General features: G+C 44.8%; 4 protein-coding genes across 14 annotated transcripts in view; 2 read left to right on the top strand and 2 right to left on the bottom strand.

Annotated features, from left to right (window-relative positions):
• Positions 1 to 4,265: 4,265 nt before the first annotated feature.
• CCDC122 (coiled-coil domain containing 122) lies at positions 4,266 to 35,297 on the bottom strand (the record flags this gene model as incomplete). 9 transcript variants are annotated; one of them, XM_081166823.1, is made up of 5 exons in its annotated part: positions 4,266 to 4,720; positions 6,306 to 6,422; positions 7,812 to 8,192; positions 11,331 to 11,446; positions 35,279 to 35,297. In XM_081166823.1, the coding sequence occupies 5 exons, from the start codon at positions 35,295 to 35,297 to the stop codon at positions 4,571 to 4,573; spliced, it is 783 nt and encodes a 260-aa protein (XP_081022949.1). In that variant the 3' UTR covers positions 4,266 to 4,570. The 9 variants fall into 9 exon arrangements, with proteins under 9 accessions (XP_081022949.1, XP_081022953.1, XP_081022955.1 ...); XM_081166827.1 differs by lacking the exon at positions 35,279 to 35,297 and adding an exon at positions 14,846 to 14,943; XM_081166829.1 differs by lacking the exon at positions 35,279 to 35,297 and adding an exon at positions 13,640 to 13,663.
• Positions 13,661 to 25,807, top strand: LACC1 (laccase domain containing 1). 3 transcript variants are annotated; one of them, XM_081166652.1, is made up of 6 exons: positions 13,661 to 13,679; positions 16,866 to 17,466; positions 18,576 to 18,757; positions 21,660 to 21,825; positions 24,117 to 24,342; positions 25,311 to 25,807. In XM_081166652.1, exons 2-6 carry the CDS (start codon positions 16,914 to 16,916, stop codon positions 25,483 to 25,485), a joined length of 1,302 nt encoding a protein of 433 aa, XP_081022778.1. In that variant the 5' UTR covers positions 13,661 to 13,679; positions 16,866 to 16,913; the 3' UTR covers positions 25,486 to 25,807. The 3 variants fall into 3 exon arrangements, with proteins under 3 accessions (XP_081022778.1, XP_081022776.1, XP_081022777.1); XM_081166650.1 differs by lacking the exon at positions 13,661 to 13,679 and adding an exon at positions 14,592 to 14,912 and having other exon boundaries at positions 25,311 to 25,806; XM_081166651.1 differs by lacking the exon at positions 13,661 to 13,679 and adding an exon at positions 16,194 to 16,305.
• Positions 32,051 to 35,194, top strand: LOC308570618 (uncharacterized protein; the record flags this gene model as incomplete). Its single annotated transcript, XM_081165534.1, has 3 exons — positions 32,051 to 32,133; positions 33,462 to 34,564; positions 34,954 to 35,194. The coding sequence occupies 2 exons, from the start codon at positions 32,051 to 32,053 to the stop codon at positions 34,519 to 34,521; spliced, it is 1,143 nt and encodes a 380-aa protein (XP_081021660.1). The 3' UTR covers positions 34,522 to 34,564; positions 34,954 to 35,194.
• A 14,238-nt stretch (positions 35,298 to 49,535) lies between the features above and the next one.
• CCR10 (C-C motif chemokine receptor 10) overlaps positions 49,536 to 54,651 on the bottom strand; it is a 7,034-nt gene continuing 1,918 nt past the window's right edge. Inside the window, exon 2 of the mRNA XM_081166743.1 lies at positions 49,536 to 50,672. Coding sequence (XP_081022869.1) covers positions 49,605 to 50,672 — 1,068 coding nt within the window. The 3' untranslated portion in view covers positions 49,536 to 49,604. The remainder of the gene's footprint in view (positions 50,673 to 54,651) is intronic.

A 54,651-nucleotide genomic window follows, 5' to 3' on the forward strand; every position in this document is an offset into this window, starting at 1 on the left:
CTATAAACAAGATAGGAAAATTGGCTTCCAGGTGGAGAAATCAAAATTAGAAACTGAATTGTTAGAACCCAATACTAAAAAATTGTCAAGAATGTATAATCTGCTGCTGAAATGGAATACACAAGACGAAACAGTTAAATCGGCTATGATTAAATGGGCACAGGACATTGGTCATAACATTATGTTTGCTGACTGGGAATGGTTGTGGAACACCGGTATAAAATTTACGGCATGTAAATTAAAGGAAATTTAAAGGAAAACATTATGAAAATGATTTACAGGTGGTACATGACCCCATCAAGCTAGCAAAAATTTATCATCTGCCCGACAATAAGTGTTGGAAGTGTAAAGAAACCGAAGGTACCTTCTTCCACCTTTGGTGGACGTGCCCGAAGATTAAGGCTTTCTGGGAAATGATATATAATGAAATGAAAAAGGTACTTAAATGTACTTTCCCAAAAAACCCAGAAGCCTTTCTCTTGGGCATAGTCGGCCAATCGGTGTCAAAGAAAGATAGAATTTTCTTTATGTATGCTACGACAGCAGCAAGAATACTCATCGCAAAGTATTGGAAGACACAAGACCTACCCACCGTGGAAGAGTGGCAGATGAAAGTGATGGACTATATGACATTGGCTGAGATGACTGGCAGAATCCGTGACCAGAGGAAAGAGACGGCGGAAGAGGACTGGAAGAAATTTAAAATCTATCTTAAGAACTATTATAAAATTGAGGAATGCTAAAATGTCGAAGTGTTGAGAGAAAAAGGGATACAGTGACATAAGATTAAGTCAAAGAAAAGATTAAGAGAACACATATTTGACAAAAACTGTTTAGAAGCTGCTGAAATAATTTAGTAAATTGGGATGCAGAAAGGGGAGGTATGGGGAAGTCCGAGAAATGAGGGTTATGGAAAAAAGGTCATGAAATTATACATGTTTGTTTGTCTTTTTATTTGTTTGTATTGTTTACAAAATGTTGTAAAACCAATAAAAAAAATTTATAAAAAAAAGAGAATTCTCTCAGTACAGGTACCATTGGGGCTGCTCATTCTGCAAACGTCACAGGTTCATTGTCCTTAATTTATCCAGCCTATCAAGTGCCACTTTGTTTCACTGAAAGAGGTATAGATCTGTATTTGAGATTATGAGGTGTACTGTTGGATTAAATGCATGTTGTTGTTGTTGTTGTTGTTGTTGTTGTTGTTGTTGTTGTTGTTGTTGTTGTTCTTCTCCTCAATTTCTTACCCACCCTTCACCATAAGGTCCCAGGGCCCTTTCACCTGACCCATTTGATGTTGACATCTGGAGCCCAGGCAGTGCCCAGTTTCAAATCACATTCCAGCTGTGAACTAACTGGATAGTCTAAGTCGTTGTTCTTAGAACTGCACTAATTATAACAAGCCAAGCTTGATTCACTCAGGCATTGTGGCTTGTCAGGATCATGCTGGTTCAAAACCCTTAGCAGCAAAATTGGTGAATTGTGAAACCACTGTTAGGCCACCACATGTGGCTGGTAGAATGCTTTCAGCCTGGTGAGTCACCTATCCTGTGCAGATGTGCACCACTCTCTCAACAAGAACTCCCACAAGAAAAAAAAATCAGCGTTGTCCAAAAACGCTTCTGTGCAGGCATAACTCTTTTCCACAAGGTGGAGTCACAGACTGGCTTATTACTAAGGTTCAGTCCTCACTGCAAGAGGAGGGAACCACTTCTAGGTCAGCTCTTCCTACCTGGCAGATTATAACTCCCCACATCCCTGATCCTTGGCTGTGCTAATTGGGGCTGATGAAGACCAAAACATCTAGAGGGCACCAGTTTGTGGGAGGATGCCCTAAATAAGCACTTGGAGCTTCCAGCTGGTTTCAATTGCATCAGTGCAGTAATCCAGAACCCATAAGCATTCTCAATTGACGTGCAGGCAGAGTAACCTCACAATATAATTTAAGTCCTATATCTTTTGGTTGTCCCACCCACGCACCTGGCCTGGACCTATAGGCTTTAAACTTTTGTTTAGAAGTTATGTTAAAATGGATGCCACTTGTATATAGTTGCTGCTTTTAGTGCCTTTTAATGGATTAGTAATCTTTATGGCACTTTATAATATTCTGTTGGAAGCCAACGTGACAATGCATTTGAAGAACAGGGAATAAATCGATAAAATCCTGAGAACTGGGGCATGGGAAGAGGGTGACCTGAAAGTGGGGGAATATTGACATCGGTCCCTTGTCATGGTCAGAGCGGTGGTGTTATGTACTGAGTTGAATGGGATCTAAAAGGCAGCAGTCTGATTGGTCCACAGGAGCCACCCAATCCAGCTCCAGATGGAAGGGAATCCACAACCTGATTGGCCTACAGGAGAATCCCGGAATTAGCCAATCACGTGGGGCCCATGGTGTAAATAATGTATATAAGACAGACATTCTGGGGGAACTCCATTCCTCCTCGTCACTATGAGCTGAGTAAAGAGCATGAAGTCCACTCTCGACTCCGAGTATATCTCAGGTTCACTGCCTGCCTCTTCCATGCGGGAGAGATTGCATGCAGTGGAGATCCTTGGCATGAAATCCTTGGAGATCCTTTCTGCTTTGAACTAGTAGGATTGACAGTCTAAAGATGCAGTGAAGTTGCTGCTAGGTCAGATGGCTTTAAAAAGAGGCAAGAGGCATGCAGACGTGGTGGTGGGTTGCGGTGAGGTGGGCGGTGCTAGCAAGAGCTGTTAGATGGCCCTAACTGAAATAGAGTCCCCAACTTCAGGGGCACTCTACTTCTGAATACCAGATGGGGGCACCATTTTCTGGTTCACCTCAGGTGGCAGAATGTCTTGGGCCAGTCCTGCCTTGCACCAAATAAAAGGATAAGCTGCGAAGTTTGGAAGAAAAACCCTTTCAAAAATTTTATTCCTTTTTAAAGGTTCTTTGGCATTTAGTTAGCCCTTACAAAGAGAGTGGGGGACGCGGGTGGCGCTGTGGCCTCAGTGCCTAGGGCTTGCCGATCGCATGGTCGGCGGTTCGAATCCTCGCGGCGGGGTGAGCTCCCGTCTTTCGGTCCCAGCTCCTGCCCACCTAGCAGTTTGAAAGCACCCCTAAGTGCAAGTAGATAAATAGGTACCGCTTTATAGCGGGAAGGTAAACGGCGTTTCCGTGTGCTGCGCTGGTGCTGGCTCGCCAGAGCAGCTTCGTCATGCTGGCCACGTAACCCGGAAGTGTCTCCGGACAGCGCTGGCCCCCGGCCTCTTAAGTGAGATGGGCGCACAACCCTGGAGTCGGACACAACTGGCCCGTACGGGCAGAAGTACCTTTACCTTTACCTTTTACATAGAGAGTAGTGCAAAACATCGCTGTCTAGGCAGCATCTCTCAAACAGCCTCTGCTATACAGGGCCTAAAACTTACGTAGCTGAAAAATATGTTTGCTAGACTGAACCACATGAAAAATATTTTACAGACAGACATGGCACATGAGTGTCCCAGCCACAGCAATGAAACAGGGAACCCCCTCATATTCCATTCTGCATAAGTCTTCTTTTAATACTGGAATAGCAAAGAAACAGGTAGTAGAATCATAGAATCATAGAGTTGGAAGAGACCACAAGGGCCATCGAGTCCAACCCCCTGCCAAGCAGGAAACACCATCAGAGCACTCCTGGCATATGGTTGTCAAGCCTCTGCTTAAAGACCTCCAAAGAAGGAGACTCCACCACACTCCTTGGCAGCAAATTCCACTGTCGAACAGCTCTTACTGTCAGGAAGTTCTTCCTAATGTTTAGGTGGAATCTTCTTTCTTGTAGTTTGGTAGTAACAATTCAGCCCCTTAGAAGGGAAACAGAAAGTAACAGGTAGTAACAATTCAGTCCCTTAGAAGGGAAACAGAAAGTAACAGATTGTTCAGAGATACTGGAACCCCAAATATTTAAGTGCAGGTCCTCCTATCTAATGCCTATAACATCACCTCTGTCCTCTTTTTCTTCAGAGAAGGGGCAGGTTTGAGTACCAAATGGTAGTACTACCATGCACCAGTTTGTCCCATAGTGTTCTAAACATATAATAACCCTCACGGTTCAGTTACATGCATTTGTGTATAACCTGTATTTAGACCCCCAATTTCAGTGATTTTGCTGAGATTTAAGGTAAACATCCTTAGGATTGCAGCCATGCGCTTCACCTTTTTTGTCCATCCGGATGAATTAAATATTTTGCTTTATGGATTTCCCAGATTCAGACTAGGTATAGCTTTGCATGTCACAGAATTACTCCAGAATCAGATCTATCTGGTGGCTTCTTTATATTTGTGGGGCTTAAATTCAAATAGCACAACCAAGTTTTATAAGAACAGCAAATCAGAGAGTAAGCAGGTGGCGTGAACTTCTGTTTTTCCCCTACTTCAATGCTTTTCTGCATCACAGTGACTCTTGTGTAGGTGAAAAGTGCATTTGTAACTGAGGAAAAGACAGTATCAGAAAGAAAATGTTGAGGAGATAGGAAAGCTCCATGAACGGTAAGTATAGGACAAACTTAACGCTTTGTTACATAAAGAAAGCGAACCATATCCTTAAAATGACCATATAGTCTATCAATCAGTTGTTTCAAGGAGATTCTTTAGTTCTGCTACTTTTTCTTCCATTTGGTGAAGGTTACAGCGCCGCTGTCTTTTGCTGGACTGAAATTTGTTCACTTGACAATGCAAACGCTTTAGTATAGCTTCATATCTTTTATTCTGCACCTGTTAACAATAAGAATAAACACAGCTGAGAAATGCTTGAGCACAACAGACATACAGCAAACAGATATAAGGTCACAAAGGTTTTTTAGGATGCAGTTCTCTCCCACAGTGGGTTTTATTTCTGAGTTGACATGTATGGGATTAAATACTGCCCCTTCCATCATCCCTGACCGTTGGTCATTCTGACTGTGTAGAGAGAAAGACCATGAGGCCAGAAGAGAGAGAGAGTGGGTATTGTCAGCATACTGCTAGCAGACTACTCCAAAACTTCACACCAAAGTGGGCAAGGCAGACTCCTGTTGGACTTCACAGAGATATCTTGAGATACCTACCACAACTTTTTGGAGCTTCATTAAAATTTCTTTGCATGCAGTTATTAAACCCTCATTTGCATTGCTCATGTTATCTATTATTATTATTTCCTGCCCTTCCCCAGAAGGTCTCAGAGCAGGTTACAGCAATACAGTGGTACCTCGGGTTAAGAACTTAATTCGTTCCGGAGGTCCGTTCTTAACCCGAAACTGTTCTTAACTTGAAGCACCACTTTAGCTAATGGGGCCTCCTGCTGCTGCCGCGCCACCAGAGCACGATTTCTGTTCTCATCCTGAAGCAAAGTTCTTAACCCGAGGTACTATTTCTGGGTTAGCAGAGTCTGTAACCTGAAGCATATGTAACCTGAAGTGTATGTAACCCGAGGTACCACTGTATAACCAGTGTGGAGAGGACCCACACACAATGTTTGTTTGACTCACCAATGTACCATTTTAGGTATCAATATGTTGTAGTCATTTGCGCAAAGATCAATTAGCTCCTCTATGTGCTGATTTATAGTACATAGTGAAACAGACGACACAACCACCAGGGTCTATGTTGAGAGTCAATAAGACCCAAATATTCACAATACTGGTACCCAACATTTGATTCTGTAACATAGCAATATTTTTCCAGCTCATCATGCGCTACTGATACAAATTGTCAAGCAAGTGGTTCATGTGATAAATAATAACAATAAACAGAATATCATAACTATTCCACATTGCAATAAAGTAAAATACCAGCTTTTGTTGTTCTGTGTTTGTGGAATGGAGGTGGGAGAGAACCCCAGCAATACTGATTTGTTTTTATTCATATTCCTAGACTACTGGGATTTTTCAAAAATGTATAAGTTTTAGAATTAAGAGTTCTTTTTCTAGAAGACATGAACCACAACACAGCTGGTGACATATTCTATTCTATTGACTTTGCTCGTGTGCTCAAGACATCAATTCCATAAAACATATTTTGTTGCATTGTGCAAAATATGAGCAAGCCAGGGCTGAACTGATACTACCCTTGCTGGTACCTTTCCCAGGAAAATCAGAGGCTCACTATGTCAGGTTCCTATTGGAAGACCGGACAAATGCTAGAACATTAGCAGTGGCAAAGTTTTTATCGGTGGTTGCAAGAACAAATGATCCCTATATTCTGAACAAAATGCTTGTTTAACCTGGAGGTAGGCTGTATGAATTGTGTATTGCTTTGTAATGATTTGTTGGGTCTCTGGACCATAATAAAGATTGATGATGATCTATTGACTGAAAATCACCTGAATTTCTTTTTGAAGCCTTGCATGCACATTTCTTTCATCTCTAAGTGCATTTTCCTTTCCATTGATCGCTTCTTTCAACGCATTAATTTCAGCTTCCAAATATACGATTTCATCCTACAGATAGATAAAAGAATATGAAAATATTTTTATGTTCACAGATCTTTTTGGAATTTAAATGACAATTGGGATTGTTTCAAGATTCAGTGCTAGAAGTTTTAAGTAAATGCCAAAATTGAATCTAAATAGTAATTGGCAAATGAACAACAACGAAAAGAGAAATGAAAAAAATAAAAACAAACATAGAATGGGTAGGATACATGATCCTCACATGATCTCCCAAGATCAACTCGCTCTTAAAAGTAATATCTAAATTTGTTGAATACCCAAATTTCATCAGAAACAGAACTTTGGCTTTTCAAGCATGCAATACTGTGCTTAGCAACTAATGTGGTTTTCCATGTCCAAGCATGTTGATTCTTAGATCCAAATTAGATGTGATAGAGGAGATCCATAATTGGACCTCCCAATATTTTCTCTTTGTTTTAAAGCAGTTATGGGATGCTCCTGAACTCATAAGCTAAGCAGCTCTGAGGGGCATTTGATCCTAATTCATTTCCTGATTGAAATGACACCCAAAGCTGCTACTACAGAAAGTGTCATCACTTGAGGTCAGATTGCAGTAACAGGACATTATAAGTAAGTACAGCTACTACTTCTCACAGCTGAAGCCTTGGGTACTGTTGCTATTCCTGATTTCTTCATGGACTTGGACATGTCTGTGATACCCATGTAGGACATGTAAATTGAAATTAGTTAAGCAGTTTTAATTTTTGCTTTAGATATGCTCTGTATAGTTCATACTTTGTTCCTACTGTGTATTCTACATTGCTAAGTCAAAAGGTTGCCAGCCTCCAGTTGGCTATTTACTTTTGCTGTGGTTTTGGGCTACTTCTACAACACCCAAACACATACACTGACATACACAGAGAAGTGTCCAGGGCAGCTGTCTACTAGCTCCACCTGCTATGCCGGCTGAGACCCTGCCTGCCTGTGCACTGTCTCGCCAGAGTGGTACACTCTTGGACCACTGCAATGCGCTCTACGTGGGGCTACCTTTGAAGGTGAGTCAGAAACTACAACGAATCCAGAATGCGGCAGCTGGACTGGTGACTGGGAGCGGCCACCAGGACCATATAATTCCAGTCCTGAAAGACCTACGCTGTCTCCCAGGACGTTTCTGAGCACAATTCTAAGTGTTGGTGCTGACCTTTAAAGCCCTAAATGGCCTCGGACCAGTATGCCTGAAGGAATGTCTCCACCTCCATCCCTGACCCTGAGGTCCAGCTCCCAGGGCTTTCTGGTGGCTCCCTCACTGTGTAAAGTTACAGGGGACGAGGCAGAGGGCCTTCTCAGTGGTGGTGTCCACCCTGTGGAATGCCCTCCCCCCAGATGTCAAGGAGAATCGCCAATTAATTGGACCTGAGACTGGTTAGTAGTATTTACCGGTACTTCTGGATTCTGAAGAACAGACATTAATTCCTCCTTGTTTGTAATCATCTCTTTGACCACAGCTTTTTTCTTAGTGAGCTCAGTCATGAGTGGCAATTTGTTTTCTGCCTCCACAAAGTGGTCTCTATGAGCAGCCATTTTTGCATAGTAGGCACTGTTTCTTTGAAGCATCAGTTTATACTCTTCTTGCAGTGTTTCCGTATCAAATGCAAGCTTTAGATTCTCAACGTACAAGGCTGTGATCTGAACCTCCAGATTTTCACAGTGATCTTTTGTACTTATTATGGCTTCATCTTGATGATACATTTGCCTTTCTGTTGCCTTTCTGTCTGCCATAACAAGTTTCATTTGTGCCTCAAGATCCTGAAGCTGAGTCTATGGGAAAATATAGTAATATACAGTGAAAAGTTAATACTTTTGGTGGATAGCATTAAATTATTTATACAATGGTGTAATTGCTTGAGGTTTAGTTAACTAGCTATTTTCATTTATTTAAAAGAAAACAAAATTGTGAAAGCATTACAATTAGTAGTATAAAAATTTATAGCACTGTAAAAAAGTACATATGACTCTGCTTTATCTCGAAATTTGGCTTTCTAATTTATTAAATTGAAAAGAATAATTTTATTGTTTTGCTGTTGGCCTTTCCTGATTAAAATGATCTGTGATGTCACAATACCCAATCAACATGACTAGTTCTTTACATTCAAGGGAAGCTTGGAATTGTCATCCTCAAACAGCATCTGCTTCCCCTCCCCTACCACATGACAGACTTCTTTTCTAGGTAGCCTAAATGACTCTAGAACAGCAAGGAAGGTAATTTATTTCAGTCCTTGGCTCAGAAGCTACAAAATGTGTGTGCACACATGCCGATAGGAGAAAAAACTATCTTCACCTGCCCACACTTGTTCGAATTGACTTTTATACTGCAGATCATCTAATTGTTATTATTTTAATAAATAAAAACTTTCCACCAATTTGCTGTATTTCAAGTCTTCTTCTAGGGTGCTGGGGCAAGGAGACTGCAGGAAATCATATGACTTTTCCCACTTGTCTTTAGGGCAGAAGACATAGGACATATCCTTGTGCCTGAACTAATGTACGCAGGAAGAGAGAGAGTCCAAGGAACTGGGGCAAATAGTGTTGACAAGAGATGAGGTTCCAGGCCTTAATGGCAAGATAAAACTGACAGGTTGGTGGGTCCAAGTAACAATACACCCAGTAATTCTTAAAGAACTCGAATGTGAAATTGCTGCTCTTCTAAGAAAAAAATATGTAACTTGTCCCTAAAATCCTCCTCCATACGGTACAGACAACTGGAAAGAGGTAAATGCTGTAGTGCTATATAGCCTTGGCAGAGCCGTCTTTCCCATAGGGCTTAGTGGTGCGTCGCGCCAGGGCGCAGGTCTCTCAGGGGTGCCCCAGCAAGTGGGGGAGCTATGCGGCTTTGCCAGTGGCCTCCCCTTTCCTTGCATGCCTGCCAGCTGCGCCCTGCCAACCATAAGGCTGGCAGACATGCAGCTTTCCTCCCAAGCCTCTGCGTGGATCACTCTCCTCCTGGGGAGGCTTCGGAGGGAAGCTGCGCTCTCCTTCCGTGGAGGCTTGGGAGGGGCGCAACTTCACTCCCAAGCCTCTGCGAGGATCGCTCTCCTACAGCAGCATGGGGGAGAGTCCCCCCCCCCCAGATGGCTGGCAGTGCGCAGCCACAGCCACCCCAACACTATCCGTGGTAATTTGGGGGTACTGGGCGGATATCTGCACCCCGGCGTTGCATCTGCTAAAGACGGCCCGGAGCCTTGGGCCTTGCATGCATGCTTCCTAAGGGCATCTGCTTGGCCACTTTGAGAACAGGATAATAATAATAATAATAATAATAATAATAATAATAATAATAATTTATTTATTATTTATACCCCGCCCATCTGGCTGGGCTTCCCCAGCCACTCTGGGCGGCTTCCAAAAGAATATTAAAATACTACAATACATCAAACATTAAAAGCTTCCCGAAACAGGGCTGCCTTCAGATGTCTTCTAAAAGCCTGGTAGCTGTTGTTCTCTTTGACATCTGGTGGGAGGGTGTTCCACAGGGAAGGCGCCACTACCGAGAAGGCCTTCTGCCTGGTTCCCTGTAACTTGGCTTCTTGCAGTGAGGGAACTGCAGAAGGCCCTCGGTGCTGGACCTCAGTGTCCGGGTAGAACGATGGGGGTGGAGACGCTCCTTCAGATATACTGGACCAAGGCCGTTTAGGACTTTAAAGGTTAGCACCAACACTTTGAATTGTGCTCGGAAACGTACTGGGAGCCAATGTAGATCTTTCAAGACCGGTGTTATGTGGTCTCTGCGGCCGCTCCCAGTCACCAGTCTAGCTGCCGCGTTCTGGATTAGTTGTAGTTTCCGGGTCACCTTCAAAGGTAGCCCCACGTAGAGCGCATTGCAGTAGTCCAAGCGGGAGATAACCAGAGCATGCACCACTCTGGCGAGACAGTCCAGATAGACGGAGGCAGATAGGGTCTCAGCCTGCGTACCAGATGGAGCTGGTAAACAGCTGCCCTGGATACAGATTTGACCTGTGCCTCCATGGACAGCTGTGAGTCCAAAATGACTCCCAGGCTACGCACCTGGTCCTTCAGGGGCACAGTTACCACATTCAGGACCAGGGAATGCTGGCCTGATCCAGGAGGCTCTTCTTACGAGCTTACATTCATTCCATATTTATGGGTGGGTTTGACACAACCAGATCAAAGTGTGTTTGGTCATACAGAAGTACAGTGGTACCTCTGGTTTCATACTTAATTCGTTCCGGAGGTCCGTTCTTAACCTGAAACTGTTCTTAACCCGAAGCACCACTTTAGCTAATGGGGCCTCCTGCTGCCGCCACACCGCCAGAGCACGATTTCTGTTCTCATCCTGAAGCAAATTTCTTAATCCGAGGTACTATTTCTGGGTTAGCGGAGTCTGTAACCTGAAGCGTATGTAACCTGAAGCGTATGTAACCCAAGGTACCACTGCAATTTCAATTGGATGAGTCCTAAAAACTGCCCTCTTGGACAATTCTTGACTAAGCCATATATCTGAACTGAAACTGAGCAGAGATTCAGGATGGCATTTCCTTTTGTGCAAGTGTTATTTTCTAAAAGTCATACAGTATTAGGTAAAGGGGCGCATGACCATTAGGTCCAGTCGTGACTGACTCTGGGGTTGCGGCGCTCATCTCGCTTTATTGGCCGAGAGAGCTGGCGTACAGCTTCCGGGTCATGTGGCCAGCATGACTAAGCCGCTTCTGGCCAACCAGAGCAGCGCATGGAAACGCCATTTACCTTCCCTCCGGATCGGTACCTATTTATCTACTTGCACTTTGACGTGCTTTCGAACTGCTAGGTTAGCAGGAGCAGGGACCGAGCAACGGGAGCTCACCCCGTCACGGGGATTCGAACCACCGACCTTCTGATCGGCAAGTCCTAGGCTCTGTGGTTTAACCCACAGTGCCACCCACGTCCCAAAAGTCATATTACCTGCAACCTAATAAGGACAGCCTTGTTGCTTTCTATTTCAGAGGCTTGGGCATGTTGTTGTTCTGCTATTTGCTGCACAGCTTCATCTAACAACGATGAACTTGGATTAGCCATGCCTAAAAGAAGAAGAAAAGACAGAAAGAGTTGGGGAGAAGCAGCTTTGAAAACTACATCTAACTTAAAAAGGTAAAGGTAAAGGACCCCTGACAGTTAAGTCTAGTCGCAAACAACTCTGGGGTTGCGGTGCTCATCTCGCTTTACTGGCCGAGGGAGCCGATGTTTGTCCGCAGACAGTTTTTCCGGGTCATGTGGCCAGCATGACTAAGCCAGCGAAACCAGAGCAGCGCACGGAAACACTGTTTACCTTCCCGCCGGAGCAGTACTTATTTTTCTACTTGCACTGGTGTGCTTTCGAACTGCTAGGTTGGCAGGAGCTGGTGCTGAGCACTGGGAGCTCACCCTGTCGCAGGGATTCGAACCGCCGACCTTCCGACCAGCAAGCCCTAGGCTCAGTGGTTTACACCACAGCGCCACCCGCGTCCCTACATGTAATATAAGTCCTGCTATTTGAAGAGCTGCTTTGAAAGTTGAGTGCATACAAGTAGGGTCCTGTGAATAAATGTTAAATATTCACATATTTTTAGTATGATATGGAAAGTATGTTCTATTGTATCCAAAAAGCAACTTGCCCAACTCATCTTTCTCTTCCTGTCCGCCTACCTGTAGCCCTACACTCTGAAAACCCTCTCCAGAAGAAATCCCTTTGCAGAGGGAAGATGCTAAAGTATGTCTGTATACACACTAGACATTGTGCACATTCAGCGCACATTTTCCCTTCAGAGAATTCTGGGCACTGTAGTTTGTTAAGGTTTGCTGGTAATTGTACCTCTTTGAGGGTTTAACTACAGTACCCAGAATTCTTTGAGGCAGAGAAATGAGCTTCAAACAAGCTTTAAAGCATATGCACACAAAGATGGGTTTGGCAAGTTGACTTTTCCTTGCAGAAACCTTAGGAACACATTATTTTTCTTGAAAATATGGGCTTGGATGACAAAGTGCACATTTCTATAAAGTGCACATTTTTAAAGGCTCCTTTGATTGCTTATCCTGTCCTCCATTTTGTTCTGAAACTTTCCAGGATCATCTCTATCAAATAAATTGCATTATTATTTTGCCATTGTTTTGCCTTTTAAATGTTAATTTCATAATTTTATATTATCAAGCTAGCTATAATAGCAAATATAATGATAGAAGGACATGCAATGATGAGGGCACTGAGAGATTCAAAATAACGAATGCAAACAGAAATTACTTATCAACATTAAATAGATTTTCAATGCCTTTCCGAGACTATTTGAACCAGACCTTAGCTGAGATAGTTCACAAGCTGTATGACAGCAGAAGTATTATGTGAATGAGTTTTCTTCAATTTCTGTGTGGGAATATGATTCCCTCACAACAGAATAGTACTTGGCAAGACCTTCTCTGTAAACTGAAAAATAGCTTATCATCGAAAACTGACGGACTGAGGGGAGGAAAAAAGAATTTATTCAACAAAGACTTCCTCAAGTCAGGTCTTGAGGAGACCGGACAGGAAAAAACGGTGGCAAAACCACAGAAAAGAGTTGACTCAGTTAATGACATGGGTTTAGAAATAAAATCGCATGCCATTTATTTCAGAGGCAAAAGAGGTTCAGCCAATGCGGTGTCAAAAAACCTGACAATTTTATCTGTCTTTTGGTGACCACGTTATACGTGTTTACTCTTATCCTCGTAAAATGAAGCCGTCGATAAATGTAAAGAGCATCCAATTGAGGCCTGTGGCAGTTTAAATTTAATCACAAAACCTCGTATTTTTCCCAATGTGGCCTCTTTTCCTCCCCTTTCCCTTGGGCCTATCGGCTCAGTTAATGTCTTTTCTTTTTTCAAAATTTTGGCTCAGTTAATATCTTAACTGGTTCCTCCTCCACCCCAAATTCAGCAAAAATCAGTAATATGTCGCCACGGCTGTTCAAAAGATGCCGCTTCAAATGGGCCCAGGTGGGTCCGTTTCAACAGATTAACAGCTCGCCTTTTCAGCGATCAGTTAAAATGGTGTTTTTAGCTCAGGCTGTTACTTAGTGGCTTGCTTATTTCTTTATTTCTTTATTTCTTTTACTGAATTTATATACCACCCTAGACCAGGAGGTCTCAGGTCGCTTCAACAGAACAAAATCAGAATATAAAACCACAAAATATGTAACCAAAATAAAAAACAACCCAATAACCCCCCACTCCCCACAAGAATGTTTTAGGGGTCCATGATTTACATCATAGGAGCCTACACAACACAAAACACTGTTGCTGTATGTAGGTTTTATTTTATTTGTTTTTTATCTTATATTTTGGAAAGGTACATTCAGTTGTTTTTTCCCCTTTAATTTTTTTGGGGGCCCCCAAGAGTGGGACCCTAAGCTATAGTTTGTTTAGCTTGTACGTAAAACTCGGCACTGGAACAAGAAGCCAGCAAGCCCTATTGAATTAATTTCCGCAAGCCCAGCCAGATGGGGGGGGGTATATTATTATTATATTAATAATAATATAAATAATAATAATATTTAAAGACTACTTGCAGAAATACTGTAAAATTAATGAATGCTAAAGGGACGTTGGATTGAAAACAAGCGGTATTGGTAAAAAGATTAACAAGAATATGTAAATACGGATTGACAATGATTGGAAATATATAGTTATAATAGGTTAAGATATTAAGTGAAGATAAATGATAGAGGGTAAGGATTTGCTGAATTAACCATGTGAACTGGAATACAAAAAAGGGGGTGTGTGAGGAGGTCAGGAAACAAGTTAATGAAATATAAGACATGAAAATATTGATTTCTTTTTAACTTTTTCTTTATTTTTTATGTATTTTGTCTTTGTATTTTTCTATTTCTTTTTTATTATTGTTACTCTTTTTCTATTTCCTATTTTTTAATTTTGTAACTTTTTATTGTTTGTAAAATTTAATAAATATCATTTTTTTAAAAAAAAATATATTATTTTATTATTTATTATTATTTTATTATTATTATTAATTATTATTATTGGCGCAGCTTCTCGAGGAGCCGCTGGGGGCGCCCTCCTACTGGGACGCCCCACTGGGCCGGCCCTCCTTCTCCAGCTGAGCGCCCGGGGGCGCCAGCTTTTGCAGAGCAGTTGTTCCAGGCTTCCAAAACGAAAAGGGTGGGTTTTTCTGGGTGTTTTTTCCCCCCTGTGTGCCCGAATTGCAGAAGATCCCCGAGGCTCCCTCCTTTTTGCAGCGCTCTTCCTGCTGGGCTGCGGGCTGCAGCTCTGCCTTCCTCTCCGGGGAGAAGCGGGGATCCTGGCCCGCCGCCCTTTTGGGAAGCGAAGTCCTGCTCTTCTGGTCCAGCCGCTTCGCGGAAATTAATTGGGTTAGCGCCTCCCTGCGCAAACTTTGGAATTCCCCCGCGCCTTTGCAATCTGGCATTTTCAGGAAGTGGCTTTTGCATTCTCACGTTATACGAAGCGAAGAGGACGCAGCGCGGATACTTCTGGGAGGCGCAAACTGTTTTCTCCCGATCAGTAAGTAAATGCATCAGTTTCCTATGGGGGGGGGGCGTTTAATGGCTTTATTTCTATACTCTTTTCAGTTCTAAGTTCCCTTGAACGTGCCATTGATACTGAAATCCTAGTTGTGTTTAAGATTGCAGCCATGCATCCTATCTTGTTCTTTTTTAAATATATTTTTATTGAACGATTTTAACAAACAGATTATCGATCAACCTAAGCATTTACATTCCCCCCTTTTTTTCTCCTTCCCCCCCCCTCCAGGACTTCCCTCAATTCCCCTCCCTGATTTCATTGCACATATTATCCTCTGCATATTATAAAATTGTACATATCGTTGCCTTATCTATCATATATTCAGCTGATAACTTTGTGGATGTTTCTTCAAAACCTGCCAAGGAGTCCAAATCGTGGTTGTTGTCTTTTTAGATAATTTGTAAAAAGGTTCCTTGAAGTCACGGTTGTCCTTATTACGCAGTTTGTATGTCAACTCAGCCAATTCCGCATAGCTCATCAGTTTTTCTTGCCACTGTTCTTTCGTTGGGATTTCCTCATTCTTCCATCCTTGCGCTAGCAAAACTCTTGCCGCTGTTGTAGCGTACATAAATATATTATTTCCCCCCAATTTTAAAATTGATTTTCCATATTTATTATTATTCCATATTTATAGACAAACAAACATAAATCTTAAGTGTAATAATTCCACTTTTCTTTACATGACCTCGACTCCCCCAAGCTGAGTTTCAATGTATATCATTGTAACAGTTTTCCAAAACTATTTTCACATGTAATTTACTTAGTCAATTAACATCTTTCTTTTCATTTTTACTTTAGACATATTATTCTATAGCATCACATATTTAAATCCTAGGCCTATCTGGTACTTGCAAGTATTTCTGTTTACATTATCTTAGCATACTTAGCTAAATAGTCTTAAAATTTCTTCCATTCCTCCTGGTACTCCTCCTCCTTATGGTCACGGACTCTTCCGGTCAGGTTGGCTAGCTCCCAAAAGTCCATCATCTTCATCTGCCATTCCTCCACTGTTGGCACTTCGTGTGTTTTCCAATTTTTAGCCAGCAAGATTCTTTGGTGTTTTTTTTGGCAGGTCTTGTCTGCAACTATGCATCCTATCTATGCTCCCCCCCTCCCCACGGTTGTTTCCGGTGGGAGCAGGATATTATAATGCTCATATGATGGCAGCCCTAGTAGACTTCACGTTCGGATCCTAAACATAATTTCTTAAAAATTAGATTCCATTCAAGTTAGGTCTGCTTTAGCTTTTTGAATTTTTCTATTCCTTTCCGCAGTAGAAAAGGGTCTTATCCTAGCAAATATGCACACAGCTTGATCACATCATGTATCCCTGCAGGTAAGCCCCGCTGAAATTAATGGGATTTACTCCCAGGTAAGCAGCAGGCATACTATTTAGCCTTTGAGTTTTTCAATTTATTCTTTATTTACAATAAATAAATAAATAATGTACTGGTTGATAGTAACAAAACCTCTCAGAGGTTTACAGGAAATTTTAAAATTACCAATAAAACCAGTTAAAACCTAGTAATTAAAAACATTTTAAAGACAAAATCTGCCATAAACTAAAAATAGATGGAAATGCTTCAACATCCGCATGTCTGGATAAAGTTGCCTAAACAAAAAGATTTCATCACAAACCTCTGCATTAAGAAACAATATCTGTTCCTTTTATTAAGCTTCATAAGAGAGTCCTTCAGTGTAGTTGAAGGAGCTGAAACTTGATTCAGACGTTTCCCTTCTTAAGTCCTTGGTGGGTCTCGAAATATGATAAAACTTTGCTCTGCACTCAGTGATAGGCTGCTGCTGTTTTCTGTGTCATCGGATTGTGAATCCCTTTCTGGATTGTTCATTTTATCTGCTTGATTTGCCAGAATAAAGGATAATGCTCTTTGATAATGCATTCTCTCTCTCTTACTCTTTTCCCTCCACCAGCCAGCCGATCACCCCACGTTTGCCATCATCAGCTGTTGTCCATAGAATATGGCGAAGGCAGTCTTGATTGATTTGTGCATCTTTGGACCCGGGTCGTGGAATAACTGGACCCAGGCATCGGTGATCAGAACATTAGAAACTCTGGGGGAGAACTACCTTGTTTACCTTATGTGTTGCCAAACCTTTGGAAGTGAAGGGAATTGTGGAGATGTATTTCATACAGCAATACGAGGCTTTCATGGTCCAGGGAAACTTGAGGTTGTGTGTGCCAAAAATACAGTTGCTGTCTTATACACCATTAAACAAAAACTCGATGAAAAAGACATCGACACTGTTAAAGTAATCGTGCCTGCGCAAAGAAAACCGTTAATGAGAGAGTACGTGAATCAACTTTTTACTAGTGTTTACCAGTTTGAGTTTAAAGATTTTCAGATGAACTGTGAAGAAAACAACCTCAGAAAATCTGCAGAACTGCAAGGTGAATTAATGCCACTTACAGACCAAGACAGAGAAAAGATCCAAACTGAGATAACAATATTTTTGAAGAGCCTTCCTAGTCTGAAAGGGGAACTTACCATTCTCAAATCTTCATTGATCCCAGGTAACAAAAAAATATGTGCAAGAATCATATTAGTAGTACTGCAGTCCTTTTCTTTTTTCAAATGTCCTTTTTTATTGCTCGATACCTGGGATGATCCTGGTTGTGCTTGTGGCGGAAAAAACAGACTTCTGAATGTCAGGCTCCACCAAAAAAAGCAAGCATGTCTACTTAGTTGAAGCATTCAATAATCGTTTGGTTCTTAAATGCACATTTCATTAGAAAAACAGCTTTTGTTCGTATTCATGACTGCACATGCACTTCAGTCTATCCTCAACCACCAGGACTTTCTGCAGCAAGAAAAGTCAGATTGCCCCAGTAATCGTACATTTTGCCTACTATTCTTAGCAATAGTTAGGATTTTTGCATAATTTTCTGTGTTTGGGCAAAAACTGCTATGGATAGAGATAAAATGCAACAGGAGGCACTAAGTTCTGAGTATAAAAAGCGGGTGGCAAAGGTCATGAGAAGAAGCCTGATTCAAAATCTTGCATTTTCTTTAGTGTTTTCAATAAAGCAAAATATTTCTGGACAAAATAATGGAGAGTAATGTGTAAATTTTGAGCTGGAGGGAGTTTTTGCTGGAATTTTTACTGGCAGGTTGAAGTTACAGTGGAACCTCGGGTTACATACACTTTAGGTTACATACGCTTCATGTTACAGACTCCGCTAACCCAGAAATATTGCTTCAGGTTAAGAACTTTGCTTCAGGATGAGAATAGAAATTGTGCTCCGGCGGCACGGCAGCAGCAGGAGGCCCCATTAGCTAAAGTGGTGCTTTAGGTTAAGAACAGTTTCAGGTTAAGTATGGACCTCCGGAATGAATTAAGTACTTAACCCGAGGTACCACTGTATCTGTAACTGGTTTTAAACCAGATTGTGTGTTAGAGAGATGGGAATAGATTTGGAGACTTAAGATCTGCTGCAGGTTTGGGTTCAGTGAATCTCAGGTTCCTAGTGCAGCCAGATTATGCTTGTTTAATTCCCTCCTCCTTAGCACATCCAGAGTTATGCCAGCCTACCTCCCCCATCCCAGCTTTATGCCAAATTCTTGCTCCCCTGAAGCATATATTAGGTGATATTCCTTCCCCACTTCTTGTTCTTTTTGCTAGATCCTATCTTCCTCCATGGATTCACTACAAGAACAGGCGGCATCTCCTATATACCGACGTTGAGCTCTTTCAATCTCTTCAGTAGTTCTAAACGGCGTGACCCACCAATTGTGGTTAAGGAAAATCTTCGCAGGCTAGCTGCTGCTGCTGGATTCAACCCTGATGCATATCATAGGGTAAAGGTAAGGCAAAGAAAACTGAAACTAAGGGGGAAATTCTCAGTGCGACTTCTTCTGTTTATGCTTTTCTTAAAGGCACAGGAGTCCATTTAGGGTCACAACAACCCATGACACGGCTTTTTAAGATCTCCACCAAGAGCCTCAAACATCTGATTTAATACTTTTTCAGAAATAGGCCTTTCTTTGTGGACAAGTATTGTCCAAGAGGTAATCAGTGTTCCTCCTGGACCTGACAGAGGCCTTTGCTGCTTTGAATTCGGATATGTTCTTTTAAAGTTTTCTTTTAAAAAAGCGTTCAGCTTTAGGTTTGTTTTTGCTGAACGTAATTGTCTTAAATAGATGCTATAAGCGATCTTGAGCAGTTGTGGAAAGATGAGAAGTATTTTAAATAAACAAATGGCCATGAAGTTAAGCCATCAGCAGACTCGGTAGTCAAAAGTATTACTTTATCATGCATTGCTTATACTCAGACCAAAAGACTCTGCAATACAGTACAGTACTCCCAAATTTTTGTCAGGATAATACTTGCTAGGGCTGAGCCTTCAAATCTGCTTACATGTTGCAGTGCTAAACACATTGGCAATGAAATGTATTTTTAACAAATTCTATACAGAAAACCCCCCAATAATGAGCCCACCTACTCCCACCATCTGGAACTAAGGACCTGGGTTTTCAGATCAGAGGAAATGACTTCAGGTCTGGTTTTCACTTCTACTCCTTTTTTTTTTCCTTGTTGAAAACAGCATCTTCAGGTATTCCAGTTGCTGATTGCGGTCGTATCTTGTCTTTTATCCCCACCTTTAAATTCTCATATATTCTCAGCGGAGGAACCAGCTTCATGAGTCGCGGTTATAAGCCGATTCATTACAAAACCAACTAAGAGCTTGTTTTTGAACAAAGATCTCTGCTTGGAATGTAGTGAGAAGCAGAGATGCTTTGAAAGTGAAACAAAACTCAGCCGTTCTCCCAGCCCTGAGGCTCATCCACATGGAGACTAATCCTGTGCACAAGATTTATGTTGTCTGCTTCAAGTTGCATTTGTGATGTTCTAGTATGTCACTGTTATTTATTGTTTGTAAGCCGCTTTGTGATTCATGTGAATTAAAAGCAGCCAAGAAATTATATTATTGTGTTTGAGTTTCACTGAGTTGTTGAGTCATGTGAATAGTCCTAGGATTCAGCCTAAATGCCACCCTGTTTCAGGGCTTATGCCAGTTTAAGACCAGTCAGGCTCAGCGCAGCTGTCTCTGTTCTGGCTAAGCCAGGCTGAGGAAGATACTCCAGGCATAGGCAAACTCGGCCCTCCAGATGTTTTGAGACTACAACTCCCATCATCCCTGAGCACTGGTCCTGTTAGCTAGGGATGATGGGAGTTGTAATCCCCAAACATCTGAAGGGCCGAGTTTGCCTATGCCTGCTCCAGATTGTCTCCCACTGAACCGAGGATAAGGGAGTTCAGCCTGTGTAGTCTGGCTGCTCCAGGAACCTCCTGGCTCAGCTAGCAATCCAATGGACCCTAACCTTCTCATCCCAGTGGATCTTGCTATAGGAGTGCCCATTTGGTAATAGAAATGCTTTTAGTATGTGAAGGTAGCAATTGTGAGTCACAATAATAGGAAAAGGTACAACCTGGCTTCAGTGGGACAGAACTAACCACCTATAGTTAATAATAATAATAATAATAATAATAATAATAATAATAATAATAATAATAATTTATTTATACCCCACCCTTCCCGGTTTAAAAACCAGGTTCAGGGCGGCTAACAGCAAATATAAAACATTGATTAAAATGCCACTTTAAAACAGCATAAAACAGCATAGAATACAATGCAGCATCAATATCAATAAAATTCAAAAATTCAAGGGTCATTTTTTTGGGGGGGGGAGGGAAACTCGTCAGAATGTATTTGGAAAAAATATGTGCAGAAGATGCCCTCCTGTTGCTGATTGCTAGTGTGCCCTGGTGCCCATGCAGAGCAGTAAGAAGGAAACAGATCCTGGAACGGATTTGTCTTTTCTTTCTTCCTGCTCCTGGTTGTCCAACCCTTAAATGAGTGATGGGAAGCAGTCTCTCTTCAGGGTGAGGCATTTATCCCTGCAGGATGCAACTTAGTGGGTCATCGCAGCCCCTCAGATGCAAGCATTCACAGCACTTGTATTAGAATCAAATAATTGTTGAGTTGGAAGGGACACTGGGGGTCATCTAGTCCAACCCCCTGCACTGCAGGAATCTTTTGCCCAACATTGGGCTCGAACCCACGACCCTGAGATTAGGAGTCTCATGCTCTTCCAGCTGAGCTATCCCAGGTATTTGACGCAATTGACACAAAATAAGCCAAATGTAATCATGGTCATAACACTCATAAAGTGGAATGGTTCTTTAGACTTCTCATGAAACGGGAAAAAATGATAATGCCCCTTGCCTGGTGAGGATTTCTCCTTCTGCCTCATCTTTGACAAAGCCTTTAAAAGATCTGAGAACTCATCATCCTGTCTCGAAACGCCCTTCTGCCTTGGATGTCACTGAGCAGAACTAAATGGGTTTAGAAAATAAATGGCTGCCTGCCCCTGAAAGGGTTAATTTATTGGTTAAAATCGAAAGCAGAGAAGCTAAGCAAATCTCAGGGAAGGGATTTCAAAAAATTGATACCACTTTCCCCCCTTATGAACCCCCACCATACCTGAGATGGTGGTGGTTCAACACAGAAGGATTTCCAAATAGGCAGTAAGCAGTCCTTGAAATATCCTGGCTGCAGACCATTCGAGGCTTCGGAAGTCAATTGTGTCACTTTGACTTGCTCAATATTGCTAGGCAGAAGTGTTGCCTCGGGAAATACAGGAGCAAAAGAGCACTCCTAACTTCAGTTTTTCAGATTGCCTTGCCTTCTCTTGGTGTTAACAGGTCAACCACGCCAGTGATGTTTGGGTCATGGGAAAGGCCGAGCCGGATAACTACGATGGGATAGTAACTAACCAGAAAGGTGTTACACTCGCTGCCCCTGGAGCAGACTGCATCCCTGTGCTTTTCGCTGATCCTGTCAAGAAAGCATGTGGTGCTGCTCATTCAGGTAACATGAGTCCTTTTTTTGCTTTGCAAAGGTCAAGAAACCCACTGGACAACCGTCATTCCTTTTATGCATTTCTCTGTTTCTGCCCTGGGTGTACTTTCTTGCTCTGAATTTTCCCGTCAATGCCCACCCCATCCTTCATTCCATATAAATACAGGTATGGCTATCCTTGAGTCGGTACCTTTTTGTTTTCAGTTCACTGTTTAATCCTGAATCTCTATTTATAGCATAACGTTTATACAGACATACCTCGGGTTACAGATGCTTCGGGTTGTGTGATTTCGGGTTGCACACCGCGCCAAACCCGGAAGTACTGGAATTGGTTACTTCCGGGTTTTGGTGCATGCGCAGAAGTGCTAAATTGTGCTTTGCGCATGTGCAGAAGCGCCAAATCGCAACCCGCACAGACACAGCGCTGCGGGTTGCAGGTGCTGCGGGTTGCGGACATGCTTCCCACACAGATCATGTTCACAACCCGAGTGTCCACTGTAATGCTATTTTCTAATGGACTGATGCAGCCAAAGATAAGACCCTTTGACTTTTCTGGGAATTAAAAAATGTTTTCCGTTGGATTGTGTCATATCTTTAACCAGTTCAACTGAAGAATCAAAATATAGTTATTTTATTGGTTGAATTTATATAATAATAATAATAATAATAATAATAATAATAATAATAATAATAATAATAATAATAATTTATTATTTATACCCCGCCCATCTGGCTGGGTTTCCCCAGCCACTCTGGGCGGCTTCCAAAAGAATATTAAAATACTGTGATACATCAAACATTAAAAGCTTCCCTAAACAGGGCTGCCTTCATATTGCACCCTTTCTCCCAAAGGAGGCCAGAATGACATGGGATGTGGGTCTATTCTTGGCAGTTTCATGTAGATATGGCACAGCTGAGGCGCAACTGGGAACACTGTGTGAATAAAAACCACTGACTTAAAAGTGCCAAAACTTACCTGCTTCTTTAGATGTGTGTCACCAATGCAGAACATAGTGGCTAGCTTTCTATTCTGTTGATCGCTGCTAGTTTCTGGCTTCCTCACATGTAAATGTGGCAGACACACTTAAAGAACAAATACTGTTGCTTCCATCATGCCTACTTTGACACATCACCCCATATTTCCATGCCCTATTTTGCATACTTACACCTATTTAAAAGTTCACATACAGTGGTGCCTTGCAAGATGAAATTAATTCGTTCCGTGAGTTTTTTTGTCTAGCGAATTTTTCGTCTTGCGAAGCACGAAATCCCATAGGAATGCATTGAAATTCAATTAATGCGTTCCTATGGTCAAAAAAAGTCCAAACAAAGCCAAATTTGGTGCAACAAGAGTTTATTAAGTGCTCTTTAAAGTCACACATACTGTAAAGAGCATTTCAAAAATTGAAGGAACAATAAATTAAGTTTCTAAACATGACAGAAAAACATTTAAAAATCAACAAAGTGTACAGTACATTGTCTAAGACTCTGGGGGACAACTCGAAGAAGGTTCCTCTTCCACTCTTTGCTACTTGCTGAAGAACCCCCTCCTCAACTGTTCCCCCAGCCACCCACCACACAGAAATTCAAATCCAGTAATTTTTTAAAAAACAGCAGAGTGGCCCAATGGTCACAGAAAATCATAAAAATGCAGAAAAAAAACCACACAAGCTTCCAGATTCTTGCAAACCCCTCCTCAACTGTTCCCCCAGCCACCCACCACACAGAAATTCAAATCCAGAATTTTTTTAAAAAAACAGCAGAGTGGCCCAATGGTCACAGAAAATCATAAAAATGCAGAAAAAAACACACAAGCTTCCAGATTCTTGCAAACCCCTCCCCAACACCAAGTCCTTGAATTCTAAACACCCCAACCCAAAATCCAAAAACCCCCAAAAAAGTTTTAAAAGTTTAACTTACCAAATGGCTGCAAAAGAAGTTTTGGAAAAGCTTCAAAAATCACCAAAGTCTTCAAAAACCTCAAAAAAGGCTACCACACTGCGTTCTATGAGTTGCTCCTCGAAGTCAAGTCGCAACTGTATTAACGGTATTAAGAAAAAGGAAACAAACTTGCAAGACGTTTTCGTTTTTCGTCTTGCGAAGCAAGCCCATAGGGAAATTCGTCTTGCGAAGTAGCTCAAAAAACGCAAAACCCTTTCGTCTAGCGAGTTTTTCGTCTTGCGAGGCATTCGTCTTGCGGGGCACCACTGTACATTGAATGCAACATTTGTAGGTTGGGTTTTCTTTTGCTTTTCAATTTTAAAAGCTGCAAGATTTCCTTTTCTTTCCTTGCTTCTAAGGTTGGCAAGGCACGTTGTTAGGAGTATCGATGGCTGTCATTAACGCGATGGTAACTGAGTACGGTTGCGACGTGAAGGATATCCTTGTGGTCCTGGGGCCGTCGGTTGGGCCCTGTTGCTTTAAACTGCCTCGGGAATCGGCAAAAAGTTTTCTTAGGATTGATCCCAAGTGCGTAAGACTTTATGAATCGTCAACCCCGTACGTTGACCTCAGAAGAGCAACACGGTGAGCTTGGTTCTGCTTATTCTTAATTGGGAGAGTTCTTGGTGTTTGGCACATCACAAATGTGGGGCTGTGAAAAATTCACTCTCTGTGTTTTGCTCCTTTATTGTTAGTTATTCCCCTTGCAGAAGAAGAAGAGGGTGGGGCTCTTTGTCTCCCTGCCCATCCCTTTCCCCACAGAAGCAGCCTTCCGCTTTCCTTTCACTTGGCTGAATCAGTCCCCACAGGTTTAATCAGATGTGCATCCAAGGGCCAATTCTGACTGTCTGTACTATCTGCACCCAGTTTACTGCACTGTCCTCTAAGGAGGCCTTTCCCATCCACTGTCCTGTTTTCCAAAGAGCGTTGTTGGTAGCGATGGCCTTGGCTATCCATGCCAATGAGCCTTTGATAGTATGTCCACCACTTAGGAGTCCCAACGAAAGCAGAGCAGAAGGGGTGCCGCCACCACTATGGAGCTTGTGGCAGAGCTTAGGCTCTTCACTCTTCCTTTAGCATCACAGGATTGTAGAGCTCGGAGGGACACAAGGACAATCCATCCGCCTGCAATGCAGGAATCTTTCAACCAAAGTGGGGCTTCAACCCACGACCCTGAGGTTAAGAGTCAGGCTCTCCTGGCTGAGCCATGATTGGTGGTCAGCACTGAATCTCGGCCTCTCTGGCAGTGAGGAGCATTGCACCCCTTTGCCACATTTGAGGGTGTTTTAGGAAGAAGCCGGAGGCCACCACTGTATACTCTCCCATATTACATATTTAAGGTTACATGTTATCTTTATCATCCCCATTCTATAAATCAGAGCCTCCCAATTTTAAGCACACTATAGGCAGAAGAAGGTCTTGGGGCTTAGTGCCATATGAAAAGATTTTAACCCTAAGATATTGGAAGTAATATCTTGTGTATATATAATAACTACCCTCTAATAACTGTCCATTTAATAATCCATCATCCCTTTTTTTCCTTTCTTTATTAGTATTCTTCTGGAGACTGGAGGGGTTCTGCCTCAGAACATCCAGGATGACTCTGTAACAGACCAGAACCAAAATGTAACTGTCTGTACATCATGTTCCCCTGATAAATTCTATTCTCATGTCCGTGATGGTGAGAACTTTGGAACACAGATTGGCTTCATATCAATTAGAGACTGAGGGTTTATCTTCATATTTATGCAATAATCTGGTAGAAACTGTTGGGGCAAATGGATTATATTTACTGATACTGAGTTCTTCCTGTGGTCAGCTATAGTTCCAAGCTGTCTATATAATATAGTTACTTAGAAAAGGAGTCCTATTTATTTTGATCGGACTTAATTCTATCTAAGTGTGCTTAACCTTACAGTACTAGTACAAAACACTGCAAATATCAGGGATATGTGTTTATATTATTGTATTTTTGCTTTAATGAACTTGTTTCTATGTTGCGCACTACTTGGAGATTTAAAAAAAGTAAAAAGTTTATAAATGCTTTTAAATATATTTAAATAAATAAACGGCCTCGGTCCAGTATACCTGAAGGAGCGTCTCCACCCCCATCGTTCTACCCGGACGCTGAGGTCCAGCGCCGAGGGCCTTCTCGGTAGTGGCGCCCTCCCTGTGGAACGCCCTCCCACCAGATGTCAAAGAGAACAACAACTACCAGACTTTTAGAAGACATCTGAAGGCAGCCCTGTTTAGGGATGCTTTTAATGTTTGATGTATCACAGTATTTTAATATTCTTTTGGAAGCCGCCCAGAGTGGCTGGGGAGGCCCAGCCAGATGGGCGGGGTATAAATAATAAATTATTATTATTATTATTATTATTATTATTATTATTATTATTATTATTATTATTAGTGGCCTAAATGATACAGAAAACTCTTTTGGCTTTTAGTGTTTAGGTAAAGTTTGTGAGTTGTTTTTTTACAGCTGCGTTCAGTATTCTTTGTCTGTCTGTGTTGGCACTGTGTTGTGTTTGTTGTGAATACACTGCACATAGCCCAGTACTTTATTATCATAAGCAGTCAGGTCCACAATTATGTTTTTTCTGACATTATTATTTATCGTTTCTAGCTGCTTAAGCAGCCACCAGCCAGCAAGCAATACAACAACCTATTTGTGTGGTACCCAATTTTACTCTTTTCCTATTATAAAAACAACACAAAAACTACTATTATTGCCACCCAAACCTTGTGGGCATATTAGTCAGCCTTCTGACATCAGTATGATGTAAAAATTGGGGTTTGGCTTTTGCTCCCCAACTCCCCATGGGACTCTGATTCCCTTAAGACCATGATCAGTCAGAGAAGAATGGATAGAGGCAGGATCCAGTGGAAAGCAAGGCAGATCTTTATTTTTCTGCTGCAACAGAGTTCCCTCCCCTCCTTCCAAGGCGCGAGAGACCCTGAACCAAAGTGTGCAGGAACCTTGAAAGACTTTTCACATTGCCCAGCCCCTTAGCCAAAGATCACCTCAAAATCATCATACATACATTACAGGAGGCAGCTTACAGCAGAAACCTCTGTATATAAGAAACCTCCAAAGAAGGAGAGTCCACCACCTTCTGAGGGCGTCTGAATTGATAGCCCATCTTTTTCTCCAAAGAGCTCAAGATGACATACATAGTTCTCGCCTTCTCGTTTAATCCCCACAACCTGACCCCAGGTCACCCAGTTAGCTTCACAGCTTAATAAGGAGGTATTTGAACCCTAGTCTCTCCCAGGTTTTCTCCTTCTGAGAAATAGCCCTTCACTTCACTCGCAGAAGCTGCTCAGTTCTGCTCCTGCTGAGCAGACGCTGGTGGGTTTTGAAAAACAACAACACTACAAGCATTCTGTGATGTCACAGTAGGGGGCTTGCAGGCACTGGGCGACAGAAGTTGCCATGAGTGTTACACAAATCTTAAGGTGCACACATAGCAGACACGCACCCTAGAGAAAAACCAATCCTTCACCATCAAAAATTATACTCTTTCCTGAAAAAAGACACTTTCTTTGAGTTCACAGAGCAATCCCAAAGCCATCTTGACCCTCTTTATGACTCCAGATATATACTCTGCAGTTGAAGGAAAAACCTTTCCCAATAGTTCTTTTCACTTACAAATCCTTCCAAAGCTATAAACCTCTCACATAAATAGGGGTAGATCTGTGACAATCGATTCAAGAACTGAGGTTTTTACCATTTCAAGGGAACGGCTCAGACTGGCCAGGAAAGGGCAACCAGCAAACATTGTCAGGTATCATGACAAGAGACAAGCCAGGAGACAAGACTGCCTCTTTATGTGATGTATGTATGATGCTTGTTGGGTGGACAGTGGTTTGTGGGATGTTTTCAACATGTATAGAAACATAATAAAACATTAAACAACTTCCCTATACAAGGCTGCCTTCAGACATCTTGTAAATGCTGTATATTTACCGGTACTTCGCTCCGTGGTTCAGGGGTCACATAACTCCATACCCTCCAACATTTTTCCGATGAAAATAGGGACATCCTAAGGAAAAGTGAAGGGACACGGGTGGTGCTGTGGGTTAAACCACAGAGCCTAGGACTTGCTGATCAGAAGGTCGGTGGTTCGAATCCCCGCGACGGAGTGAGCTCCCGTTGCTCAGTCCCTGCTCCTGCCAACCTAGCAGTTCAAAAGCACACCAAAAAGTGCAAGTAGATAAATAGGTACCGCTCTGGCGGGAAGGTAAACGGCGTTTCTGTGAGCTGCTCTGGTTCGCCAGCAGCAGCTTAGTCATGCTGGCCACATGACCCGGAAGCTGTACGCCGGCTCCCTCAGCCAATAAAGCGAGATGAGCGCCGCAACCCCAAAGTCGTCTGTGACTGGACGTAATGGTCAGGGGTCCCTATACCTTTAAGGAAAAGTGGGGTGTTCTGGGGTCAAACCAGGAACCGAGACGGTTTCTGTAAATCCAGGACAGTCCCTGGAAAAGAGGGGCACTTGGAGAGTCTACGCCCCAGGAAGAATCTGTGCAGAGACGGAGGGAGGCTCTGCCACGTTCTGGGGGACTCTAGCTGAGGTCCCAAGGCACAGGTGGCCAAGGATAGAGAACCAGCCTCTCCTGGAAGAAGGCCAGAAGGGCCAGGGAGCCTGGACGTCCTCCTGGGGAATCGGGCTGACCAAGGAATGCCCCTTCAGCCGTTCCATTATTGTTTTGTAAGTAGCGACATCTTCAGGCACAAGGAGAGCCCGGGCGATTTTGAACGTCTCCTCTCCGCAGACGCTGAAGAATATCGCCCTCTTCTTGGCGTCTTCTTCGTTGGTGACCCCTTTGGCTTCTAGGAGGAAGGTGAAACGAGAAGCGTACACTTCCCAGTCTCCTGGTGCTGCATTGAACGGCAAGAAGCTACTGTCAGTTGCCATTCTGAGTTCCTTGGGTCCCAGAGCTGAAGCCTGGATATACGGTGTGAGGCAGCGGTGCGGCAGGTGGCGGTGCTGCGGTGCTGTGTGTGGCGGTCTGCTCAGCGGGATCCCACCTTCGTCGCCAGTGAAATATACTGAGTCGAGAGTGGATTTCATGCTCTTTATTCAGCTCATAGTGGTGAGGAGGAATGGAAGTTCCCTCAGAATGTCTGCTTTATATACATAATTTACACAATGGGCCCCACGTGATTGGCTAATTCCGGAATTCTCCTGTAGGTCAATCAGGTTGCGGATTCCCTTCCACCTGGAGCTGGATTGGGTGGCTCTCGTGAACCAATCAGACTGCTGCATTCTGGATCCTATTGTTCTAGGACCAATCAGACTGCTACATTTTGGATCCTATTCAACTCAGTACAGTGGTACCTCGGGTTACATACGCTTCAGGTTACATACGCTTCAGGTTACAGACTCCTCTAACCCAGAAATAGTACCTTGGGTTAAGAACTTTGTTTCAGGATGAGAACGGAAAATGTGCTCCAGCAGCGCAGCGGCAGCGGCAGGCCCCCATTAGATAAAGTGGTGCTTCAGGTTAAGAACAGTTTCAGGTTAAGGACGGACCTCTGGAATGAATTAAGTACTGAACCCGAGGTACCACTGTACATAACACCTTCCAAAGATGGATTGGTTCCCTTTCGGGGGCACAGAGTCCCCTGCTCCCTTTGGGGTGCCTTTGGTCACATTCTTGAAGGCAAAAAATAAATAAATGTAAAAGCTTTTACCCTCACCCTAAACTACTTGTCTTGCGCAGCCTACCTGGCTAGGCACCTTGCAAGTTGAGCCCTCCCTCCCTAGCTGGGTGATTGACACTCCAGGCTAGCCAATAGAGCTCATCAACTTCTGGGGTGGGCGGAGCCAATGGCTCCCACAGAAGCAGCCAGACCTTTACTGGAGCAGCAGCCTTCGCTTGCAAAGCTCTGTCTCCCTCGGCCTCTTGCTGGGGGTCTAAGGGGTCTCTGGGCTCCTTTCCACCTCTAGAATGGAGGGTGCAAAGGAGGCCTTCGGACCTGGAGGGTTCTGTTGCTGAAATGGCCGGCATGAAGGGTGGCATACAAATTTAATCAATCATCACCTCCACCTGCCATTCCCTGGGCATTAAAGCACCATAAACTTCCCATATTGGAACTCTCAGGGGGATGAGGGGTTATGCAAACCCCGTTAGGATGTTGGAGGCAAAGCTCCATGAGGAAGCAGAATTTCTTCTTATCTCTTCTTCCTTCCTTCCTTCCTTCCTTCCTTCCTTCCTTCCTTCCTTCTGAGGCATCAGGCATAAGCCTGCATTTTATTAATGTTTGATCAGGACTTGTATATTAAAGAGGGCTTAGATTTTCAAAAGTAGATTTTCAAATGTTTCATGCCAGGCAAGAAGGCTAGCTGCTTAAGAAAACACTGGTAATGTTTTCCTAGACAAGGGGCCCCTTTTGATTGATAGCAGAAAGCAATTCTCAAAGTCGTAAAAGCTGAAATTACAGACTGAGTAAGAACACTGACCCTACATGTTATAGAAGATAAAAAAGGCAGAGATAAACATGATTAGGAATGAGTAAATAGTAAAATGATACCATGGGCCTCTCTTAAACCTTGAGCTGTATTTTCTAAGGCCAGAGGCAAATGGGGAGAAGCATCTAGCTGACAGAGAAAGAGAGGCTTTTTTTGGGAAGTCTTTTTAAAACTGTTTCTTTCTTAAACTGAGAGAAAAGGCAACTGGCTTGGCTGGGGAAAAAGAAGCTTCTTCCTATTTTATTTTGAGGCTGGAAAGGAGGCTGAAGGGGGGGGAATGTAAACTGAAGAGCCTTCTTTAAAAACTGTTTTTTTACTGAGTTCCTTCCTTTCTACTTTGAGAAGCTTTTACTCTTTTAAAAGGTTACCTATGATAATGTATGAAATATATTAGCTTAAATATATTGGCTTAAATGTAATTATGCAAAGGATTTAACAAATGCTAGAAGAGTTGTATTTATCCTGGAATTAAGTCAGCCAGCAGTTTAGCCCCCCTGCCAGACAGGAAGACGCCATCAAATGCTGTCCAGATATATTAGCTGTCAGACATTTGTTTAGAAACCTTCAAATGAAGGATATCTTTCAATGTTAATGTGAAACTCAAGATCCTTGACATATGTTTAAGATAAAAATTTAAGATTAACCATTTGTTTTAGAAGGCAATAGGGCAGGGAGGGCAAGAGGTGAGCTGGTAATTAAGATTCCTTGTTGAGACACATGTAAGATATATTACTACTTATTTGTCATTTATAGATGTAACAATATATAGCTGTTTGTGTTCCATATAAGGACAGGAGGATGTGGGTGTATCTTTTAGGATTGGATATAGCAATCAGCCAATAGGAAATCCAACTAGGCTGATTGGACAGAGGCAGCCACAGGAGGAGCAAAGGGGGCTGGATTAAGGGAATATAAGGGCTGGCCATAATGGCAGGAGCCAGGCCAGAGCTTGGTAACCATATACCACTGTGCCTCTCATTTATTTGTCTGACAAATAAATAATTATTTTAATTTCTCTATTGCTGCGTTGAATATTTCATTCCAGCTAAGCGTTAACCACAAGCAGGGTGCTACACTTCCTTCCTTCCTTCCTTCCATTTTGTACCATCCTTCTGGCAGGCAGAAATTCAGCAAGTGGGGATCATTTCCTTTCAATATTCTTTTGGGAATGTTTGCACTTACAGATCGCTTCTATTTGATCATTCAAATGGATTGCTTGGAAGCCATTTCTGCACCGGGTAAAGTAATTTTTAGTCCCCCCAATTCCTACCCCCCACCAATATAAGGGACAGCCCTTATATAGCCTAACCACACAATACCCTCCAACATATGCCCTAAAATGCCTCTTGCTTCTGGTAAAGTGGAGCCTTCTCTCTCTCGAGACTTTATAGCTTCTCTTTTTTTACTTGCTTTCAACATCTCTAAGTTGGGAGAATTAAAGGACAAGGATCCTTCTTGAAGCCATCCACAGGCTATAACTGTCAATTTAAAAGGTTCCGGTTCTGTTCTTAACTCAGAGCTTCGGAATGTAGGGCTCCTGCAGTCTTACCAACACTCCAGATTCCAACTGAATTCTGACAGGGGTGACTGTAACAATTCAAGCCATCCCCTGATTCTGTTCAAACAATAGGATCCACACTTTCATTCTCAGGTTCTGGGACAGTGCAAAGATGTTATTGTTCATATGTCAAGAAGACCAATGGATAATTTGGAACCTTGCTGCTGGGGACTTAAACTACCATCTCCATCTTTGAAAAATCTCTGAGCTTACAATTTAGTTCACAGGTCTCTCCAGAAACTCCATTAGAGACATGTCAGCAAATGCAAAGTCATGGTGCAAGGCTGAATCTCCTTCCCACCCCCTCCTGTCAGTGGGGACTTACCTGCTGGCAAGGTTTGTTTCTTGGCTTTTTATAGCCACGGTTCTGGTTTTCCAATCTGATCAGGGAAGGTTTGGCCATTTCAGCCCCTCTTTACTTTTGTTTTAACCTCAGGCCCCTTTGGTTCCAGTCCCCATTCCCCATCACTTATCCAAATGCTTTCAGGACCTGTGGAATCCTTTTCTCAACTTGGCTTGCCTCTCTCAATCATAATCACACCAGTAGATTTCTCCTTTCTTTATTGCTTCTCATGTTGTTGTTGTTTAGTCATTTAGTCATGTCCGACTCTCCGTGACCCCATGGACCAGAGCACACCAGGCACTCCTGTCTTCCACTGCCTCCTGCAGTTTGGTCAAACTCATGCTGGTAGCTTCGAGAACACTGTCCATCCATCTCGTCCTCTGTCGTCCCCTTCTCCTTGTGCCCTCCATCTTTCCCAACATCAGGCTTCTCATGTAGAGAGCATTAAAATCCCAACTATCTTTTCAAAAATAAACCCTCACACAACTATCCTCCAGGTCACTGGCTCTCTGATCAAATTTGCCTGGCATCATGAAATCATGGATCTGTAAAGCATTCCATACACAAACACACACACAAATATGAGAGAGTTCGCTCTGTTGTAATGCTCGTAGGGACTCAGGGAGTGACAGGCAGCAATAAATAAATAAAATTAAAAAGGATAATCCATTCTAAAGCTAAACTAAAACACTTACCTAACATATTACCAACTACTAGGTAAAGTGCGTATAAACATGCATATATTAGTGAAGATCACACACACGCACAAATGCATTGTACTAGCACCAATTGCTTGTAACAATTTGTATGCTAGGCAAAATTCCATACAAAAAATGGGTGTGTCGGTAGAAATCTGCTCTAAAATGCTGACAAATGTTCATGAGGACTGAAAAATTATTGCAGACTGATGCAGAACTGTGGTGAACTGAACTTCATATTGGCAAAATGAGAAATTGAACCTGGCAGATTTGCCCATCCTTATTTGTGCGCCAGATTGGTGTGCTGTCCAGGGCTGTTGATGGGACACTTCAAGGCTCTTTCTCTCTTCTCGGTCCCTCCTGCCCCCCCTTCTGACAGTTCTTCATCTTTAAGGCAGACTTTGCGTGGTGTTAGAAGAATTCTAAGGTCCCAAATATAAAATAAACATTCATAAATGTACAAGGCAAACACACAGATAAGTACAGTGGTACCTCGGGTTACAAACGCTTCAAGTCAAGTTTTTATGGGTTACGAACGATTGTAACCCGGAAGTAAGTTTTCCGAGCTCTTAGAGGCCTCACCGCTGCCTGGAGCCAAGCCCCGACATCCCTGGGGCCTGCAGGGGCCTGGAGCCAAGCCCCAAAATCCTCTGGGTCTGCAGGGGCCTGGAGCCAAGCTCCAACATCCTCTGGGTCTGCAGAGGCCTGGAGCCAAGCCACAACATCCCTGGGGCCTGCAGAAGCCTGGAGCCAAGCCACAACATCCTCTGGGTCTGCAGAGGCCTGGAGCCAAGCCCCGACATCCCTGGGGCCTGCAGGGGCCTGGAGCCAAGCCCCGACATCCCTGGGGCCTGCAGGGGCCTGGAGCCAAGCCCCAAAATCCTCTGGGTCTGCAGGGGCCTGGAGCCAAGCCACAACATCCTCTGGGTCTGCAGGGGCCTGGAGCCAAGCTCCAAAATCCTCTGGGTCTGCAGGGGCCTGGAGCCAAGCCACAACATCCCTGGGGCCTGCAGAAGCCTGGAGCCAAGCCACAACATCCTCTGGGTCTGCAGAGGCCTGGAGCCAAGCCCCAACATCCCTGGGGCCTGCAGGGGCCTGGAGCCAAGCCCCAACATCCCTGGGGCCTGCAGGGGCCTGGAGCCAAGCCCTGACATCCGTGGGGCCTGCAGAAGCCTGGAGCCAAGCCCCAACATCCCTGGGGCCTGCAGAGGCCTGGAGCCAAGCCCTGACATCCCTGGGGCCTGCAGAGGCCTGGAGCCAAGCCCTGACATCCCTGGGGCCTGCAGAGGCCTGGAGCCAAGCCCCAACATCCCTGGGGCCTGCAGAGGCCTGGAGCCAAGCCCCAACATCCCTGGGGCCTGCAGGGGCCTGGAGCCAAGCCCCAACATCCCTGGGGCCTGCAGAGGCCTGGAGCCAAGCCCCAACATCCCTGGGGCCTGCAGAGGCCTGGAGCCAGGCCCCCACATCCGCGGGACCTGCAGGGGCCTGGAGCCAAGCCCTGACATCCGCAAGGCCTGCAGAGGCCTGGAGCCAAGCCACAACATCCACAGGGCCTGCAGAGGCCTGGAGCCAAGCCCCAACATCCTCTGGGTCTGCAGGGGCCTGGAGCCAAGCCCCGACATCCGCGGGGCCTACGGAGCTCTCTGCGGCCTCCGCGAATGCCGGGATCCAAGCCGATTGTGATTGTGGAAGAGGACCCTGCGCCCCCATCCAAACATCAGCGCAGGTAAGGAAAAAAACACATTTTCATTTTTTACTGTTTTATTGGGGACGCGGGTGGCGTTTTGTTTTTGCTATTTTTTGGCGTTTTGGTTTGTGTGGCTTTTTTGGTTTTTTGACTGTGACTGGTTCTTCATTTTATGGAACTGGCTTGTGACTTTGCTTTTGTGACTGTGTGGAACCCAGTTCAGCTACTGGTTGATTGTGTGACTGCAGAAATGGATAAAAGCCCCCCCCCCCCCAATCAGTGCACGTAAGGGAAAAAAAATGTTATTTTTTTCCATCTAAAATACTGTCTTTATTTATTTTATAGTACAGTAACATTGATTATTGCCTTCATTTTATGGATCAATGGTCTTGTTAGACAGTAAAATTTGTGTTAAATTGCTGTTTTAGGGGGTGCTTTTCATTGTCTGGAACGGATCAATCCACTTTCCATTACTTTCAATGGGAAAGTCCGCTTCAGGTTAAGAACGCTTCAGGTTAAGACGGGACTTCCGGAACCAATTAAGTTCTTAACCTGAGGTACCACTGGAAACACAGAGGAAGTTACCAACCAGTTATTCACAACAGAAAATATCATCTGTGGACCGCAGCTGAGGACCTGCCATGCTATCAGCAACTGTGGACAAGGCAAGCCAGGACAGGTGATGCTGATGATGATGATGATGATGATATTTCTATGCTACTCCTCTCCTCTGGGCCTCAGAGCTCCTCTTACCTTCAGAGTTCCCTCTCATAATTGCTGATGGGAACACTTGGCTTGCCAAGTGTCTCACCATCATCTGACAGGCATCCCTCTTGCAGGGCAATATAAGGCTTGTTTGCAAAGCAGCACTTTGTGACATCAGCTGGCAAATAGGGGCCAGGCTGCTGGGTTGCCAGGCAGCTGAATTAAGAAAAATAAAATCAGGGGGGGTCAATGTGCTTGGCCTCCACCATGGATCAGGCCAGAGGGTGCTGTTGGGGTGTGTGGTTGTGTCTCCCCTTGTTCTTGCTCCCCCGCCCCTTCCTTTAGCTGCTCAATAGAATCATAGCATGGTGGAGTTGGAAGGGATGCCAAGGGTCTTCTAGTCCAACCCCCAGCAATGCCAGGATCCTGCCCACAGCCAGCCGTGGCTGGTCTCCAAACTCCGACCATCTTCTTCCCAGCCAGATGCACTGACCCCTTGCAATTCTGCCTGGGGTGGAGAAAGGGGAGAGAGAAACGTTTTGCTCTCTGTCCCTCAGGACATGGATATGAGAGCCACGCCATGCAGCCCTGTCAATATCTCAAGGGCCGTCACAAGGAGGGGGGAGAAAGCTTGTTTTCTCCTGCTCCAGAAGCTCCCAGGACCTGAAGCCGTGGTTTCAGGCTACAAGAAAGGAGATTCCAACTCAACTTCAGGAAGAACTTTCTGACAGCAAGAGCTGTTTGACCGTGGGAAGAAATCCCTCGGAAGGCGGTAGACTCTCCTTCCTTGGAGGTTTTTCAGCAGAGGTGGGGTGGCCATCTGCCATGGATGATTTAGCTGAGACAGGGGGTTGGTCTAGATGACCCTCAGGGTCCCTCCCAACTTGACAATTCCATGTTGAAAAGGGCATCCAATGAGCCTTTAAAGCACATGATGTTCCACAAACGATCTGGGTCATTGCAGCTTCCCCCTCACGGACCTACAATCCCCAGAACCCCTGACAAACTACAATTCCCAGGATCGTTTGGGGGAAGACACCTGCTTTTTAGAACAGGGATGAGGAACCTGCAGCTTTCTTTCCCTGGTTTCCTAGGAACCAAGAACGGAAAGCTCAAGTACTTCAAACAGGGTGGTTTCAGGGAGCAGGGTGTATAAAACATTGTTCCAAATGTTAGGTGTCTCCCCTCTTTCTGCCAAACGGTGGCAAGAGCCCATGGGGTTCCAGGCTCTCTCCTTTAGAGAACTGAGACATGGCGGAGAATGTCCTTGCTTTAAGAAATACTGTTTATTCACCTGTTTACATCTTCAGTCTGCATGGAGGGAATCCAGATCTTACAGCAGAGTCATTGCAAGGGGGAATTGACCCCCACAGCAGGCCAGCCAGTCTTCCCAAGTCAGATTCCAGACTCTCTTCTTCCTCCTCCTCCTCATTCTTCTTCTTTCCAGTACCCCTTGCTCAAAACCTCTCTTTTCCTGCCACCTCACACCAAGACAGAGTTCTCTGGCATTTCCAGTTAGGCTTTCCAAGGCCTTGAATTGTTTCTTAAAGGCCTTTGCTTGGCCAGGTCCTTTTGCATAGGCTAGCCCAGGAATTCCTCTGTAGCTTGTATTTGTCCCTTCACAGCCCAAATAATCCCAAATCCTACCATCTATTAATTTCTAGTTTTTGGTGGGATCCCCCCATAATCTATAACAATACTGTGTGCAATTAAGGTGATGCTATTAAGGTGATGCTATTAGAATTCCCAAGGGAATGTCAAGCAGGGAGGGAGGGGGAAGAGAGAGAGAGGAATTCTGGTGGAGAGAGACGATTGGAGGAGGCTTGGAAAGGGAGAGTGAATGTTGAGGGGGGAGACAGTTGAGAGTTGGTTGACGGTGGGTTCTAGAAGGGGGCACTTGGTGAAGGACCTGAAGCTGGGCTGGACAGCTCTTCAGATTAGGTTCACAAGTCCAGCTGCCATCGCCCTCGTTTGAAGGTGGCCCAAAAGGAACAGAGACGCAGAGGGACTGTGAGTCTCCTGTGGAGGCCAGGGCATGTGGCAGTCCCATGCCCAGCGAAGAGGGGCTCTGCCAGCTGCCCAGAAACAGAATTCCCTCAGTCTAGGTGAGCCACAAAGCCAGGGCTTGGTTTGTACTGCTAAGGCACAGATGCCTCGCACCACCCCCTCCAAGGGCCTGGGAAGCAGCTTACAGACCTGGGCTATGCCTGATTCCCGTCTTCCCAAGCAACTTGGAAAGGGAGAGTGAATGTTGGGGCTTTGGCAATCTGCCCAGAAACAGAATTTCCTCGATTTTGGTGGGCAACGGAGCCAGGGCTTGGCTAGCCTTGCTAATTTCCAGATGCCTCACACAAACCTCCCCAAGGACCTGGTTGTGTCCACCACCCACTGTAACACCTCCAGAGAAACCAGCCTTGCAGACCTGGGCTATAATAGAAATAAATTGTGGGCTACGGCCAATTTCATGGACATGGACTTCACAGGAAATCCTCATGGGAAGATGCCTTGGGGCAGCGAATAGTGTCATGGGTCAGGAATCAGCTTCACCTGCTGAACAGCAGCCTGAAGGGGGAGACGGGGGAGTGACTTCACCTGCAGCTTCAAGGACACAAAGGAGCTTTTGAGAATTGGCTTCAGCCTTCTTAAGCAGAGCTCCCAGCAGCAGTCAGAGAAGGCAGAGAAGGAAACAAAACTGCTCATTATTTTTTCATTTTAACAACATTTATTAATAAATATTATTTGATCCTCGGCATATCGAAAGCAACAATTTCCTCCAATTTCTTTATTGAAAGGATGCCGGTGATGCCATTCTCCTCGTCAGGGACTGGCACATTCAGACATCATGCGTGGCATCCCTGGAGACATGCAAGGCACCGAGCAGCATGGATTCCTCTAGCGACTTGGAAGGAGAAAGGCCGGACAGGAACGCCATGGATGACAAAGTTTCGCTCTTGTCCTTCAGCTTGGGAAGTGGCAACGAACAACAATCTCTTGCAGCGTGGCCCTGTGGAGGAAGGAGGACTTGGGATCCTCCTGGCAGACGTGGGGAATGGATGCCCAATGCCCCTGCCCTGCCCTTGCTCCCAAAGAAAGCTTGGCCCACCCACTTCCGGACGAGAGCATCTCCTTTCTGCTCTCATGCAGGAAGGTTCTTCTCCCATTCCCCGTTGACGCTCAACTTGTACTGTGTCCCTCTTTAAAAGAGGATTAGGACTTAATGGAGGAGAGGGCGAGCCTGATGAGCCAGTAGAGGCAAAGTCAGGGTCATGGTCCTTGCAAAGTCCGGAAGGGGATTCTGCAGGCCTTGGTGCCAGCGCATGTCTTGGCCTATAGGGATGGGTGCAGTGACCTGGAATCCAAAAAGGACCTGAGGAAGTAAGAACAGTAGGGCATCCCTGCCCCAGGTAATCTAGGGCAGTGTTTCCCAACCGGTGTTCCGCGGCACACTTGTGTGCCACCAGACGTTGCCTGGTGTGCCGTGGGAGGGAGGCGGGCGAGTCGGGCTAATCCTCCGACGAGCTCCACCTCCAGACCCATTGCTCAAATCCTTTAACCCAGGAAGGCAGGAGGGTGGGGAGGGGGGGGGAGAAAGAGAAAAAAGAAAGGGTGGAAAAAAAGAAGGGGAAGAGAAAATATTTTTTTAAAAAAAGGAAAGAGAGGAAAAAAAGCGAGGGATGGAGGAAGGGGAAGGGGGAAGAAGATGGGGGTCTTTGTGTATAAACAGAAGGGGAGGACAATGAAGAGGGGCGGGGCTTGGCAGGCAGCAGATAACTGGGGAGGGGGGCGCGGCTCGCGGCGGCTCAAGGCAGGAAGGGAGGAGCTGCCTCGCGGAGAGTCTTGGGCTGCAGAGATTTCCCGTTCAGGAGCGCGGGAGGCCACGCCGTGGATGGGAATCTCCTCCTCCTCTTCCTCCTCTTCCTCCTCCTCCTCCAGGAGAGAGGGTGGTCCGCCCCACCAAGTCGGGCCTGCTCAAGCGTGGGAGCCTATAGTTAGAGCTCATCTCCTTTTCTTGCCTTCCCCGCCCCCCCACGGAGCACATTTTCCTCGCCCCCCCAACCCCCGCATGTAAAATAGAAGCCCTCCAGCCTCCACGGTGCACAAACTCTCCCCTCTGCAACGAAGCGCTTTGTTGCATATCTTTGCTGAGGTTTTTAGGCAGTCTTGGTGCACCTTAAATCAGCGCTAATTGCGCCTGGACGCAGTATTTACTTCCGAGTAGGCCCCCTTCTCCCCCCCCCCGGTAGCACCTGACGTTGCTATTCGTATCATCAGGTTTGTTTGTTGATCATTTAATTGTTTTAAAAGCATCATGCTAAAGAGCTCTCTCCCACCCCCAGACCCTTGGGCAAAACAGAAACACACACATACACAAACACAGAGATTGAGCCCTGCAGGTTTTATGAAATGAATGGATTCTGAATGCCTGTTTCAGTGGCTTGTCCGCCTTAGGCTGCTGGGCCAGACACCTGTTACACGGTGCAGTCCGTAAGCTGTGAGCGCTGCTACCTGCCGCTGAGACCACGTAACGACAGTCTTGAAAGACCTACATTGGCTCCCAGTACCTTTCTGAGCACAATTCAAAGTGTTGGTGCTGACCTTTAAAGCCCTAAGCGGTTTCGGTCCAGTATACCTGAAGTAGCGTCTCCGCCACCATCGTTCAGCCCAGACACTGAGATCCAGTGCCAAGGGCCTTCTGGCAATTCCCTCACTGTGAAAAGTGAGGTTACAGGGAACCAGGCAGAGGGCCTTCTCGGTAGTGGCGCCCGCCCTGTGGAATGCCCTCCCATCAGACATCAAAGAGATAAACCAGTGTTTCCCAACCGGTGCGAGACGTTGCCTGGTGTGCCGTGGGAGGGAGGCGGGTGAGTCGGGCGGCGAGAGGCGGGGCGGCGGCGGCGAGGAGAGGAGAGGCCGCCCAGCGCGGGGCTCTCGCCGTCTGCCTGCCTGGCTGCCTGCGTGGTGCTGATGTCACGGGGCTGTAATGTGCCCCACATAGGCACACGCGGGGCAGCGAGCGAGCTCCCTCCCACATCCCATCGCCGCTCGCTTCGGCCGGCCTACTGGGCTGTCGCAGGCGGAAGGCCTGCGCATGCGCGAGGTTTCCGCGCCTTCGGGATTCCCTTCACGCCTTCCTCCTCCCAGGTCCTTGAGAGCGCGGGAAGCGGCAGCGCGAGACCGGCGTTGAGCCTGGTAGGTATTGCGCTTGCCAAGGCAGTCATTTGGGAAATGAAAACTTGCAAAGCAAGCAACCAGTTCAATCTGAAGTACGTGTATGCTTAATATCCTGTATCTGAAACCTGTTCTGCCCCCTCCCCCACACTTGGTGCCATTTTCATCTACACATGCAGCAGAGTAAGTTGACCCAGAATAGTACCAATTCAGATGGCAGATGGGAGAATGACAGTGCTGAATGCTTTCCCATGTAGAACAGTCCCTGCAAATAAAAACCTAGCATATTTGGAAGAGGGATGCTAGCCTAACCATTACCTTCTATGCTGTTACTATTTTTTTATTTTTTTTTACATAAGTAAAAAGTGACCTTTCCCCATCTGGCATGGTGGTGTGCCTCGAGATTTTTTTCATGAAACAAGTGTGCCTTTGCCCAAAAAAGGTTGGGAAACACTGATCTAGGGAACAGGTCCCTCTCACTGTGGGTTGGGGAGCTGCTGGTATGTCACTAGAGGGCGTTCCAAAGGTACCTCTTTCCTACAATGGTCTTCATCGTTCAGCCTGGACACTGAGACCCAGCGCCGAGGGCCTTCTGGCGGTTCCTTCATTGCGAGGAGTGAGGTTACAGGGAAGCAGACAGAGGGCCTTGTTTCACCTGCCCCCAATCATGGAGATTGGTATAACCAATGATACCTTCAGGAATCCATTTAGAAAACCACTTTCCCATGTGTGTGGCATGTGCCATATGGAAAGGCTGTGTACAAACTGGGATCAGACAATTTCCTAAGGTAGTGTGCATATCATCTGTTTCACGCAGACCAAAATGAGAGACATTAGCAACTTCAGCTAAATGCATCCATTTATTATGGTTCCGCCGGAACATCCTACTGTCTTCTGGGAGGAGGCTTGGGCAGCAGCCACAGCGGTGCAGGGGGGAGATCCTGCAAGAAAGAAGGGATCTTTAAAGCAGAGGATCTTTAAAGGGATCTCTAAACGCTAAGGGCTGCTTCCCCCTGTCCCATTATCTCCTTCCCCCTCCTTCCCCCTGTCCCATTACCTCAGAGGCAGGTATCCTTCACCTGGGCTTCAGTCCCTCCCAGGATGCAGCGGCTCCCAGGCTGCAAAGCAAAGGAGACATCAGCCAGCACTCCCAGCCACGCTAGCCCCAGTCTGGGGCAGGAGGGTGGGGGACCTAGGAAGGGGGCATTTCCTCCTACCTGATCTTACAAGTTCCCGCAACCTGGCCTCCGCCTCCACATGGGCATCTTGGCTCCACCCCGGCCAGCCTAGCTCAGAAGCAGCAGCCAAGGTTTCCTCCCTCTCTAAAATAACTCGAGATGTTCTTCGAATTGGAGGAAACCTTGTCTGCTGCTTCTGTGGCACCATCTTTTTAGGTTTATCTCTTATTGCATCTGTCAGCTTTGCGAGCTCCAAGTACTAGCACAATTTGACTACCCATTCATCTTTAGTGGGTGTATTTTTATCTTTCCAGTGTTTTGCCACTATAACCCTTTGCTGCTGATATTGCGCACATAAATAACCTGGTTTTATTATTGGGAATATTATCTGAAACCATTCCTAGTAAAAATTCTTCCGGTTTCTTGCTAAATGTAGTTTCTATCAATCTCTTTATCTCTTCATAAATCTAATTCCAAAATCTTTGTATCTCTAGACAGGACCACCACATATGGTAGTAATAATAATGTTATTTCTATGGGCCTTGGAGCTCCTCTTACCTTCAGAGTAACTTCCTCTCAACATTGTTGATAAGTCTATCACCAACATCTGACAGGCATCCCTCTTGCAGGGCACTATAAGGCTTGCTTGCAAAGCAGCACTTTGGGACATCAGCTGGCAAACAGGGGCCAGGCTGCTGGGTTGTCAGGCAGCGGAATTAAGAAAAATAAAATCAGGGGGGTCAAAGTGTGCTGGGATGAGTCCACCGTGAGTCAGGCCAGAGGGTGCTGTTGGGGTGTGTGGTTGTGTCTCCCCTTGTTCTGCATCTTGCTCCCCCGCCCCTTCTTTTAGCTGTTTGATAGAATCATAGCATGGTAGAGTTGGAAGGGATCCCAAGGGTCATCTAGTCCAACCCCCGGCAATGCCAGGATCCTGCCCACAGCCAGCCCTGGCTGGGCTCCAAACTCCGACCATCTCCTTACCAGCCAGATGCACTGACCCCTTGCAATTCTGCCTGGGCTGGAGAAAGGGGAGAGAGAAACGTTTTGCTCTCTGTCCCTCAGGACATGGATATGAGAGCCACGCCATTCCTGTGGAGGAAGCAGGTTACAGTATGAGCTCTCATGTGAGTGGGAGAGTCAGCAAGGTTAACGGCAGTCTTGAGGGGACAGTCAGATCAAAAATTAATAAAAGAATGGGACTGTGTTAAAGAGTACAGGAAAAAGCATTGTTCTGGAATAAATATATTGATATGTAATGAATGACTTTTGCAGGGTTAGTGAAATGAAGAAACGGCTATAAAAGGCATAAAACCAGAAGTAACATATATGTAAATAAAATAACACAACAAAAAAGATAAATGGAAAATTTCAAGTCTAAAAATGGTGGAAGGATGTCAAAATGTATGTATGTATTGTTATGTTTTCTCGTTGATATTGTTTTTCTTTATTTTTCTTTTTTCTTTGATTTTTCTTATTTATGTTTTATTTTTGTATTTTATATTGTAATTATGCATTGAAAATAAAATCAAAAAGAAAGAAAGAAAGAAAGAAAGAAAGAAAGAAAGAAAGAAACCATAGGCTGTGTACCCACCATACCTTTGGGGCTCATCCCCACTTCCCCTTGGGTCATGTGTCTAGCAAGCTCAGGTGTGTTTGCTAGACTGGTCGGCTTGGTCTGCAAAAGTCAGTCCTGGGATTCCTTGTCTGGCACAGTTCTGCAAGCCTATACTTTCATTGATATCCCAATTAATCAAAATCCTACCATTTATCAATTTCTAGTGTTTAGGGTCTCCTGCAAATGTATAACAGTATTTTTCCTGTACAGTTTTTAATGCCTATTTTGTTGTGAACCGATGCATGATTATAAATTAAGTAAAGCTTATTTTTAAAGTTCCCAGGTTGATACCAGATTCTTTCTTAAGTGGGGCAAAGGGGAAGGGGGGAGGCAGCTAGCTTCATGGCTGGACTTGCTCAACACAAGGTTTTGCAGCCTGATTCCTATCCTTTTAAGTTTGCTGCCAAGGATGGGATTTTAAAACTCTGTTTTTTTAAGGACCAGGTGACAACCCTACTTCAGGTATACAGAACCCACACTTTGAATTCTGCTTGCAAACATACTGGGAGCTACCGTAGATCCTTTAGGACTGGTGTTCTATGGTCCCGGTGGCATTCCAGCGCCTTAAATTTTTTTATTATCCCCCCCCCCTTGCACTGTCAACGCAACTAAGATGGCTCTCTGCTGCGTTGCCTGCTGCAAAGGACACCTCGTGTATAAAGAGAGGGAAGCTGATTGGGAAGCAGGGCAAGAAGAAGCAGGCAGCTTCTGGGATGCTGATTCCTGGACGTCCTTGCAGCTGTGTGGATGCAGGAATGGCTGGGCAGAATTGCTTTCCATAGGAAAGCACGCCTTGGTTTTGGAACGCTTTGGTTTTGGAATGGACTCCCGGAACGGATTAAGTTTGAGAACCAAGGTACCACTGTATTCTGTGAAAAGAAGGAAAACTTCTATCTATCCCCTTTCCCACACCACACACAATTTTCTAGACCACAATAACCGCTTACTTTCCTTTTCCCCCGAGGTTAAATGCCCCATAGATTGTAACCAGGGCCGGCCCACCCATGAGACAAGGTGAGGCAGGATCCACGGGGCAGCAGATCTCAATGTAGATCCTCATTTCCCTGACGTTTTTGATGTAGATCTTCACTCACTGCTTCTGTTTTATTTTTTAGTTTTAGTTTATACTTTTAAAATTTATGCATTTCATTAGTTTTACAATCAATTTCACATTTCAAAATTTGACTTCCTTCCCCCTCTTTCTGCAGTTCCTTAAATTTATTTTTAAATATCTTCTGCATATCCAAATTCATTTGGCTTACTCTTTTAATTATATGCACTCTTATAAGACTGCAGGTTATTACAATAATCCTGCTCATGTTTTCATCTGTTTACAGCTCCTGAACGATCAAAAACCGGAAGTGATTGTTCTGGTTTTTTAACGTTCTTTGGAAACACGAATAATTATAGCTAGAAGGTGAAAGGGGCAAGCAGAATATAAAATATAAGAATGGTAGAAAGAAGTGTGGGATCGCTATTAAGGATAAATTTACATGTGCCATTAAGGTAATTGCGAACTTTGCTTTGTAGGCCAAGTGTGCTCTGTTTTGAGTCCCGAGCTTCCAGTTTGAGTGTTGTGCTGCTAATTTGCATCCTACCATTCTGTTTCCCATTGCAGTGTTCTGAGGTGATATTTGAAGCTTATATTTGGTGCTTTTGTTTTTGAAGGGGTTTGTGTTTTTGTTTGTGTGGCGTTTTTGTTTTTTTGACTGTGACTTGTTCTTCGTTTTATGGGTCTGTGACTTGTGACTTTGTTTTTGTGATTGTGTGGAACCCAGTTCAGGCACTGATTGATTGATTGATTGATTGATTGTGTGGCTGCAGTACATTGTTTATTGCTTTCATTTTATGGATCCGTGGTCTTGTTAGATGCTAAAATTCATGTCAAATTGCTGTTTTAGGATTAAGTTTGAGAACCAAGGTACCACTGTATATAGTGAGATATGCTTAAAAATGTAAGGCTGTTATTGGGCAGCCTCTATTGGAGGATTTGTAGCACTGCTTCACAGTTTTGGATTTGCATAAAGGATGGGGTAGGGGAGCCACAGAAATGGCAGGCTGCAAAACACCAGTGGCCTTGGCATGGGGGTGAGGAGGAAGGGGCACAGAGAGGGGAATGGCAATTACAAACAACAACAGAGATTTCAGTAAAGCAAGGAGAAACAGAGAGGTACCTTGGTGATGTTTCACAGCTGGATGGAGGTGCTTCGGAGAGCAGTTTGCTTCAGAGAGCAGATGTCAAGGCGATAAACAACTATTTTACTTTTAAAAGACAACTGAAGGAAAGTTTTTAATGTCTGATGCTGTATTGTTTTTAATATTCGGTTGGAAGCCGCCCAGAGTGGCTGGGGAAACCCAGCCAGATGGGCGGGGTATAAATAATAAATTATTATTATTATTATTATTATTATTATTATTATTATTATTATTATTATTATTAGTGTCTCCCACCCTCTCTTGAACAGCTTCCCTGGGCCATCTGCCACCCACACTGCTTGCTTGCTTGGCACCTGCCTGCTGATCTGTTGTTACTCTGGGGCTGTTGTGGCTACCTATTGACTGCCATGTCAACCACAGCATGACAACCGCATTACAATTTTATTATATAGTAAGATAAAAGCAATGACAAACCTAGACAGCATCTTAAAAAGCAGAGACATCACCTTGCCAACAAAAGTCCATATAGTTAAAGCTATGGTTTTCCCAGTAGTGATGTATGGAAGTGAGAGCTGGACCATAAAGAAGGCTGATCGCCGAAGAATTGATGCTTTTGAATTAAGGTGCTGGAGGAGACTCTTGAGAGTCCCATGGACTGCAAGAAGATCAAACCTCTCCATTCTGAAGGAAATCAGCCCTGAGTGCTCCCTGGAAGGACAGATCCTGAATCTGAGGCTCTAATACTTTGGCCACCTCATGGTAAGAGAAGACTCCCTGGAAAAGACCCTGATGTTGGGAAAGATGGAGGGCACAAGGAGAAGGGGGCGACAGAGGACGAGATGGTTGGACAGTGTTCTCGAAGCTACCAGCAAGAGTTTGACCAAACTGCGGGAGGCAGTGGAAGACAGGAGTGCCTGGCGTGCTCTGGTCCAGGGGGTCACGAAGAGTCAGATACGACTAAACAACAACAACAAAGATAAATATCAGAGAAGAAGTTGGAGATGAAGATTTGGAGTGGGGAAAGGTTTGGGGTAGAGAAGTGGAGTTGAATGTCATAAACATACAGGTGATGCTGAAATCCATGCATACAGTGGTACCTCAGGTTTCATACGCTTCAGGTTACAGATTCTGCTAACCCAAAAATAGTACCTCAGGTTAAGAACTTTGCTTCAGGATAAGAACAGAAATCGTGCAGCGGCAGCGGGAGGCCCCATTAGCTAAAGTGGTGCTTCAGGTTAAGAACAATTTCAGGTTAAGTACAGACCTCCGGAACGAATTAAGTACTTAACCAGAGGTACCACTGTATTACAAAGTCACCCCAGGACAGTGTGTAGGAAATTGAGGGCCAAGTACATAGCCCTGAAGTATCACCAACAGAGGTAGGGAAAGAATTAAGTAGAGTTCTCCCCCTATACAGATGGACTGAGAAGACCTTAATAAACCCAGCACTGTGGGACCATTGGTTTCAGATGTGAAGAAAAGGACAAATAGCAAGGGAAATACTTGTCTCTGCTGACCCCTGCAGGGCACTATGGAAAACAGCAATGCTTATACAGTGGTACCTTGGTTCTCAAATGCCGAAAACCCAGAAGTAAGTGTTCCGGTTCAAACGTTTTCCAGAAGCTGAAAGTCCAATGCATCTGTCAGCTATTGTTTCCAGGGCACCTGGACCAATCAGAAGCTGCGCCTTGGTTTTTGAACATTTTGGAAATAAAATGGACTTCCGGAACGGATTAAGTTTGGCGCTTTTGTTTTTGCTATTTATTTTGCATTTTTGTTTTTGAGGCTTTTTTGGTTAATTTCTTTTTGTGACTGTGTGGATCCCAGTTCAGCTACTGATTGATTGATTGATTGTGTGACTGCGGAAATGGATGAAAGCCCATCATCCAAATAATGACTATTATCAGTGCAGGTAAGAAAAAAAAATATTTCAACTTTTATCGTCTACAATACTGTCTTATTTATTTTATAGTACAGCACATTGATTATTGCTTTCATTTTATGGATCAATGGTCTCATTAAATTGCTGTTTTAGGGGTTGTTTTTAAAAGTCTGGAACGGATTAATCCATTTTGCATTACTTTCTATAGGAAAGCACGCCTTGGTTTTGGAACGCTTTGGTTTTGGAACAGACTTTAGGAACGGATTCAGTTTGAGAACCAAGGTACCACTGTATAGCATTCCACACACAAACACACACAAAAATATGAGAGATTTGCTCTGTTATAATGGTCCTAGGATCTCAGGGACCGACAGGCAGCAATAACGACAATAACAACAATTTGGAAAAGGAAAATCAATTCTAAAGCTATAAACTAAAACCCAGCATTGCCCAGCTGTGAGGCGTGAAGGCCGCTCCCTGCAAGGCCCTTTCTACCTGGCCTGGGGGGTGAGGCCCAGAACCACCCAGCCCTACGAAAGAGGCTCCCCTTGAGGCCGGAGGAACATCGCCCGGCTATTGTTTTATTGATTTAATATGCTGTAAACCGCTTTGAGATTATTAGTAAAAATATAAAGCAGTATAGCAATTAAAAAATAAAAAATAAAAAATATTACCAAATGCTAGATAAAGTGCGCATAAACATGCATATGTTAGTGAAGATCACACACACACACAAATGCATTGTACTAGAACCGATTGCTTGTAACAATGTGTATGCTAGGCAAAATTCCATACAGAAAATGGGTATGTCGGGAGAAATCTGCTCTAAAATGCTGACAAATGTTCACGAGGACTAAAAAATAATTGCAGACTGATGCAGAACTGTGGTGAACTGAACTTCATATTGGCAAAATGGGAAATTGATGAACCTGGCAGATTTGCCCATCCTTATTTATGTGGCAGGTCGGTGTGCTGTCCAGGGCTGATGACAGGACACTTCAAGGCTCTTTCTCTCTCTTCTTCAAGGTCCCTCCTGCCCCCTTTTCTGACAGTTCTTTATCTTTAAGGTAGACTTGGACTGGACAGACCTCCAAGCAGAGAACTGTCTTCTGGAAAGCAGGACTTTACACGGTGTTATAAGACTTTTAAGGTCCCAAATATAAAATAAACGTTCATAAATGTACAAGGCAAACACCTACATAAGTATATAAACCACGTGTCTGAAATAGTACAGGAGAGCAATCCTGAAGTCATTTTGACTCTCCCAAATTGACCTCAATATAGTTCTCTGTACGGAGGGAAGACATGGGAAAGCCTTCTCTTTGTCTTTCTGCTTATAAACCCTGTCTTAAGGGCATATTTGTGTATGAATAGGGTGAACCTGTGGCCTGGATTCAGGAATTAAAGTATTTAGAATCACAAGAGAATGGCCAGGCCGCCCAGGTAAAGCAATCAGTGACCATTAACAGATATCCTGGCCAACAGGATTTCTGCTGTAGACCGCCTCCTGTGATGTATTTCTGCTGTAGACCTGCCTCCTTCTGTGATGTATGTATGTAAGTACAGTGGTGCCCCGCAAGACGAATGCCTCGCAAGACGGAAAACCCGCTAGACGAAAGGGTTTTCCGTTTTTGAGCTGCTTCGCAAGACGATTTTCCCTATGGGCTTGCTTTGCAAGACGAAAACGTCTTGCAAGTGTTCCAATTTTTTTTCGCTCCCCCCCTTTTTCTAAGCCACTAAGCCGCTAATCTGCTAATCCTTTAATAGCCGCTAATCCTTTAATAACCGCTAAACCGCTAATAGCGCTAATCCGCTAATCCGCTAATAGGGTTGCTTCGCAAGACAAAAAAACCGCTAGACGAAGAGACTCGCGGAATGGATTAATTTCGTCTTGCGAGGCACCACTGTATGATGTTTTTTTTGGGGGGTGTCTTGAGCTACAGGGCGGGCAGTTTCAAAAGTCTATATAAGGGCTTGCGCACCATTGTTCTGGGTTCCTCCTCTCTCCTGCGTGTGGTGAGTGGGGACCCTGTTGAATAAAGATCAGGCTTACTAGCTGCTTTGCTTCTCAATATTCTCTGGTTGCCCTCTGTCATTTTCTCCTACCAATAGGGAACCTACTTAAGGACTCTATATGGGCCCATAAGGGAAAAGGACCAGGTTTTTTCTAGATCACGTGGGTACCCTGCACATTGCACACAATGCAGTGCCCATGTGGTCCTCACAGCTTACAGTGAAATTAAGAACGACAAACATCATCCTAAAATAAAGGCTTTATTGCCAAAAAATGCAGGAAATGGGTGTGTGTTTGCATGTGGGTTTTGCAAGATGCCAAGACTCTTCCTGGGTGGGTGGCACTTGGGTGCTGCTCTTTCACGGTGCCACTCCTGAGATTCCTTCCAGATGGGTGGTGAACGATGCTTGCTGCCTGAAGTTGCTGGGCTTTTCACCGCAACACGCCCATTGCCTCAGGCAGCCCATATCCCGGCTCAGCCGTTGCAGGTCCTTACGGAACCGCATGCCCAGAAAGGTGTGGAGCACAGGGTTCAGACAGCAGCGGGCAAAGGCCAAGGCACTGGTGATGAGGAGAGCCAAGTCCCGGCGGAGGATGACTTTGCAGCTCGACGCCTGGTGTCCCATCAAATCGGCTGTGTCCAGTGCGGTGAGCAGCGCATAGGGCAGCTGCAAAGCCAGGAAGACCAAGACCAGGGCCAAAATCAAGCGCAGGGCTTTGAGAGACTGGGCACACGGGGAGGCCAAGAGAGCGCGGGCGATCGCTGTGTAGCAGGCCACCATGACTGCGAACGGGAGCACAAAACCCAAGGCCACTTGCACCAGGCTGATGGCCGCTGTGACGTCTGCCACCCTGCAGAGGCTCACGCCCCCGTAGTCCTCTACACGGGCGTACAAGAAGTGGGGCAGCGCCAGAGCCGTGGAGAGCAGCCACACCAGCCCTGAGCAAAGCCGACCCCAGCAGGTGGCGGAGGAGTGCAGGCGATGGGCGACGGGTGCCCCCACGATGGCCACGTAGCGGTCCACGGTGAGGCCCATGAGGGACAGGAAGCCGCTGTAGAAGTTGAGGGCGTGGAGGCCCTGCAAGGCCTGGCACGTGCCGGTGCCCGGGCTCCAGCTGCCCACCATCCCAGCCACGCCCACGGGCAGCGTCAGGAGCAGCAGCAAGTCAGAGACGGCCAGGTGCAAGAGCAGGACGTCCCCGAGGGACTGGGCCGTGTGATAGCGGGTGCGCACCAGCAACAGGATCCCGTTGCCCAGGACGCCCAGCACACAAAAGAGGACAGCCATGACGGGGAGGTAGATGTGAGCCACAGCACGGAGGGCTGCCTTTTCGCACAACTCAGGCAGGTCTGGCGGCGATGCGTTGTAATCCCACGGGTACCACTCGGTGGTGACCGCCGGCTCATTCATCCAACCAATCGGCTCCTGCAAAGCAGGGGGGGGGAGTGCTTATTATCATGCTTTATTATTACAGTGGTACCTCGGGTTACATACGCTTTAAGTAACATACGCTTCAGGTTACACACTCTGCTAACCCAGAAATAGTGCTTCAGGTTAAGAACTTTGCTTCAGGATAAGAACAGAAATCGGGCTCCGGCGGCACGGCGGCAGCGGGAGGCCCCATTAGCTAAAGTGGTGCTTCAGGTTAAGAACAGTTTCAGGTTAAGAACGGACCTCCAGAACGAATTAAGTACCGTATTTTTTGCTCTATAAGACGCACTTTTTCCCTCCTAAAAAGTAAGGGGAAATGTGTGTGTGTCTTATGGAGCGAATGCAGGCTGCACAGCTATCACAGAAGCCAGAACAGCAAGAAGGTTTGCTGCTTTCACTGCACAGCGATCCCTCTTGCTGTTCTGGCTTCTATGATTCAGAATATTTTTTTTCTTGTTTTCCTCCTCCAAAAACTAGGTGCGTCTTGTGCTCTGGTGCGTCTTATAGAGCGAAAAATACGGTTCCACTGTGTTACTGTATTGGCCTGAATCTGAGCTTTGCTTTTCTCCCAAATTCCGACCATGAAAAGTTAAAAGTGTGGCTTATATTCACAACCCTACGGTATGCAGCCAGGAGCGTGCGGCAAATAGCGCCAGGAGCGCAGCAAAGCGGTGGCCGCCCCACATGTGGCACCCCCGTCCTCTCCACCAAGACTGGGAAGCAAGGAAGGGAAAAGGCCGCCATCAACGCAGCCCCGCCCCCAGTATGCAGCCAGGAACAGAGAAGCTTATACAGGGGAGGCTCGGGTTGCGAACGCGATCCGTGCGGGAGGCACGTTCGCAACCCGCAGCATTCACAACCCGCAGTGCTGCGTCTGCGCATGCGCGGGACGCAATTCAGCACTTCTGCGCATGCACAAAGCACGATTTAGCGCTTCTGCACATGCACAAGCACAGAAACCCAGAAGTAACCCTTTCCAGTACTTCTGGGTTTCGGCGCGTACGTAACCCGAAAACGCGCAACCTGAAGCGTCTGTAACCTGAGGTATGACTGTATTTGGGTATTTTTTCTTTCCCCCCTCTAATTTTAAAAGTGTGGTTTATATTCGGGTGCAGCTTATATTTGGGCCAATATGGCAATAATAATAATAATAATAATAATAATAATAATAATAATAATAATAATAATAATAATAATAGAATTTTTATTCCACCTTATACCTGTGAATCTCAGGACGGTTCACAAAATAATATCAAGATATAAAACCACAAAATACATAATAACAACAAAAACAACCCAACAGCCCACAAAAAAACATATTTTAAAGGGTATAGGATGTTGATTAGGTTAGCCAAGGGCCTGGTTGGGACGTGGGTGGCGCTGTGGTCTAAACCACAGAACCTAGGGCTTGCTGATCAGAATGTTGGCGGTTCAAATCCCTGCAACGGGGTGAGCTCCTGTTGCTCAGTCCCTGCTCCTGCCAACCTAGAAGTTCAAAAGCATGTCAAAGTGCAAGTAGATAAATAGGTACCACTCTGACTTAGTCATGCTGGCCACATGATCTGGAAGGTGTCTGCGGACAAACGCTCCCTCGGCCTATAGAGCGAGATGAGCACGGCAACTCCAGAGTCGTCTACAACTGGACCTAACTGGACCTTTAGCTTTTATTTTTTATTTTTTTAAATAATATTTATTACTTTTCCAACAATTTAAACATTACAAAAAAAGAATAAACAATACAATACAATACAATACAAAAACAATACAAAACACTAACATTAAACTAACAAAGCAAAACAAAAACAATTTAAAACACATCAAACAGTTTCAATATCTTATCTTTCATTCACTTATTTCAGTGACCTCCTCACACCTCCCTTTTTGTATTCCACTTCTGTTAATTGTTTCAGCAATTCCTTTCCATCTTCCTCTGCTTTCTATCCTATAGTTATCTTAACACATTTTAACCTTATTTTTCCCTTTAATTTTCTATTAATCTATTTATACTTAATTCCTTATAACATTTCTACTAAAGCCATATAACTTCATTCCAACATTTTTCTAACATTCATTAATTTTACAGTATTTCTGTAAATAGTCTTTAAACTTTTTCCAGTCTTCTTCCACTAACTCTTCTCCCTGGTCTCGGATTCTGCCAGTCATTTCCGCCAATTACCTTTTAAGGGCCTGGTTAAAAAGGAACATTTTTGCCTGGCGCCTAAAGGTCTATAATGAAGGCGCCAGGCAAACTTCCCATGGGAGAGCATTCCACAGACAGGAAGCCACTGCGGAGAAGGCCCCGTTCTCGTGTTGCCACCCTCTCGAGGAGGAGACACATGAAGAAGGGCCTCGGAAGATGATCTCAGGGTCCAGGTAGGTTCATATGAATATAGGCAATCCTTGAGGTACAGTAGTACCTCAGGTTAAGAACTTAATTCATTCTGGAGGTCCGTACTTAACCTGAAACTGTTCTTAACCTGAGGTACCACTTTAGCTAATGGGGCCTCCTGCTGCTGCCGCACAATTTCTGTTCTCATCCTGAAACAAAGTTCTTAACCCGAGGTACTATTTCTGGGTTAGTGGAGTCTTATGTACTGAAGTTCTCACCCTGGGTCAGCAGGGGGATACTATAGATAGTTTTCACTCAGGTCCACATATGCAAATAAGGGATTGAAAGTGACGTTCAGTGATTGCATAGTTACAGAAAATGAAAAAAATTCCTTCCAGTAGCACATTAAAGACCAACTAAGTTAGTTCTTGGTATGAGCTTTCGTGTGCATGCACACTTCTTCAGATACACAAGAAGTGTGCATGCACACGAAAGCTCATACCAAGAACTAACTTAGTTGGTCTTTAAGGTGCTACTGGAAGGAATTTTTTTATTTTGACTATGGCAGACCAACACAGCTACCTATCTGTTACAGAAAATGGTTACTGTTGCGTTGTGGTGGAGCTCTATATAAGGCTGGCTGAACCCTTCAGTTCAGTTCTGTTCTGGCCTGTGAATAAACAAGAGCTGTTTGAAGAATCGCTGTGTCGTCTGATATGTTCACCCACAACTTAACAGTCTGTAACCTGAGGTACCGCTGTATTGTGGTCCAGAGCCATTTAAGGCTTTAGAGGTCAAAACCAGCACTTTGAATTGGGTCCGGAAACTAATTGGTAGCCAATACAGTCAGAGCAGGGTCAGCGTAATATGCACAAACCGTCCTTCTCCAGTGAGCGTCCTGGCCGCTCAATTCTGCACTCTGCTTTCTGAATTCTGCTTTATGGGGTGGGTGACATGGCAAAAGTGGGCAGTGACATGTGACATGCATGCGAAGCGTGGCTTAGACGTGGGCGCACCTTTATGTTTGCAAAACGGATGAAGATGTGCACACCGAACAAATGCTTCCAGAAAATGCTCTGTCTCCATCCCCCTCCCTGCAAGAAAAGGGTTAACTTTGGATGCCCTGGTGGGCCAGGATTAACCCTGGGAGTGGACGTTTTCCATCCCTGGTGTCACCCCCCTTTAAAGCTATCTAAGCTGCTGATCTCCACCTTGTCTTGGGGTAGCAAATTGCATAGTGTAACTCTGTGATGTATGGATCTGTTCTGAATTTCTACAATTCGACTTCACTGGATGTTATGAACTGAGTTGAATAGGATCCAAACTGCAGCAGTCTAATTGGTCCTAGAACAATAGGATCCAAATTGCAGCAGTCTGATTGGTCCTAGAACAATAGGATTCAGAATGCAGCAGTCTGATTGGTCCAAGAACAATGCAGCAGTATGATTGGTTGGCAGGAACCACCCAATCATGCTCCAGATATAAGTGAATCCACAACCTGATTGGCTTGCAGTAGAATTCCAGAATTAACCAATCATGTGCAGCCCATTGTGTAAATAATGTATATAAAGCAGATACTTTGAGGGGACATTCATTCATTCCTCCTCACCACTATGAGCTGAATAAAGAGCATGAAATCACTTT

Source organism: Podarcis bocagei (assembly GCF_964188305.1).
Source record: "Podarcis bocagei genome assembly, chromosome: 13".
In the NCBI taxonomy this organism is placed as follows: Eukaryota; Metazoa; Chordata; class Lepidosauria; order Squamata; family Lacertidae; genus Podarcis; species Podarcis bocagei.

What these genes read in the sequence shown, in the direction of transcription:
- LACC1 (XM_081166652.1), top strand. Translation starts at nt 16,914, where the DNA reads ATGGCGAAGGCAGTCTTGATTGATTTGTGCATCTTTGGACCCGGGTCG. An exon ending in CAAATCTTCATTGATCCCAG is followed by an intron (nt 17,467 to 18,575) that starts GTAACAAAAAAA and finishes TCTTTTTGCTAG; the next exon opens with ATCCTATCTTCCTCCATGGA. An exon ending in GACCTCAGAAGAGCAACACG is followed by an intron (nt 24,343 to 25,310) that starts GTGAGCTTGGTT and finishes TTTCTTTATTAG; the next exon opens with TATTCTTCTGGAGACTGGAG.